The sequence below is a fragment of the Cupressus sempervirens genome, chromosome 7 (genome assembly GCF_028749045.1).
Source record: "Cupressus sempervirens isolate cs-2001-9-10 chromosome 7, ASM2874904v1, whole genome shotgun sequence".
Classification (NCBI taxonomy): domain Eukaryota; kingdom Viridiplantae; phylum Streptophyta; class Pinopsida; order Cupressales; family Cupressaceae; genus Cupressus; species Cupressus sempervirens.
In genome coordinates this window covers 65,404,302-65,476,390 of record NC_143124.1, presented here as the reverse complement: position 1 = coordinate 65,476,390, position 72,089 = coordinate 65,404,302, and the positions used below count along the sequence as shown (strand labels likewise).

Below are 72,089 nucleotides of genomic sequence, written 5' to 3'. Positions count from 1 at the left end.
TACTATCGCCGGATTTATCCAACATTTCTCTGATTAATAGGTCATCTAACTGATCCAGGTGATCAATATCATCTACAACAATTAGGAAACTCAAATCAGCTCTCCTTTGGATATAAGACCCGAGATGGCTTTTGCCATCATCTACGCTTGTAAAGTTTGGAGCATCTTTTACATCAAAGAGATCTCTGAGAAGCCTCATTTGCAATGAAGGCAGATTGGCTTCCCGAACATCAAACAAAAAAATTGAGCGCCTATAATCTATTTTTTTTCGGTTGAAATATTCTTTGGACAGAGTTGTTTTCCCCACCCCGCCCATACCAAAAATACCAACAATCTTAGACTTCTCTTGTACTCGTTTGTTCATCCCACAATAACTTTCAAAATCTTGTACAAGTTTATCACTGCACTGGCTTTGAAATTGTTTTAAAAGCTTAGCAAGTCCTACCGGATATCTGGCAACATATAAAGATTCCCTCTTTTCTATTTCCTTTCGTACTGTTGATATTATGTTCTCGCAGTCACTGAAACTATATAAATAGACGAAGCATACGATAAGAAACTACAGTCACTAGTTTTAAAGAAGGAAAAACTTATACTAAGCAGATCAAATAACGAATACACAGAAGCCATTAGAAGCTTTTACCTGTTGATCCTTTCGCCGGCAATAAATGAGACAGATTGGAGGGCTTTCTTCCATTCCTCAAGCTTTTCCGTGTACCTGGATTTCTCATGGTATTGAATGAATGCTTTGCCATACAGTCCCATTTCTATGTGGCGTAGTGCAGAAGGCTCCACCTCATAGAAAACGGGAATAATCTTAGCTTTACTCCGCAACATGAGAACGAGCTCCTCCAAACACCATGGGGACTCTGCATAGCTTTTCGAGAAGATAGCTATGTGAACCGCTGCAGAGCGGATGGCTGTTTCAATGATGGATGGAAAAGAAACTCCAAGCTCCTTCTCTTCCATATCAAGAAACACCCTTATATTCAACTTCTGAAGGGAGCTATAGAGCTGGAAACCCAGAGTGTTTTTCACATCAGAGCCTCTGTGGTTGATGAAGACATCATACAATGTTGTAGATTCAGAAACCCTCCTCCTCTCATGGGGAAATTCGATTCCAGAGAAAGCTGCACGACCCTCAACTTCTTCGTGTGATGAGGAAAAAGATGCCATGAATGCATAATAAGGTTGGGGCAGAAATCCTGAAGCAAGAGAGGTTATGTTTGGGGAAGGGGGATTGAATTGAAGTCGGGCAGAGCGCACATATTAATAGAAAGCCTCCATGAAGGTTCGCAGAAACAACTATTTGGAAATGAAAGAACACATTCCTGCAAATAATGAATGCAGGAAGCAACGTGGAATCTTCATGACATCTTCTTCCTCACATTCCTAACTAGTAGAAGTTGGAAGGAGTGAATACACGCGTCGACCGTATTAAATTCACGCGCAGGCTGTAAGAAATAGTATTGCAGACGATGAAGACGCATACAGGAAAACTTGTTCTTTGACTGTAGAGCGATTTCCTCGAAAGTATTGCTTATCTGCATAGCTGTTTTTTTTCAAATTTATTATTATTATTATTATTGTGCTAATTAAGTCGTTGAAATGGTGAAGTCAAGAACACCAATGTAATCTACACATAAGATTCACCAGCCATTGCAATATACAGATTTCTTTCGTTACACGGTCTCTCTCCTTCCATTGAAAAAACGAATGTCAGACTATATCCGTAGACTGAACTATTTCCTGAATATGGTTTTTAATGTATAATCCACAATACATTTTGAGATCTCGATAGAATCTGTCACAAACGTAACCTAACCATACCGGAATCTATGTCCTTTTCTTTTTTGTGATATAAAAATTGTAAGTTGGGAGCATTCTGTGTTGGAGTTACCCACTAAATGACTTTTTATTATGTTTAATATAATTAATTGTAAGAATAATTTCCCTCTATACTTATTAATCATTCAAAAGTCAAGTTAGTAATTTTATATAATGGCATTGCATCACAGGAAGGTGCAATGTTATAAAGTCTTCTATAATTTGAAAGTGGTATTAGGTGAATTTAGAGAAGTCAAGGGTATTATAAAATATTTTTAAAAATATTTATTGGCTACTTAATTTGAGATAAGATTTCAAATTAAAGAATGATATTTACATTATATTTTTTTTCATAATTATGTTTCTTATTAAATCTTATTGTATATTAAAATGTCTACTTGATTGCTTATGTATTGAAACAATTTTAATAAATATGATATTTTTATTTTATTATTTTATTATTTACTTTTTATTCATTTAAGATTACCAATCATTTTCTGAAAACACTATATAAATGATATTATATCTATGTTTTTAATATATCCATCAACTTCTTGGTACATAGATCTTGCTTGATCAAAAACTAAAATAATTGAGGCATAATACTATGTTTTACAATATGTCCAAGAAACCCATTGGATGCACAATTCATGTGAGTAAATAGTCATTAGATACCACTATCAGCTTTCTTAAAGGAAAAAGGATTGTCCTAATGAATGAGCTAAAATGAAGATATCCAAGAAAGTATGTAGGAGAAAAGATCAAAGTTTGAAGAATAATGAGGCGAGGGTTCATCTTGATGCCAAAGAATCTCATGATGACTCAAACACCAATGACATGATTTGGTAGATGGAGACCTTGGTCTTGGAAGGGAATTGTAAAGGGGCATCACATGGGTTAGACGATCTGGATTCAAGTTATGTCTCATTGACCAAAAGACCCAAGATTAAGATTGTATTAATTTTACAAATTGTAGAATGAGATTGTACCAGTTCTACAAATGTTTTCATGATCAAATTATTTATGATGATAAATTTGTGAATCATTGTGTTAGTCATGTCATGAGAATATTCCTTGTGGGTTTTGAATTACTATATTCATGTTTTATGATATATACAATAATGACAACCCATGGTGTAATGTTGTGGCCTAATGAATGATTTGTGATCTAATGTTGGCATCATTATGCATGTGGTCTAATTTATTGATTTAAGTAATTTTTTATAGTATGCACCTTATCCAATTATATTGTATCTCATGATAATGGTTAGATGCTATTAATGACCTTATTATGGTTGACTCAAGTAATACCTAGTATTCTAATTTGAAGAATGTTTCTATACAAGATTATTCTAAAATGAAAAATTTAGTTAATGTGATGTGAATAAAGATTTTAATATGAATTATATATGTGTATATCTTATACTAGAAATATTGAATTGGTTGAATGGTGAATTGGAATACATTAAGGTTGTGGCTTATGAACTTTTCTTATATGCATATATGCGATTTCTTGGACCACTGCTATTTTAATTGAGATGTGCAAGAAAGTCCATGGATCTAAATTTAGGGTACTAGGACCAATCATTTGTGAAATACTCAACCACGATTGTGTCTATTGAAAAGACAAAAACTCATCTGTAATAGTGTTTTTTATTTGTAATGTGATTCTCGTATGAGTGTTTAATTGTCATTTGTAATTTGTTAATGTATTATTCTTGAGGGCTTGTGTTGTGCATATATGGAAATGACATTTTCACTTGGCAATATGTTTGTCTTGACCTTACTATAGTACCATTTTGGAATCCTTGTGCAACTCACTTGGTTAGAGAGCCTTAGGTTGGATAAAATCACTTAGAACCTGTATGCAAACTATTTTTGGGGGCCCATTTGATATACCTATGGGTAAGGGACATTATTAGGCATGTGACAACTTCCATGTGAGTTTAGAGTCACCTCAAAAGTTGGTTTTCCAGGATGGATGAAGATCAACTTTTGAAAAGTTGATCTTAGTTAGACAACCATCCCTTATATGATCAATTAATTTGTTCCTTTTTCAAAGACACCTTCATAAGACCCATTTTTAGGAAGCTTGTAAGAGGTTTGGAAGACCAAACGATGGGATCTCTTTCTTTCTCCCAAAAGAGTTATGGGAATTATGCAGAACCCTTTTAGAGGGGTCTCCAAAAGTTAGAGGGTGTTCTCTCACTCTCCATCTTTGGAGACATTCTAGGAGTTAGATATTTTTGGTGGTTTTGGAAGGGGGATCTTAATCATCTTTCCTTCCATAGCTTGTACTAAGGTTGGTCTCCCTCTCACCTTATGTATTTTACGTTCTTGTTGAGAACTAGTTTTGTAAGATGTTTTATATAGATTATTTTGAGAAGATGCGGTGTTGTACGAAATTATTGGAAGTTATCCCTTATTGTTGTGGTTTTTATTTCTTTTACTTTAGGAGCTTTTATGGGTGTTTCTGTTAGGATAAACCACAGACAGAAATAAAAACTACATGCAAATATAACCAATAACAGAAAATAATAGATCACACAAAAATGAACACAAGGCACCAAGATTTAATGTGGTTCACCCAATCCCTGGGCTACGTCCACCAAACAGCAAGTCCGATCTTATTACAATCCAGTGATTACAACGTGATTACAATCCGTAATTGCTTATAGCTCAATACTACCGCAAGAACCAATTTCACATCACAACATAATGAAAAATACCCAACCCTAAACCCTTTTATACAAGTATTAAACCGCTTTAGGGTTATAACATGTCGGCCATATGTCGGCTACCATGTCGACCATGGCCCAAAATTTTTTTTTAGGGCGATGCCCCAAACCCCACTATTGATGAAGTACGTATAGTACTTTCCTGATCAGTCACCATAATCTAACAATCTCCCACTTGGAGACTGATCCTGTACCAATACCACTACCACATGGGACTCCCACTAGATCAAACCACCCTGGACTCTGTTGTTCTTTTATTCATGGGTAGTCTAAAAGACCAACTAAATCTGAAGAGGAGTTCCACTTCTCCTGTGTTACAACCTTTGTCAACATATCTGCTAGATTGTCATTGGTATGTATCTTCTCTAGCTTTAACTGTCCATCCTCCAAAATTGATCAAATGAAATGGTACCGCAACTGTATGTGTTTTGTCTTAGAATGCATAGCTGAATTCTTTGCAAGATGAATGGCGCTCTGACTATCAGTGAATAAATAATTATCCTTCTGAGGATGTCCCAATTCTTTCAAGAAGAACTGAAGCCATATCATCTCCTTGGCTGCCTCTGTAGTAGCAACATACTCTACCTCTATAGTGGAGAGAGCATTAATCTTTTGTAACCTAGAAATCTAGCTCACGGCTGCCCCACCAATAGTAAAGACATAACCTGTAGTACTCCGCTTGGTATCAATATCCCCAGCCAAATCTGAGCCAACATAGCCCTGTAAATCAGTAGTAGAGCCCCCAATGTGTAAACACTTATTGGTTGTTCCTCTCAAATATCTGAGAATCCACTTGACAACATTCCAATTCTCAAATCCTGGATGACTCATATACCTGCTAACGACTCCCACTGCATGTGCAATATCTGGCCTAGTGCAAACCATAGCATACATCAAGCTTCCTATAGCTGAAGCATAGGGTACCTTGGACATCTTATCCTCCTCTTCCTGTGTCTTGGGACACATCTCCTTAGTCAATTTCAAATGACCAGGTAAAAGTGTGTTGACAGCTTTAGCATTCTCCATAGAGAAATGTTGCAACACCTTCTTAACATAATCAGCTTGAGATAGCTTCAATGTTCTATTCTTCCTATCTCTGAAAATCTTCATACCAAGGATTTGTTTTGCTGCCCCCAAATCCTTCATAGCAAATGCATGTGCTAACTGGCATTTTAGCCCTTAATATGATCCATGTTAGACCCAGCTACAAGCATATCATCAACATATAAACATAAAATAATGTAGCTATCATCATCCACCATCTTAAAATAAACACAATAATCTGAATGACACCTGTTATAGCCATGCTTATGCATAAACCTGTCAAATTTCAGATACCGTTGCCAAGGTGCTTGCTTTATGCCATATAAACTTTTCTTCAATTTGTACACTAAGTTCTCCTTACCTTTGACCTCAAAATCCTATGGTTGAGCCATATATATTTCTTCATCCAAATCACTATGAAGAAAGGCTATTTTAACATCCATTTTCTCTAAATGCAAATCTTCGGTAGCCACAAGACTTAAAACAGTATGAATAGAAGTCATTTTAACAATAGGAGAAAATATCTCATCAAAATCAATTCCCTTTTTCTGTGCAAATCCTTTTACAACTAACTTGGCCTTAAATTTTTTCTTACCTCCTTCCTCTTCTTTCAACTTGTAAACCCACTTATTCTGTAAAGCCTTTTTACCTACAGGCAACTTGCACAAATAACATGTCTTATTTTTCAGCAAAGAGTCCATTTCATCTTTCATTGTAGACTCCCACTAAATCTTAGTATCCACCTGCACAACTTCATCATAACTTTCAGGTTCACTAGCATCGGTAAGTAAAATAGAATACAAAGAAGGAGAAAATCTTTGTGGAGGTCTAATTTGCCTCGTTGACCATCTAACATTCGCCGGTGTGTGTGGTATTTGTTGTTGTAGTTGTTGCACATCATGAGAAATGGCTGGAACATCAGCTTTTGGAGTATCATCCAGCACTACATAATCATCTTCTTTCTTCTCATGTTGCTACAACAGATCTTTGTACAACACTTTCTCATTGAATATGACATCCCAACTTCTAACAATTTTAAGATTTTCAAAATCCCAAAGCCTATAACCAAATTCATTAATGCCATATCCAACAAAGACACATTTCTTTGATTTAGCTTCTAGCTTGGTTCTATTTTCAGAGTCTATATGAACAAAATCTTCACAACCGAAGGTGTTGAGAAAAGAATAACTCACCTTCTTACCAATCCATGCTTCCTCTGGAATACCAATGCCCAAAGGAGTAGAGGGACCTCTATTAATCAAATATGCTATAGTATTGATAGCCTCTTCCCACATGTGTAAGGGAAACCCAACATGCAACCTCATGCTCTTTGTGTTGGAAATAATCAAGACTAATAAGGTTACTGAGAGGTGAGGGGTGAATCAGTAACTCTAAAACTTTAATTCAATAATAATATTTTTACCATTCATCCATCTAATCTACTATATGCATGAAAAGATAAACATCTATAACACATGAACACACAGATTTTGGTGACCCAGAAACCTTCCAATTAGAAAGTAAAACTGGGGTGGGGATGATACCCACAGAACTTCAATACTGCAGTATAAAGTTGGTCGTTTAAGGCTTACAATGATCACTCCTGATGATTTTCCCTGTTAGGAGAAAATAGGATTGCTACATCCACCTTGTTAAAGGATTTGCAAACATACAATGAAGTATGCACTCTGTTAGGAGATTTACAAAAGACTGTTAAGTCTACCTAGTTAAAGGATTTAGAAAACTGATTCACCTGTTAGGATGAAGCATTGAATTTGATTGCAACTAATTGCTAATAAGATCCTTGTTCTCTGATCACCTAATGTGACAAATATATCTTTTCTGCATCAATGTTGACCTTGTTGTATTCCTCTATTCTACTGGTGATTCACTTTCCCTCTTCTCAAATTGGTACAACATATCACACTCAACTATAATTCTTTTTTTTTTTGCATCTCATTATTTCAAATGATATATACCATTCCAATATTTACACTGGAAAGGTTGGCAAAAACACAAGTGAACAAACATTACTGAGTCGGCCAGGTGGTAGAAAACTTTGGTTTCACAAATTGACTCAGTGACCTTCTGATACTCGGCATCCACTTCAATACTCTGCATCATCATGCACTCGATAAGAGTAGAGGCACGGTCCATACTAATCATTCTGAGTAGCTCAAAGCTCGATAACCATTGGTGACTTGGTGAATGTTGTGTCACTAGGTAGAAACTGAATCCATTGATAACCTTCTTTACTTGGGAAGTACCAATTCCTTTGTTTACTCAGTAAACAATGATTCCTTCATTTACCTTGTTTACTTGGTAAACACTGACTCCTTCATTTACCTTGTTTTACTCGGTAAACACTGATTCCTTCATTTACCTTGTTTTACTTGGTAAACACTGATTCCTTTGATGACTCGGTGAGCATTGTCTACTTGGTAAATACTATGAAGCTCGGTAATCACTAACTACTTGGAGAACACTATTCTGCTCGGTAATCACTATCTACTTGGAGAACACTGTTTACTTGTGGATTTTATAAGGTAACCGTTGAATGCTCAGTGTGAATTGTAAACTAGGTGATGAGCTCGGTAAGCATTCAAAATCGAATAAGTGTTGTGACTAATGAAAAATATATCATAATTCCAACAATCTCCCCCTTTGGCATTAGTGACAAAAACACTTATGAGCCAAAACTTATATACAAAATCTGACATACTGACACCTGATTCTGCTGAATATACATGGTTTCCTTACATATGACTCCCCCATAAAATATAAACAAGGTATTTACATGAGCTATATGACTTTTATTAACAGTATCTCACTTTTATCCATTTTGTACATTTATCTCACCAATAACTCTTTATAAGCATCTCTTTCTCCCCCTTTTTGACAATAATGCCAAAGAATAAAAAGAGTATTTACATGGAAACAAAAAAATGTGAGATAAATTTTGAATGTACCTAAAGAATGAGTTGCAAAGTCTTGTCCCAATTCTCTTGCAAGATTTTGCATGTGGATAGAGCTATCTGAACTTCTGCAGAAAGTTCAATCACATGATCTGCAATGGAGAAATTGTTGTGATGGATCAATGTTTTTGAATGGACAATGTGCTTCTGCATTGTGTCCATGATGGGAAGGATCATAGTCTGAATATCTAGCAATGTAGATCAGATCCTTGACTCTTCTCTTAGCAATTCTGCTTGCTTTTCTGACAAAATTTTGATTCTGAGGTGATGAGATGAGGTTGAACTGGGGTCAAGCTTTAGATTTTGTGAGCTTGCCTTCAAATCCTCATCTATCTTATTTAATTGCTCTCCTATCTCCTTAGTATACTCGGTAACATCACAAAGCTTAGCGAAAAGAGATGTTACATTATTAAAAAAAAATTCAATATTAGCCAAAACTGAGGTTAATTCAACCTGTTTCATTGCTATGTGTTGAGCAATGTGCTCAAGCACCTTATTATCAAATTTCTTCTCTACTTTCTCCATCAATTTTTCTTGACCGGAGGTATCCTCATTGAATTTATTGACTGCCTCTTCTAACTGGATCAAAATGTGTTGAGTAGAATCTACATCAACACCTATAGCCTCTGTAATTATATTTCGGGCATTCTCAATTATTTTATATTCCTTATCCCTTTCAAACCTTAGCTGCTTCTGCATAGCCTTCATCTCAATTAGTTGACTAGCATACCTCATTTCTTCAATGGTAGCATTTTCATAGTCAATCTTTGGAATTACTATCTCAGTGTCTAGGTCAATGTTTTTAGGAATTTCCTTTCCAGTGATCATAAGTCTTAATGGTTGCTTTTTTTTTACTTCTGTGATGACTGGTTTGACCTTGGGAATAGACACAATGGTAGAGATGGAAGGACTAGCAGCGAAAACTGGGATACTTGAGGGTGGAGTGTCAATAGGAGTATATGCCAGTTCAAAAACTGAAGTACTTGCCGCAAATGGTGATACACTCGGTGATGCAGTATCTGAACTAATTAGGTTTGAAGTAGATACAGATATTGCTGAAAAAATTGTAGAACAAATTGGAACTGAAAAAATTGCGAAACTTACTATTATTCCAGTTGGTGATGATGGAGCTGAGAAGGCTTGCTTGGTAACTGAAGAAAAGGAATGCAGCTCGGTAGATGAAGTGGTAGACACTTCCATTGATGATACCTGGAGCTGAGATGTGGCAGGTGCTGATGATATATCTGATGTAGATGTGACCAAACCTACTGAAGCTGACTCCAACCTTGATGATGCTACAGTTTTAGGTGGAGAGTGAGGAAGTGATGCAATAACTACTGCTGCAATTTTCACCAAATCGTCTTCCTCCTTATCTTCCTCTTCAACTTCTTTTTCCTTGTCTTATTCCTCTTTGTCTTCCATCAATTCATGCAACTCTCCTGGTGAGACGATGACAGATGGAGTGTTATCAAGCTCATCATCACTATCTCTGTCATCATCCTTGATTTCTACTGGGTCTACACTGGGCTTATGTAGATGATAGATATTTTTCCACATGTTTGTAGCATCATTTAAAAAATGTTCAATATCTTTGATAAATATCAAACAAGTGCGAAATCTAATCATCATTTTACCTTCATGGTTTTTCATTTCAATTTTTACTTCTGCTCCCATGAGACTTGGTCAGAGATTCCTTAGAGATTGCTCATAAATATCATTTACCGTTTGGGTGGCTAAATCCCATCTCAGTTGCAATCTCTCCAATAGTTCTTTTGAGATTTGAGGGGCAATCTGGTTTGGGTAGTATTTCTATTTACCCATCTTATTGAGTACCAGTTCCTCAATCTGCATTTTCTCTGCACCAGTTCTAGTTTCAAATTTTAATGCTTTAAAATTTGTGATGCTAGCTCCTTCCTCCAACTGTTTGAGCCTTTGCTCAAATGTGGGTGTAGGCCTAACTAGTATAGGTTCGTGCTTATCTTTCTTGGTTCTTCTGGTGAATACTGTAGTAGGCTTCTTTTTGGGTTTGGTAATGATTACCTTACCTTTCTTCTTTGGCTGTTCCTCTACAGATTCTTTTTCTCCTTCTTCTTCACCTTCTTCTTCTTCTCCTCCTTCTTCTTCTTCACCTTCTTCATCTTCACCTTTTCCCTCGGTGAGCATAAGAGGACCGGTAGAGGTTTTCAATTTTTCTATTTTCCTCTTGCCCTTGCTTATGGCCCGTGGTAGCTTGATTTCAAGCTCAATTCTGGCCTTAGCTTCTTCATAGGTTCCAAAAATTGGTTGCCTTGGGTCTACTGGGTCATTTACTAGTGCCTCTATGATGTCTCTGGTTTCATCAATATTTACCTCATAAGGAAGAGGTTTTACCCATGCAACTCGGGGTCTGATTACTTGGATGTACACCTTGTCACAGTCCACCATGAAACATACCTCATCTCTATAATCCTCAACAAGCTTAGGAGGAATTATGAACCTGTTATTCATCCTCTCCTTGAAGTCTTCAAAATAATTATCCATAATACTATAAAAAATTGCACCCATCTCTGCTACAAACTCATTTATTTGATACAAAATTGGAATATCTTTCCTCCATACAACTGTACCTTTTGAAGGGAAAAATTTTTGTACATAGAAAAATAAACAAACCAACAAGGAACCAAATTTACAAGAGTTGGTTTTTGAGGTCCTTATACTGTCCATGTTTTTATTAAATTGTTTAAGCAACACATCTACTAGGTCAAACTCAATATTTTTCTTCACAACCTTATAGGCTAAATCTACAGCCTCACAGGACATGTTGTTCAATCTGCTGGAACTTTACAACTTATATGCAAATAAATAGAGTCCGAATCTTATCTCTGCATCAGATACATTGTTAGGTTTCAATCCCCTGCCATCCCATTCAACTAGGGTTAACCTCTGAAGTTCATCCCGACTTAGGGTTTTAGTGGTTTTTGATTTGCTTAACATTGGTAAACCTGTGATCTTATGAATCATTTTCTTCGTTATCAAGACGGGTTTCTCTAACCACAACTAACCATTATGCACACGGCTTAAAATGTATCTTATCCATTTCATTTGGAAGTTTCTTGGTAGATGCGGGATATGGGTCAAACCTTTGGTTTCCAGATGTTTGAATTCAAGTTTTAGGGTTTCGTTCACACACAACTCGGCTAGGGCATTATCCATGTCTAGTCTCCCTATTTCTTGAACAGTGCATTTAAAATGAGTACGAATTTCGTTTATAAGTAGTACCTTTGGTGGAATTTTTGATTGAGCTCCATGAGGGTCAAGCGATTTAGCTATGGCAAGAATGAGCTTGAAGTTGGGTGCTTTCCATTCTACTCCCTTCACAAGCATTTCAGAACCTCTTTTTGCCTTGCTGTTGCAGGTGCTTGCGGATGCCATTGCTGCTTGGTGAGTGAATGATTTCGTTTGACAAATTTTTTGCTGAAAAATCAGTTCAAATCACTTGAATTCTCTTTCGCACTCTTGGAAACTCTTTTCTCTGTATATTTTGAATTCGCGGTGAAAAATGAGATCAAATTCTACCCTTTTGATGAAAAATCTACCATTAATGCTCGAGTACAAAGGTAGTTGAGATGACCTAGGGTTTGTCAGATAGTCACCAACTTACTCGGTAAACCTTGCAACTCGGTAAACAAACTAAAACCTTTCACATTATCGACCTAGCTTGGTTAAGTTTAAAATCGACCTTGCTCGGTAGATGCATCATAGTGAAATATGTCTAATATCTGAAATATTTATTTTTCTTTTGCACTTCTATATTCAGGAACTACTTAGCATATTGCTTGAAGATGCAGTCCCTGGTCCTTCTTGATGAGTCTAATTAGAAATGGTGGAGTCACCCACTTCTTGAGTGACATAGCCATTATTTGAATTTTTTGGCTCAGTAGATTTTGGAATCCACTGTTGTCTCATCTGCTTTCGAATGTTGTCAGCTCTGGCTTTCTTTTCATCTTCAATTCTTCCTATATTCATGCAATTCTTGGATATATGACCAAGTTTGGTACATGTATAACATCTTATAGTAGTATCTTTCTTCCTTAGGTGATGCCTTACACAGTTTATTCCAATGTGTCCATATTCACCACAATAGTGACATCTGCACCAAGTATTGTAGTCCGAACCAAATAATGCTTTGATAACCTATTCTGCTGGATTGAATGATTTTGATCTACATTCAGATGCCTTGTGACCTTGTTTATTGCATTTGTGACATTTACCCTCAAACTTTGGTTTTTCTTTGCATTCATTTGCTTTGTGACCATGTTGATTGCAATTGTAGCATTGACCATTGAATTTTATTTTACCATTGCTCCAACATCTGTTAGATGTATGACCTAACTTTCCACAGTGATTGCAAGTAGGTTTTTGATTCTTTTGAGTACCTTGTTTTGAAGATTCACCTTCTTCATTGTATCCAAGGCCTGCTTTACCTTTTTGTCTATGAAGATTCTGCTCATTTTGCAAATTCAATTGATCAATATTTGCTTGAGATTTTATCATCCTTTCATTCACTTTTTTTTCAACATTTAAGTCATTTTTCAAACTTTCATTGTTTTGTCTTTCAGATCTCAGATCACTTTGCAAACTTACATTGATTTTTCTTTTAGTGATTAAATCATTTCTCAAACTTTCATTCTTAGAGCTTAGAATCATAATTTCTTCATTTGCATTAGATAGTTGTCCTATAAGATCTTCATGTTGAAGGGATAGATTATTTCTTACCTCTAAGTCTTCATTTGCCTTGTTTCTCTGTTCCAAAACTTCACATAACCTGATGAATTGGACTTCTTGTTCTCTTTTGAGCTTTTTTACTTCTTCCTACAGAGAACCATTCTTTGGTAGGAGTTCCTTGATTGCCTCATTAGCTTCATTTGAATTGTATGATGGTAAAAGGTCTTCAATATTTTCTTCAACATACTGATAATCATTCATTTGTCTTGCAAGTTCCTTCCTTCTATTCAGAGATTGAGAAAGATGCTCTTTTGCTTCATTGAATTGATTCATGGCCATTTCCAGATCTAGTTTTTCATTCTCAATAGATTTGTCAAGTCTGAATATCTCCATTGTCCTTGATCTTTTCTCAAGCTGTCAAACTTTTATCCTGTGAACCACAAAGCTCTGATACCAATTGTTGGAAATAATTAAGACTAACAAAGTTACTGAGAGGGGAGGGGTGAATCAGTAACTCTAAAACTTTAATTGAAAAATAATATTTTTACCATTCATCCATCTAATCTACTGTATGCATGAAAAGTTAAACATCTATAACACATGAACACACCAATTTTGGTGACCTAGAAAGCTTCCAATTAGAAAGTAAAACTGGGGTAGGGATGATACCCACAAAAATTTAATACTGCGGTATAAAGTTGGCCGTTTAAGGCTTACAATGATCACTTCTAATAATCTGCCCTGTTGGGAGAAAATAGGATTGCTAGATCCACCTTGTTAAAGGATTTGCAAACATACAATGAAGTATGCATTCTATTAGGAGATTTACAAAAGACTGTTAAGTCTACCTAGTTAAAGGATTTAGAAAACTGATTCACCTATTAGGATGAAGCAGTGAATCTGATTGCAACTGATTGCTGATAAGATCCTTGTGCTCTAATAACCTAATGTGACAAATATATCTTTTCTGCATCAATGTTGACCTTGCTGTATTCCTTTGTTCTACTGGTGATTCGCTTTTCCTCTTCTCAAATTGCTGCAACATATCACACTCAACTATAATTCTTTTTTTTTTTTGCATCTCATTATTTCAAATGATATATACCATTCCAATATTTACACTGGCAAGGTTGGCCAAAACACAAGTGAACAAACATTATTGAGTCGGCCAGGTGGTAGAAAACTTTGGTTCCACAAACTGACTCGGTGACCTTCTAATATTCGGCATCCACTTCAATACTCTGCATCGTCATGCACTCAGTAAGAGTAGAGGCATGGTCCATACTAATCATTCTGAGTAGCTTGGAACTCGGTAACCATTGGTGACTCGGTGAATGTTGTGTCACTAAGTAGAAACTGAATCCATTGATAACCTTCTTTACTTGGTAAATACTGATTCCCTTGTTTACTCGGTAAACACTGATTCCTTCATTTACCTTGTTTACTCGGTAAACACTGACTCCTTCATTTACCTTGTTTTACTCGGTAAACACTGATTCCTTTGATGACTTGATGAGCACTGTCTACTTGGTAAATACTGTGAAGCTCGGTAATCACTAACTACTTGGAGAACACTGTTCTGCTCAATAACTACTAACTGCTTGGTATCAACTGTTCTGCTCGATAATCACTATCTACTCGGAGAACACTATTTACCTACAGATTTTATAAGTTAACTATTGAATGCTCGGTGTGAACTGTAGATTAGGTGATGAGCTCGGTAAGCATTCAGAATTGAATAAGTGTTGTGACTAATGGCAAATATATCATAATTCCAACACCTTGCGTGCTCCATTATAGTCCTGTTCATGCGTTTAGCCACTCCATTTTCTTGTGGAGTTCTTGGAATAGTTTTTTGTCTACGAATACGATTAGTGGAGCAATAATCTTCGAATTCATGACTGCAATACTCACCACCATTATCAGATATGAGACATTTTAATTTCTTACCAGTCTCATTTTCAACCAAGCATTTCCATTTCTTAAAAGTTTGAAATACATCAAATTTTTGTCTAAGGAAATAAACCCATACTTTTCTAGTTGCATCATCAATAAATGTAACATAATAATGAGAGCCACCAAGGGAAGATACTTGAGCTAGTCCCCATACATCTGTATGCACAAAATCTAATTTCTCCTTTTTGTTTTCCTTCCTAGTCTTTGTAAAACTCACTCTCTTTTGTTTTCCATACACACAACTTTGATAGAAATCCATATTCACACATTTCAAACCTGGCAAAACTTTCTTTGAATGAAGTACTTTCATACCTTTCTCACTCATGTGCCCAAGTCTGTTGTGCCACAGCGTTGTATCAGAATCTACAATAGCTATTTGTTTTCCCTGCTCAACTGCATCAAGTGTTCCTGAACATTCATTTTTCTCTAAAACAATCAAAGTAGTAGGAACAATATGACCTGTACAAAGACATAAGGTGCCTACTTTCACACCTTTTTCTACTACAAGGGAACCTTTTGAAACCTTCCAATTTTTATCATTAAAAGTAACTACACAACCCTCATCACTGAGTTGCCTGGCTGAAATTAAATTTCTACTTAGCCTTGGAACATGTCTTACCTCATGTAGTAGCCAATGATTCCCATTCTGCAACTTAATCTTAATTTTTCCCTTTCCAACAATTTGAAAAGGTTCATTATCCCCCAAATAAACAAGCCTAAAATTCCCTTGGACATAATCAATGAAATAACCTCTATGAGGTGTAGCATGAAATGAAGCACCAAAATCTAAAACCCATGAATCATCAACTTTTTCTAAAGACAGAAGCAAAGCATCCTCTTCGGATTTGTTACTTACCACATTTGCCTCCTTGTCTCCATCTGATTTATCTCCTTCATTTTTCTTTTGATTCCAACAATCTTTCTTTTTGTGCCCTGGTTTCTCATAGTACCAGTAATCATTTGGTCCTCTCGATTGAGACCTCCTCCCCTTTGACTTTCCTCTTGATTTCCCATGATTTCTAGAGTTACTTCCTCTTTCAGTCGTTCTGCCCCTGCTTTGTGCATTCAAAGCACTTCCTGATGTAGATCCACCTGAGGATTTCCTACGAGTTTCCTCACTCAAAACAACACTGATCACATCATCATATTTTAAGGTACTAGATCTAGGAATAGAATTACTCAGCGCCATTACCAAGCCATTCCAGCTTTCAGGCAAAGAACACAAAATCAAGAGAGCCCTAATTTCTTCATCAAAATTGATACCCACAGAAGATAACTGACTAGTAATAGTATTAAACTCATTTAAATGATTTGCAATAGATCCACCTTCTACCATTTTTATATTAAATAAATGCTTCATGAGAAATACCTTGTTTGAGGCGGAGGGCTTTTCATATAGTGTCGCTAGGGTTTTCATCAAATCTTCTATCATCTTTTCTTTTGTAATATTAAATGCCACCAAGCATAACCGAATGCTTTCAAGTGCCTTTCTATCCAAAAGATCTCATTCAGCCTCTAACATAGTTCCCTGATTCTTGGCTTTGCCTTCCAACGGTTTCCATAAATCCTTCTAATATAGATAGTCTTCCATTTGCATCTCCCATAACTGGAAGTTCTGCCCATTAAACCTGTCAACCCTCAGCTTGCCCTCATTTGCCATCGCTCCCACTCAACCATGAGACTCCCACTTAATCGTGAGATTTTTCTGAAGAGGATAACTGAAAGACAACCTTGCTCTAATACCACTTGTTAGGATAAACCACAGACATAAATAAAAACTACATAAAAATATAACCAATAATAGAAAATAATAGATACACAAAAATGAACACAAGGCACCAAGATTTAACGTGGTTCACCCAATCCTTGGGCTATGTCCACCAAATAGCAAGTCTGATCTTATTACAATCCAGTGATTACAACTTGATTACAATCCGTAATCCCTTACAGCTCAATACCGTCGCAAGAACCAATTTCGCATCACAACATAATGAAAAAACCCAACCCTAAACCCTTTTATACAAGTATTAAAATTCTTTAGGGTTAAAACATGTTGGCCATATGTTAGCCATAATATGTCGGCTACCATGTCGGCCACGACCCAAAATTTTTTTTCAAGGCGATGCCCTAAACCCCACTATTGATGAAGTATGTATAGTACTTTCTTGATCAGTCACCATAATATAACAGTTTCAAGGCTCATCTCTTCCTTGGGAGGTTGAGATGGCCTTGGGGGTGAAGGGAAGTGACTCCATTACAGTGTATGTTCTCTCGTCAAGGAGGAGAGGGTTGCAACAAGGATGTATGGGCTCCTTGTTCCACTTATGAATGGGGAGAATAAGGGGAGGTTTTTTGTGATATGGAACCTAATTAGACTTGGAGGTTTATTTGTTGCAATTTTTTCTCTCAATATTATTTCTATGGGGGTTTGGGGGCAGTGCCCCCAAGATGGGGTTAAGAGGCAGCGCAATTATAGGGTCCTAGGGTAGCATCCTAGGTGCACTCCCTATCATAGTATAGGGTGGGGTCAAGGGGTAATACCACCATGAGGGTCTTCACCCCCAAAGAAAAAAATTCCCTTATATTGTAAATGGTGTCAACTAATATTTTTCATGTTTTACAACTTATTCTAGCTCTAATTTTGGAAGCAATAAAAACTTGTATTAAAAAGGCTTAGGGTTAGGGATGTCATAATGTAATGGTAATATCGTAGCTTCTTGCGAGAATATTGAGTTGTAAAGAATTATGGATTGTAATCACTAGATAATAACAATATTGGACTTGTTGTTGCTGGACTTAGCCAAGGGATGGGGTGAACCACATTGAATCTTGGTGTATTGTGTTCTCTTTTATGTAATATACTATTTTTTGGTAATTTTTCTTTTTTACTGATCCTATATAGGAAGGTCTTATGGTTGAGTGGGAGCAATGAAAGATGAGGGTAAGCTAAAGGTTGAGAAGTTTAATGGGAAGAACTTTTAGTTATGGAAGATGCAAATGGAAGGCTATCATTATTAGAAGGATTTATGGAAGCCATTGGGAGGAAAAATAAAGAAATAGGGAACTATGATAGATGAGGAATGAGAGGTTTTAGAAAAGAAGGCACTTGGAAGTATTTGATTATACTTGGCATGATTAGTGACATTTGATATTACAAAAGTGAAGATGATGGAAGAGTTGATGCAAACCCTAGCGAAACTATATGAAAAGCCATCTACTTCATGTTAGAGTAAATAATTAATTTATTAATTATTTAGTCTATTTACTTAAGCTTACTTAGGTAAATGCATTCATTTATTAGTTGTAGTTTAGGAGTTTGTTATAAGTTGTTGACAATACGAGAGTTTGTTCTCTCCTAAGTCATACTTATCCTCTCACATTGTTCAAGGACTTTTCACCTCATGTAGATGTATGCTTAGTTGTCACACTTATCTCTTAGTGTCTTCTAGCTTGTTCTCGGAGATTCCTTGAGGCCTTTATAAGCGGTCTCTCCCTCATTGTATTTCATACAACAATAACAAGACATTTAGCATATTCTAAATACATATTTTCTTGTGTTTGCATACTTTTTGTCTCTCATGTTCATTTAGGATTTTTTTCTTAGCTCCACGCTCTTCTCTCCTTGGCTTCTCTTTGATAGGTTTTTGCATGCAGGTGATCTTGGGCATCTTTAGAGTTGGATTTCATCAACTCCAACATGGTATTAGAGCCTTCTTGCTGCTGCCTTGTTGAAGCATTTTTGAAGCTATGATTTGGAGTCACAAAACCTAGTTTTTTTGTGCATTTTTCTTCAAATCAGGGGAACAGAAATTTTTTGGAGTACATTGGGCCCAAATGAACACTACCACTGGATTCAAAAGGCGCTTTTCAGCTAGGATCCATATAAATTTTTTTGATGTTAGCTTTCTGCCACGTGAATCTGCCATGTGGAATCTTTTTTTGCAGTGACGGCCTTCAGGCCGTCAAATTTTTTGTCATGATTTGTTGACATCAGTATGATCTCAACACTGCATCATCAGACCTTCTTCTTGCACTCTTTGAGGTCTTTTTTGACCTACTCTTAGTTTTTTGGCCATAACTTTTACATACGGAGGTATTTTTTTTTATCCGAAAGAAGTGCCAGAAAGCTGGTTCTGAGACAGAGACATTGGTGTGGGTATTTTTAGGTTTTGATGCAATTTTATTTCTCTTTTTTAGTTAAAGTCTGAAGTTCTATTTTTTACTCCAGCTTGCATATCTTTTACATCCCATGTCAATTTTTTGAACACTTTATATTTTTGGAAAGCTTGTTTTGTCACCTTTTCAGAAATGTAGTCCTTTTTCTTATATTTTGGCCCATTCTCTTTCTATCATATTTTTGGCATTTTTGCTATATGGTGGATATCTTGAGTGTTTTAGGCCCGAGGATATTTTCCTGGCATAGTTTTTTTTGTTTTGGGCTGTACTTTGTTTTTTTGCAGCTTGTTTTTGGTTTTGATCATTATAGCTATCATTTTGAAGCACTTTTATGTATCGCACTCAGATAAAGTGTCACTTTTGCATTCCAAGGGTCACGAACATTATTTTTGAGTCAGTTGTACATGCACTATTTTTATAAATAACCATGGGGGGATACTTTGTTGCTATTTTAGGTGTTCTCCCTTTGTCAAGTGAGTGTCCCTTCCATGACATTAGCCCCATGCAATGTCATTGTGACTGTATCTTTATGGGTGTTTGTACCTCTTTCCCTCTCTCGTCGTTCTTAGTTCATTTGCAAGAGACTTTGGCCCACCTTCTCAATTTCTTGTCATCTCACCCCATCTACATCAAGGGAGGGTTATGCTGTTGTTCTAATGCATCCTTGGTTTGATGATTCGATAGTGTGAACTATGTATTCAATGGTTGATCTTATATACAAGGTGATTGCAATGGCTGGCTACCTATGCATTTTGGTGAGATGGATCATCTACCATATAGACATGCTCAGTTTGTGCCTTCTTCTTCCATGGAGGTTCTTCATCTCAGCAATTTTGTTCTTGATGGTAGATTTGCAGCTTCTTCATGCTTCAGTGATGCTCTTCATGATCACTCCTTGTTCCTATTTATGGGGACATTCCCCTAGTTGGAGGCTTCTTCAATTCTTCACTAGGTTCTTACCTCTTTTGGAGGGAGGGTTTTTCCCACGTGGTTTTCTCTCTTTTCCCATTTTTAGAGCTTGCATTTTGTTGCATTGTTCATGGGTACCTAACATGGCCTCATTGCTGGTACCCATTTTTGCATTTCTTAGTTTTGTGAGCTTAAAGAATTTCCCCAAGTTGCACTTAAGGGGGGTGTAAGAATAAATAATTAATTTATTAATTATTTATTCTATTTACTTAAGCTTACTTAGGTAAATGCATTAATTTATTAGTTGTAGTCTAGGAGTTTGTTATAAGTTGTTGACAATACGAGAGTTTATTCTCTCCTAAGTCATACTTATCCTCTCACATTGTTCGAGGACTTTCCACCTCATGTGGATGTATGCTTAGTTGTCACACTTATCTCTTAGCATCTTTTAGCTTGTTCTAGGAGATTCCTTGAGGCCTTTATAAGCGATCTCTCCCTCATTATATTTCATACAACAATAACAAGACATTTAGCATATTGTAAATACATATTCTCTTGTGTTTGCATACTTGTTGTCTCTCATGTCCATTTAGGGGTTTTTTCCTAGCTCCACACTCTTCTCTCTTTGTCTTCTCTTTGATAGGTTTTCAGATGCAGGTGATCTTGGGCATCTTTGGAGTTGGATTTCATCAATTCCAACACTTCAAACAAGGTATTTCTCATGAAGCATCTATTTAATATGAAGATGATAGAAGGTGGATCTATTGTGGATCATTTAAATGAGTTTAATACTATACCTAGTTAGTTATCTTCTATGGGTATTAATTTTGATAAAGAAATTAGGACTCTCTTGATTTTGTGTTCTTTGCCTAAAAGCTAGAATGGCTTGGTAATGGGTGTGAGTAATTTTGTTTCTAGATCTAATACCCTAAAATTTGATGATGTGATCAATGTTATTTTGAGTGAGAGAACTCATATGAAAACCTTAGGTGGATCTATATCATGAAGTGCTTTAAATGCACAAAGTAGAGGTAGAACAAATGAGAGAGGAAATAATTTTGGAAGTCATAAGAAATCAAGAGGAAAGTCAAAGGGGAAGAGATCTCAATCCAGAGGAGCAAGTGATTATTGGTACTGTGGTAAACTAGGGCATAAGAAGAAAGATTGTTGGACTTGAAAGAACAATTAAGGAGATAAATTAGAAGGGAATAAGGAGGCAAATGTGGTAAGTAACAAATCTGAAGAGGATGCTTTTCTTCTTTCTTTAGAAATTATTGATGATTTATGAGTTTTATATTTTGGTGCTTCATTTCATGCTACATCTCATAGAGGTTATTTTATTGATTATGTCTAAGTGGATTTTTGGCTTATTTATTTAGGGGATAATAAACCCTGTCAGATTGTTGGAAAAAGAAAAGTTAAGATTAAGTTGGAGAATGAGAATCATTGGCTACTACATGAGGTAAGACATGTTCCAAGGCTAAGTAGGAATTTAATTTCAGCATGAAAACTCGATGATGAGGGTTGTGTAGTTACTTTTAATGATAAGAATTGGAAGGTTTCAAAAGGTTCCCTTGTAGTAGAAAAAGCTATGAAAGTAGGAACCTTATATATTTGTACGTCATATTGTTCCTTCTACTTTGATTGTTTCAAAGAAAAATGAATGTTCAAAAATAGTTGTTGCAATTGAGTAGGGAGAACAAATAGCTGCTATGGATTTTGATACAGTGTTGTAGCACAATAAATTTGAGCACATGAGTGAGAAAGGTATGAAAGTTCTTCATTTAAAGAAAGTTTTACCAAGTCTAAAATGTGTTAATATGGATTTCTATGAAAGTTGTGTGCATCGAAAATAAAAGAGAGTGAGTTTTGTGAAGATTGGGAAGGAAAAGAAAATTGAGATATTAAAGCTTGTCCATATAGATGTATGGGAACAAGGTTAGGTATCTTCCCTTGGTGGCTCTCATTATTATGTTACATTTATTGATGATGCAACCATAAAAGTATGGGTTTATTTCCTTAGACAAAAATCTGATGTATTTCAAACTTTTAAGAAATGGAAATGCTTGCTTGAAACTGAAACTGGTAAGAAATTAAAATGTCTCAGATCTAATAATAGTGTTGAGTATTGTAGTCATGAATTTGAAAACTATTGCTTCACTAATGTTATTCATAGACTAAAAATTGCTCCAAGGACTCCACAAGAAAACAGAGTGGCTGAATGCATGAACAAGATAATAATAAATCATGCGAGAAGCATGATGTTACATGCAGGTTTTCCCTTAAACATGTGGGTGGAGGTTGTCAATACTATTTTATATTTGATTAATAGAGGTCCATCTACTCCTTTGGGTTGTGGTATTCTAGAGGAAGCATGGATTGGTAAGAAGGTGAGATATTCTTTTCTCAAAACCTTTGGTTGTGAAGCATTTTCTCATATAGATTTTGAAAATAGAACCAAATTAGAAGCTAAGTCAAAGCAATGTGTATTTTTTGGATATGGCATTGACGAATTTGGTTATAGGCTTTGGGATTTTGAAAATTGTATAATTGTAAGAAGTAGGGATGTCATATTGAATGAGAAAGTGATGCAAGAGAATCTAGTAGTGTAAAGGCAATCTTGTATCACCCAAAAATATGCTTAGTATTAGTTTCTATTTAAAGTTTTTTTATTTCTAGATACCCATTTGAATCAAATAAAGATTCCAACTCTCATAGTTCCACTATTGGTTTTCTAGGTTAAATTTTTTGAGCACCTTGGGATACATGTCAATGTAAAAAATAGGTTATCTTGTAATTGAGCCATAATTATGATGAGTTAGAGGGTGTAAGTTGGAGGGATGATTATATTTGTAATTTAAAACACTCCAAAAAAAAATTAGGTCAAAAGACTTTACGGTTTAAAAGTTATTACAATTTTAAGTTTCTTGGAGACCCCCTAAGAGTGTTTTTGAGTTAGATTTGATGCATTAAATGACCTAATATAGGCCTAAAAAATGGGAGATGAGCATCATCAAAAGTTATGCCTTCTAGAAGTTGGACTAACATTTCTAGATTCTTCTAATTTTACATTGGCATCTAACGTGATTTCTAGAACCTTTTGTTTTGGCAGTGGATTCCAAATGGCATATTGTAGAATGTATTCCTAACCCTAAACCTAATTGGGTTTTATTTAAAGACATTTCTAGCATTGTAAAGATAGTTCTTGGTGGAGTTTGAGAGAAGGTATTGTGAGGATGATTTTTCTCCAAGATCTTACCATTGTAAGCCCATAGGGCATGTATTTGGGCTTGCTTACATGCATTAAATGTAGTAGAATATTTTACTAATAATAATATTCCCCTTTTCCCCTGTTTCATTCATTTTGGTTGTGGCTAGTTTATTCATCAAGTGGTATCAGAGTAGGTTTTCTTGAGTGTGTAGATAGAGTGCTGACTATGAGGTAGTTTGCACTAGGACTGTGTGGTTGTAGGTTTGAGATAAGAAGATGTTTCCATGAAGGGAGCATGGTGGAAGGTTTGGAGTTATTACTCTTGAGGTTAGAACCCTCTAGAGACAAGTCCAATCATTGCAAGAGGAGATTTGTAGAGGGATGAATGTTGCCGCAAGTGATGAAAGTGAGAAAGAAAATGAAGAAGAATGAAACATTGGACTAGAAGGAGAAGGAGATGGAGAAGTCCTAAACTAGGCAAAGGAGAGGCTTTCTAGGGTCACTTCTAAGCTTAGATAAAGACCTAAAATTGATGTGGGTATGCTTTCGAGAAATTTAAATCTAGATGAGCTGATCGAATGGATTAATGAATTAGAGGAATATTTTGAGTATGAGGATATCAGGGACCAAGATAAGGTTAAGTTTGCAAAGGCCAAAATGAAAGGCCATGCCAAAATCTAGTGGCAAGAGGTTCAACTAGAAATAAATAGAAACGGAAAAGAGAAAATCACAAGATGGGATCACATGGTGGACAAACTAAAGAAGAGGTTCATTCCTATTGATTATGAGCTTGATTTGTTCAAGAAAATGCAAGGGTTAAAGCAATCTAGCAAATTTGTCCAGGAATATATAGAGGAATTTTACCAAGATCTTATTAGGGTAGGGCATGAAAAAGCAAACAAGGAGAAGATTGCCCATTACCTTAGTGGGTTAAGACCTAGCATTCAGGAGGAGTTAAGTCTGGTTAGAATGACTAACATTGAAGAGGCATACTAGTTTTCCCTATGAGTTGAAGAGAAGCTAAAAAAAAGGTTTGATGGAAGGAAAAGAGGGTGTGGTCAAGGAGGAAGGGGTAGTGGCAAGTTATTTGGAGGTTGAAATGAGAACCAAAGTAAAAATTAAGATGTGGGTACTAGTTGAAACTAGAGGAACAAGGGTTTTGACCTCTCCTATGATAAAAAAAATTGGAGATCAAAGAGAAAGAGGTATGATGTGGACAAGGCTCTAGAAGAAGAGGCTTTTATAGTACCTATTTTTATTGCAACAAAGAAGGTCATCATACCTTTGAATGCCCTTAATGCCAAGGAAGGATAGATAGGAGTGTTGATGGACAAGCAAGGGGTGCTCATGCGGATGAGGATGCAAAGTCATCACATTCAGAGGATGGAAAAAGAGGAGAGATTCTAGTAAATGAAAGGATATTACTAAGTAGTGAGATTGAAGCTAGACAAAGGAGGAGTTTGTTTCATACCGGGTACAAGTGCAAGGGTAAATATTGTGATGTGATTGTTGATGGTGGAAGCACTAACAACTTGGTGTTAGAAGAGATGGTTTTAAAGCTAAAGCTCAAGAGGGAGAAACACCCTCAACACTATCAAATTTTTTGGGTGAAGGATGATTATAAGGTTCTGGTTAGTGAACAATGTCTGGTGAAGTTCAAGATTGGGAGTTACCATGATTAGGTTCTCTTGGATACAATTGTCTGATTGTGTGTTGTCTTTGTTGTTACACAAATGTCATATCATTTTTCAGTCAGTGATTAATGAGATCACTTGGTCAACAAGAAAATTTTCCTTATCTACTGAGCATTCCTAGAGATTACTCTGTGAAGGCAGTGTCTACCAATTTCACTCAGGTGTTGAAAGAAATTAAGGTAGAAAGAAGTGTTAATCAAGTTCTCCTGGTTAGCAAAGGAAAGTTGGTCAACATTAGTGTTCACTAAGTTCACTCGGTTGCAAAAGGATTTTGCAAGTTCATAGTGCTAACTAAGCTTTTGTTGGTTAACACAGAAAATCATTTCAAGACCAGTGTTTACTGAGTTGGGTCAGCCAATGAAGGATTTTGTTGATTTGGGATATGAAGTTTAATTGTTTCAAGTATTAATTCTTTCCAACCATGGTAATAATTATTGGTCATTGTAAGTTGTAATTGAGCTGACTTGATAATCTGGATGGTATAAATGAAAGGTCAACTGGAGATTCTAGTGTGTATGTGAGAATGCAAGTGTATTGATTGATTGAGAAGGGAAGTTTGTGAGAGAACTTGAAGGATGGTAAGATATTCTTAAGGAACAAAAAATTAATATTCGATCAAGAAGGATCTAGTATGAAGCAGAACAATGATTTATAATTAGTAATTCAGCTACATCTCAATCAGGTCATTTCATTGTTACTTTCTTACCATTGTAGTAGTGATCCAAAATCTCTTAATAGAGTTGGTTTAAAAACCAATTATAAATCCTTTAACAAGGTGATAGTTCCATTGAATTTTTCTAAGACCTCTTGCAAGGCCACTCCTTATAGGATGATTAAATCATCTAACAAGGTCACACCTAATAGTGTGTTTTCTAACCTTTAACTAGGTTGGCTCCTAACATGGCTTGCTTCAGAAGAGTGAAAAATAGTAACTAGTTACATTGGTGGTTTTCCCCATATTTGCTTTCCATGTTAAATATGGTGTCTCTTGTGTTTATTTCTTTTCTCTCATGTTTGCAAATTATTGCTATTGATGTTAGATTTGCTAAAATAAAACATACTCTACACTTACCAAGTTACAACATTTTTCAGTATGTTTACTGAGCGACAACAGTAATTAGTTTTATAAGACATCTAAAGGATCTATGGAAATATTTTCATGGTAACTAATTCACCCCTCACTCTCAGTTACTCCATCTATTTTTCCAACATTGGTATCAGAGATTTTGGTGCTTGCTGGAAAGGTTTCAAGGACCTAAGATAAAGATTAGGATGTCTTACAAGAGAGAAATTTGAAAGCTTAATAGAGACAACTTTTCAACATGGTAGGGACTCATGAGACTTCATCTAGCTTCCATTGGTGATTTAGGCTTGAAATACCTTGATGAAGAATACACAACTCCTACTGGTACATTATCTATTGGAGATATTGCTAAGAAAAAGAACCATAACACCATGATGAAAGATATGGCATCTACTCTTAGCTATGAGGAATTTGATGAGATCAAGGACTACAAAACTACTTTTGAAATATGGAATAAGCTAAAGGACATATATGGTGGTGATGAAAATGGGAAGAGAGCCAAAGAAAAAAACCCTAGAGGATAGTTTGATCAGATGAGAATGAGAGAAGATGAAAATATTGCCAAATATTTGGAAAGAATCAAAGAAAATGTCAGTGCAATTAAAGCATCTAGAAGAGAAATCAAGGAAGAAACTGTTGTACATAAAGTTCTCAGAACATTGCTTCCTATCTATGCAATTAGAGTATCTACTATTCAAGAAAGAAGGTGTATGAAAAATCATAAGATAACTTTGGATACCTTAGTAGGAGGATTGACAACTTTGAGCTAGACAACTATAACAATTATGTTCTAGCTTCCAAGGATATTGAATTTGCATTTGAGGACAAGTTTTAACTTAAGGAGAAAGGAAAGAAAATAAATGACATTCAATTAGAAAATGAAGAATAATTAGAAGAAAGTTTTGATAGTGATCTTGAATTTGTTCAAGCTTTACTTGCAAGGAAATATTCTAGAGGCAGAGGGAAATACAAAAGTAAAGTTTCCCTAATCTATTTTTCATGTGAAGAAATTGGTCATATTGCTGCCAGGTGCCCAAAAAAAGAAAGAAAAGATGAGAAGAAAAGTCAAAAGTGCAATGGTAAGAAGGATTTCAAAAATCACAAATTATTCAAGGAGAAAGGTAAGAAGACTTGTTTTATGGCTAATGATTCTGATAATAGTGAAGATGAAATAGTCTACATTGCTGTGAAAGATGAATCTGATGATGAAGGAGATAAGATGGAACTTATCTCTGATGTTAGAAAAAATGATACATGGATCATAGATAGTGGATGTTCACATCATATGACTAGAGACAAAACAAAGATTGAACACTTTGAAGACAATGATGGTCGTAGTGTAAGGTTTAGAAAAAATGAACCTTGTTACATAAAAAGGACAAGTCGAATCTCATAACCAAATAACTTGTATGTGATAATGCCTATTGGGTTAAAGGACTAAAATATAATTTGCTGAGTGTGGCACAACTTATCAACATTGGATTCAAGGTGGGATTTATGCATGACAAGTCAAGACTACTAGATGACAAAGGAAAACTAAATGGATCATGCAAACAAACAAAAGGTAACCTATTTTATCTTGATCTTGGTGATTGCTCATGTTTTCTTGCTCAAGTAGAAGAAAGTTGGTTATGGCATAGAAGGTTATCTCATGTAAACTTTGATAACATGGTGAAAATAAGCAAATTTAGAAAAGCAAGAGGCATTTCTAGTTTGAAGAAACTAGATGTTGGTTTATGCAAGAATTGTCAGATTGGTAAAATGGGAAAGACTAGTTTTAAAAGAAAAAACTATCAATTTAAAGATATCTTAGAAATTATACATACTAATTTGTGTGGACCTATTGGAATATAAAACTATAGTAGAGAAAAATTCTTTATTCTCTTTGTTGATAACTACTCTAGAATGATGACTATCATGTATTTCAGAGAGAAGTTTGAAGCATTCGAGAAATTCAAATGGTATTTGGCAAGAGTAGAGAAAAAAATAAGGAAAATACTGAAATGCTTAAGATCAGATAGAGGTAGTCAATTCAGCTCCAATGAATTCAACAAATTTTGCATTAAAAGAGGAATCAAAATATAGGTATCAACCCTTGGAACTCTTGAGCAAAATGGAATAGCTGAAAGAGGAAATAGATCCATCATGGATTGTGCAAGGATTTTGATTTTTGAAAAGAACATTGCTATCAAATAATAGAAGGAAGCTATCAACACTGCATTTTGTACCTTAAACCAAATACAGTTGAAGAAGGACTCATATAAAACTCCCTATGAATTATGGTATCGCTACAAACCCAATGTAAGTTACCTAAAAGTATTTGGAAGTAAATGATACATCTTGAAAGAATCTAGAAATGACAAGTTTGATGTGAAAGGTGATGAAGGTATTTTCTTAGTATATTCTTAGTATATTCTTGCATAAGTAAGGTATATAGATGTTTAAATTTGTCTACTCACAAAATCATAGAAAGTGCACATGTGAGAATTGAAGAATTTGTAGAAAGGATTGAAGAAGAAAGAAAAAAGGAACTACAAGATTATAGGATATTTGTTTACATCGAACCTGATACATTGCCAGACACATTTGTTAATAAGAAGACTTCTACTCCTAAGTCTTCCTTAGTCAATGAGTTGGAAGAAGTTCAAACTTATTCACAATGACTCAAATCACATTCTAAAGCTACCAAGCCAATGCCTACTGAGTTTAAGCAACCAAAGTTAGAAGGTGAAATTCAAAATGAAGATAGTGGAATTCATTCAAAAGGAAAAGAACCTATATTGGCTAAGTATGTCAAAAGGCATCATGCACTTGATCAAATTAATCGAGATAAAATAGAGGGTACTATGACAAGAAGTAAGCTAAAAGGTACATGTTTGCTTGCTAATTTTGAACCTATAAATGTTAAAGATACATTGGAAAATAAAAGTTGGACTGAAGCTATGAATGAAGAAATACAGCAAATAGAGAAGAACAAAACTTGGACTCTTGTTCCTAGGCCTAAAGAAAAAAATGTGATTGGAAAAAAATGGGTATTTAGGAATAAGTTGAATGAAGATGGTAAGGTATCAAGAAATAAAGCTAGATTGGTATGTAAAGGCTATTCTCAAGAAGAAGGAATTTTTTATGGTGAGACTTTTGCTCCCGTTGCAAGATTAGAAGGCATTAGGACTCTACTTGGGTATGCTTCTCATAGAGGATTCAAAGTATATTAGATGGATGTTAAATTTTCATTTCTCAATGGTATTATTGATGAAGAAGTCTACATTGAACAGCCAAGCAGTTTTGTTGATCCAAAAAAAAGGGACATAGTTTGCAAATTACACAAAGCATTGTGTGGTCTAAAGTAAGTTCCTAGAGCATGGTATGAGAGGTTGCACAACTAACTTATAAAGATTGGTTTCTAGAGAACTAATGATAACATTAGTTTGTATATTAAGGAAGGACCAGATCACAAGATTGTATTGGCATAAATATTTGTGGATGATACTTTATTCACATGGAATGATGATCTATGGAAAGATTTTTTAGAGAAAATGAACAAAGAGTTTGAAATGTCTATGTTTGGTGAGATTAAGTTCTTTGTTGGATTATAGATACAACAGAGTAGGAATGGTATCTACATCACTTAGTCTAAGTATATCAAGGAGATACTCAAGAAATTTGGTATGGAAGATTCAAAACCAGTTGGAACCCCCATGTGTACTAGATTAAAGCTTACCATAGATGATGATTCAAAAGAGGTAGATCAAACCTTGTATAGATCAATGATTAAAAAATTATAGTATGTAGCTCGTACAAGACCTAATATTGCTCTTGTAATTGGTATAGTGGCAAGATTCTTGGCAAAACCCAAAGAAAATTATATGATGACAATCAAAAGAATCTTGAGATATTTGAAAGGCACTGAAGACTATGGTTTATGGTATAAACTTGGAGGAAATATAGACCTAAAAGTATTTACTGATATTGATTGGGCAGGAAATATTGATGACAAAAAAAGCACAAGCAGTGGAGTATTCTTTCTTGGGTTGGTATCTTGGACAATTAAGAAGCAAAACTGCACATCCCAATCCACAATAGAAGTAGAATATGTTGAAGTAGTAGTAAATTGTTCTAATATTTTTTGGTTTAAATAGTTGTTGGAAGGCATGAAGGTTGAAATCAAAGAACTAGTTGTCATGTTTTGTGATAATACAAGTGCAATTAACATATCAAAGAATCCAATGATGCATTCCAAAGCCAAGCATATTGCTATAAAATATCATTTTGTCAGAGAACTGGTGTAGGAAAAAGAAATTAGATTGGAATATGTTTATACAAAAGAACAAATTGTAGAAATATTTACCAAGCCATTACCTAAGGATGCATTCTTGTATCTAAGAGGTAAGTTAGGGGTCATTCCCATATTTGAAGCTAACTAAATGAAGTTCTAGTGATGTATCAACATGAACCAAGTTGAAGATCAATCAGTTGATGTTGCATAGTAAAAAAAAATTGCATATGAATCAGTACTCAAGGTACATTGATCCTCATTTGGTATGTGATGTGAAAGAGGGGTAGTTTACTATCATATCTTTTTTAAATTTTTTTTGAGAGAGAAGCTATGCAATTCCCTCATAGAAGGAGATTACTGCATAAAAGAGAAGCTTTTGGTATAAAATCTAAGAGGGAGAGAATTTTTGTCAAAGAAGGTTTTGTTCTCAAATTTTATTATGTTATGACATGTTGTGTTGCCATCAATGCCAAAGATGGAGATTGTGGATAAAATTATTTAATTGTGTATTGTGTTTGATGTTACACAAATATCATATCAGTTGTCAGTTAGTGTTTACTGAGCTCACTTGGTCAGAAAGACAATTTTCCTTGTCTACCAGGCATTCTTGGAGATTACTTTGTGAAGATATTGTCTACTAAGATCACTCGAGCATTGAAGGAAATTATGGTAAAAGGTAGTGTTAACTAAGTTCTCATGGTTAATGAAGGAAAGTTGGCTAGAGTTAGTGTTCACTGAGTTCACTTGGTTGCTAAAGGATTTTGCAAGTACATAGTATTAACTAACCTTCTATTGGTTAACATAGGAAATCATTTTAGGACCAGTGTTTACCAAGCTAGGTTGGTGAATGAAAGATTTTCTTGATTTGGGATATGAAGTTTAATTAGTTTAGGTACTGATTCAAATTGAATATGGTAATAATTATTGATCATTATGAGTTGTAATTGAGCCAACTTGATAATCTTGATGGTATAAATGAAAGATCAAGTGGAGGTTCTAGTGTGTATGCGAGTATGCAAGTGTATTGATTGATTGAGAAGGAAAGTGTGTGAGCAAACTTGAAGGATGGTCAGATATCCTTGAGGAACAACAAAGTAATATTCAATGAAGAAGGATGTAGTATGAAGTAGAACAATGATCTGTAATCAGTAATTTAGTTGCATCTTAATTAGATCATTTCATTGTTACTTTCTTACCATTGTAGCAGTGATCCAAAATCTCTTAACAGAGCTGGTTTAACAACTAGTTGTAAATCCTCTAACAAGGTGATAGTTCCATTAAATTGTTCTAAGACCTCTTGCAAGGCCACTTCTTACAGGGTGATTAAATACTCTAACATGGTCACACCTAATAGTGTGCTTTGTAACCTTTAACCAAGTTGGCTCCTAACAGGGCTCACTTCAGAAGAGTGAAAAACAATAACTAGTCACATTGGTGGTTTTTCCCATATTGGGTCTCCATATTAAATCTAGTGTCTCTTATGTTCATTTCTTTTCTCTCATGTTTGCAAATTATTACTATTGATGTTAGATCTACTACAATAAAACATACTCTACATTTATTGAGTTACAACATTTTTCAGTATGTTTATCGAGTGATAGCAGTAAGTAGTTTTATTAGATATCTAAAGGATCTATGGAAATATTTTTTTGGTAACTGATTCACCCCCCCTCTTAGATATTCCATCTATTTTTCCAACAAGTTCTTTGTGACATCATTTCAATGAATTTTTACCATTTATTGTTGGGAAGGCCATGACATTTTGGTAGGCATGTTGTACATGATGGTCATGAAAATACATAATCTCTAACAAAGGATGGAGTTCACCAGAAACTAAAGCTATTAATGGAGGAAGGTGAAAGGGTATGCGGTGCTAGGGTATGTGTTTTTTGATGGAATAATTTTTTTGGATGGCATGAAACATCAATGTATGTGTTATGCTTTGATTCCTAGAAAAGATAAGGAAGGAAGTAGTGAAATTCCACTTGAAGTTTTAGGCCTATTAAGTGAGTATGGAGATGTCATCTCTAATAATGTTTCAAAAGGGTTGTCACTAGTAAGAAAAATCAGTGATCAAATAGATTTAATCCCTCGAGCTAGTTTTCCTAACAAGGCTACTCATAGGATGACTCCTACTAAAACTGAGTTAAACAAATAAGTTCAAGAGTTCTTGAGGAAAGGTTTGATTTGGGAAAGCCTAAGTCCATGTGCAGTACCTGCAGTGCTAGCACCAAAGAAGGATGGAGAGTGGAGAATGCGTATAGACTCTTTGGCTATAAATAGAATAACCATCAAGTATTAATTCCCTTTGCCAAGTATGGATAATTTTATGGACTATTTGAGTGGAGCATAGTACTTGAAAAAGATAGATCTCAAGAGTGGCTATCACCAAATATGGATACAAGAGGGAGATGAGTGGGAGACTACATTGAAGACCAAGGAGGATCTATATGAGTGGTTAGTCATGCCCTTTGGACTGACCAACATGCCAAACACCTTCATGCATCCTATGAATAAGGTACTAAAGAAATTCTTGGAAAAATTTGTTATTGTCTATTTGGATGATATTTTAATTTTTAGAAAGTCTTAGGATGAACATTTATTGCACATTCATAGTGTCCTTGAAAGTTTGAGGGAAGAAAAATTGTTGATTAATTTGAAGAAGTGTAGCTTCATCAAAAAGGAGTTAGTCTATTTGGGGTTTGTTGTATCAATTGAGGGTCTCAAAATGGATCTAGAGAAGGTAAAGGCCATTCTAGAATGGCCTACTCCATGGTTTTCTACTGAGGTGAGGTCATTCCATGGTTTGGTTAGTTTTTATAGGAGGTTCATTAGAAATTTTAGTGGCATATGTGCATCCCCGATTGAAACAATGAGGGGGGATAAAAGGGAGTTCAAGTGGACTATAGGAGCTGTAAGGAGTCTTGAATTGTTGAAGAAGAAGTTGATAGAGAAATCTATGTTGGCACTAACTAATTTCAATAAAGAGTTTCAAGTGGATTGCTATGCTAGTAGCAGTGTTATTGGGGCTATATTGAGCCAAGAAGGTAAGCCTATTGCCTATTTTAGTGAAAAACTAAATGATGCAAAGAAGAAGTATTTTGTTTATGATTAGGAGTTCTATGCAATAGTTCAAGTCTTAAAGAAATGGAGGCATTATTTATTAACAAAAGAATTTTTCTTGTATACTAATCATCAGGCATTGCAGTACCTAAATAGCCAAGGTAAATTGAATCAGAGACATTTGAAATAGGTAGAGTTTATGCAAAGCTATACATTTGTGTTGAAACATAGTTCAGTGGAAGGTCTAATAGGGTAGCAGATGCATTGAGTAGGAGACAGTTGTTGTTTATAGTAATGTAGGTTGAAGTGGTTGGGTTTGATGAACTCAAGAATTTGTAGCCTAGGTGAGGATCCTGATTTTGCTAAAGCATGGAAGGCTTATAAAGAACATGTTACTCTAGATATGAGTAGGTGGTTAGAATATTTTATTTAGGATAGTATGTTGTTTAAGGGCAGTCAATTATGTATTCCAAGGAGTTCTATGGGGCAAAACTTCATCAAGGAGAAACATAGTGGAGGAATGGTAGGACACTTTGGTTGGGATAAGACTATTGCCATTATTAGAGAACATTACTTTTGGTCTCAATTGTCATAGGATGTTAAGAAGTTTGTGTAAATTTTTCAAGTATTTCAAGTAGCCAAAGGATTTAGTCACAATATTGGACTTTATCAGCCATTGCATGTTCCATCGAAGCCTTTGGAGGACATAAGTATGGATTTTGTTCTTGGATTGCTGAGGACACAAAGCGGTAATGACTCAGTATTTGTTGTAGTTGATAGGTTCTTCAAGATGGAACATTTCATTCCATGCCACAAGACTCATGATGTAGTACATATTATAGATTTTTTTTCCAGAGAAGTGGTTTGACTACATGGTCTCCAAAAAAGTATTGTTTCTGATAGAGATACTAAATTTGTGAGGTATTTTTGGAGGACTTTGTGGAAGAAGTTGAGGATGAAATTGAAGTTTAGTTCTATGAATCATCTATAGACTAACAGACAAACATAAGTGGTGAATAGAAGTCTAGGCAACTTGCTAAGGTGTTTAGTGGGAGATAAGCCCAAGGGATGGATTTAATTCTACCACAAGAAAAATTTTCATACAATAATTTTTTAAATAGGAGTACTGGTATAAGATCACCATTCCAAATTGTGTATGGAAATAGTTCAAGGACTACACCAGAGTTGAGAAAGATGGAGCAATGGGAGAGAACAATTGCTGAGGTAGAAGAATTTGCTAAACATGTCAAGAATCTACATGAGGAGGTACATACACATATTACAAAGATGAACCAATAGTATAAGGCTAGGATAGATCAAAAGAGGTGACATAAAGAGTTCCAAGTAGGGGATCTAGTTATGGTATACTTGAGGAAGGAATGCTTTCTAGTGGGTACCTACAACAAGGTAAAGATAAAGAAATTTGGTCCCTACAAAATTTTGAAGAAACATGACTCAAGAAATGCATATGAGGTAGAGTTACCAAATGGGATTCACATTTCTTCTATCTTCAATATTGTAGACTTAACAAAATATCATGATGATGGGGCATATGAGGGGTTGTTGTTGGAGTCATGTCTAATTCCTACTTTAGTTAAGGAAGAGATTGAAGACATTCTAGATAGTTGTGTGGGCTAGAGTACTAGAAATAGGCAGTATGAAGAATACCTGGTGAAGTGAAGACGATGACTAATAGAAGAATCAACTTGGATATTCGCAACAGAGGTTTCCCATTTGGGTTTTCCTCTACCAGCTATAAAGTGATAGGGTCACTTTTCAATCTACCCTAGATGTTTGATGTAGGAGCATCCAGTGGTGTAAGGGCTATCTTGTATCACCCACAAATATGTTGAGTTTTAGTTTTTTTTAAAAGTGTTTTCATTTTTGGATACCCATTTGGGTCAATAAAGATTCCAACTCTCATAGTTCCACTGTTGGTTTTTTGGGTTAGAGTTTTGGAACACCTTGGGATATGTGGTAATGTAAAAAATGGGTTATTTTGTAATAAAGCCATAATTATGATGAGTTAGAGGGTGTAAGTTGGAGGGATGATTATATTTTTAATTTAAAACACTTTAGAAAAAGAATCAAGTCAGAAGGCTTTATGGTTTGAAAGTTATTCTAGTTTTAAGTTGCTTGGAGACCCCATAAGAGTTCTTCTAAGTTAGATTTGAGGAATTAAATGAGCTTGTATGAGTCCACTAATGGGGGACAAGTAAATCTAACCCATAGGGCTATATAGCACTATAAGAGCTTTCTAGAAATGTAAACGGTTCGTCAATCAGAGTTACAAATCAAAATTTATGCCTCTCGAAAGTTGGACTACCATTTTTGGATTCTTCTAATTTTACATTGGATTCTAACATGATTTCTAAAACATTCTATTTTGGTGGTGGATTCAAAATGGCATATTCTAGAATGTATTTCTAACCCTAAACCTAATTGGGGTTTATTTAAGGATATTTCTAGCATTGTAAAGGCAGTTCTTGGTGGAATTTGAGAGAAGGTACTGTGAAGAGGATTTTTCTCCAAGATTTGACCATTGTAACCACATAGGGAATGTATTTGGGTCTATTTACATGTATTGAATGTAGTAGCATATTTTACTGATAATAATATTCCCCTTTTCTCTTGTTGCATTCATTCTAGTTGTGGCTAGTGTCTTCATTAGAAAGTGTTGTACAAAGATCTGTTGCAACAACATGAGAAGAAAGAAGATGATTATGTACTGCTAGATGATACTCCAAAAGATGATGTTCTAGTAGTTCCTCATGATTTGCAACAATCGCAACAATAAATACCACACACCCTAGTGAATGTCAGACAATCAACAAGGTTGAGTAGACCTCCAGAATGATTTCTCCTTCTTTGTCTTCCATTTTACTTACTAATACTAGTGAACCTAAATGTTATGATGAATATGTGTAGGTGGATACTAAGATTGAGTGGGAGTTTGCAAAAAAAGATGAAATAGACTCTTTGCTAAAAAATACCACATGAGATTTATTCATGTTTCCTGTAAGTAAAAGTTCTTTACAGAATAAATGGGTTTACAGGTTAAAAGAAGAGGATGGAGGTAAGAAGCAATTTAAAGCCATATTAGTTGTAAAAGGATTTGCATAGAAAAAGGGCATTGATTTTGATGAAATATTCTCTTATGTTATTAAAATGACTTCTATCCATATTATTTTAAGTATTATGGCTACTAAATATTTTCATTTGGATTAGCTTGATGTTAAAACAACCTTCTTTCATCATGATTTGGATGAAGAGATATATATGGCTCAGCTATAAGGATTTGAGGTCAAAGGTAAGGAGAGCTTGGTGTGAAAATTGAAGAAAAGTTTATGAGGCTTAAAGCAAGCATCTTAGCAATGGTATCTGAAATTTGACATTTTTATTCATGAGAATGGATATAATATGTGTCATTCAGATCATTGTGTTTATTTTAAGAGGTTTGATGATGACAACTACATTATTTTATCTTCATATGTTGATGATATGCTTGTAGTTGGGTCTAATATGGATCACATTAAGGGATTAATGGAACAATTAACACATGCATTTTCTATGAAGGATTTGGGGGCAGAAAAGAACATCCTTAGTATGAAGATTTAAAAAGATAGAAAAAACAAGAAATTGGCATTATCTTATGCTGATTATATTGTGAAGGTGTTGCAACATTTCTCTATGGAGAATGCTAAAGTTGTCAGTACACCTTTACTTAGTCATTTGAAGTTGACTAAGGAGATGTGTCCAAAGACACAAAAAGAGGAGGATAAGATGTCCAAGGTACCTTATGGTTTAGTTGTAGGATGCTTGATGTATGCTATGGTATGTAGAAGTCCAGATATTGTGCACATAGTGGGAATCATTAGTAGGTATATGAGTAATCCAAGAATTGAGCATTGGAATGAAGTTAAATGGATTCTCTGATATTTGAGTGGTGCATCCAGTAAGTATTTACATTTAGGGGGCTCTATTACTAATTTATAGGGATATGTTGACATAGATTTGTCAAGAGATATTGATACTAGGTGGAGTACTATAGAATATGTATTTACTATTGGTGTAGTGCAGTGAGTTGGGTTTCTAGGTTGCAGAAGGTTAATGCTTTATCTACTATAGAGGTATAGTATGTTGCTACTATAGAGGTAGTCAAGGAGATGATATGGCTTCAATTCTTCATGGAAGAGTTGTGACACCCATAGAGGGATAATTATTTGTTTACACATAGTCAGAGTGGCATACATCTCGTGAAGAATTTTCATCTGCATTCAAAGGATAAACACATACAGTTGTAGTACCATTTCATTCAGTTAGTTTTGGATGATGGAAAATTAAGATAGACAAGATATGTATAGATAAAAATCCAATTAATATGTTTACAAAGGTAGTGATAAGGGAGAAGTTGAATTCCTCTTCAGCTTTGGTTGGTCTTCTTGACTGAACAAAATAAAAGAACAACAGAGTCTAGGGTAGTTTGATATATTCTAGTGGGAGCTAAAAGTTTAGTAGTGCTATGGTTAGTCTCCATTATTTCTATGAGAGTTTGGTGGTAGTGACCTTGTAGGGTCCTAGGGTAGTGCCCTAGGTGCACTCCCTATCATAGTATAGGGTGGAGTTGAGGGACAACACCCTTGCAAGGCTTTTTGGGGGCAACACACCCAAATATAAAAGTGCCTTTATACTGTAAAAGGCATGGGCTGCTATTTTTCCTATTGGAAAACTTATTTTAGCCCTAATTTTGTAAGAAAAAAAATCTTGTACAAAAAAAGCTTAGAGTTAGGGATTTCATAATGTAATGGTAATATTGTTGCTTCTTGTGGTAGTATTCATCTATAAGGGATTTTGGATTGTAATCACTAGATAATAATAATATTGGACTTGATGTTGGTGGATGTAGCCTAGGGATTTGGTGAACCACATTAAATCTTAGTGTCTTGTATTTTATTTTATGTGATCTACTATTTCCTAGTATTGGTTATATTTTCATGTAACTATTATTTTTGTCTAAGGTTAATCCTAACAAGGTTTGGGATAGAAATTTCTTATTGGGGGTCACAAGGATTTATGGGGTTGTTATGTGATAGCATTGTGATAATGTTGCCTTGTAAGGACATGTTCTCTTTTGTATTTTTGTGTCATTTTTGCCAATGTGATGTCCACCTTCACCCCTATTTAGTGTTATTTTATGGACTATTGTTCAAGCCTTGGGATGGAAAAGTTATGTGATAAAATGTTGAATTTGTGATTTATATGTGTGTTTAAGTGTAAAAGGAAATAGGTAGATTTGCACATGTTGTTTTGTGCTGCAGTGGCAGAGAAGAGAAATGCTATAGGAGGCAACATTGTTGAAAATGTAATAGGGAATTTAATGTTATGTTTTAAATGCTTTTAGTTTTTGAAATTTGTAATAACGTCCTACATGTGGTGGCATACCTAGAGTAGCAGTTCGATAAGCTCTCCAGATATAGCCACCTAGGACCAGGCGTGTGGATCTTAAATTAGAATAGTTTTTTTTTTAGTTCATAGGTGGCGTGTTTAATGATTTTTAGAATCCAACAATAGGTAGTAGGCAGTTTTTGGAATATTCCTGACTTAGAAAATGACTATCTAATATTGGTAGAAAAAACGTTTCAGATTCTTATCCTTTTCTTGGATAGAAGACAAAAAAAAACATTTCTCATCCTTTTATTAGAAAAGGAGAGTCAATTTTAAATAAGCCAGTTGGCTATGTAAGAGAGGCATTCGAATTTGGGTAATAGAGAAAGTTTCAGTTTTTGCCTTGTTACTCTCTCATCTTGTAAATCGATATCAAAAAGAAAAAAAATCGAAGTGGAAAAGTTTTGGAGACCTGCACTCAGACATGAATAACTTTCAAACCAGAAAAGGTTTACTCAATCTAACTGTTGAGATTTGGCATAACTAGGTTTCAAACAACATATAATTTTTTTAGAGAAATCCAACGGTTCAAACCCGAGATCTTGACCATGCATCAGAGTACATTTTTTTGCAAAACATTGCTTCTTGCTGTCTCTAGATAGGCCTGCACTCAGACATGAATAACTCTTGAACCAGATCAAAACTCTTCAATCGCTCTGGTGAAGATCAACGTAATTAGGCCTATAATAACATATCCAAAGCTCATGAAAATCCAATGGTGCATTTGGGAGATATTACCCATGCACTGAGACTAATTTTCTGCAAACATACCAAATTCGACCCAAAACTAAAACTTTTTAATCTTCTGCAAACTATCAACTTGTTTCCAGTGAGAAGATAAGAAAAATCCATTCAAAACTTAGACCATCGAAAACATGCATAAAGACAAAATAAAAAAACATTCCATATCTCTCCAAATTTGATTCGTGTCTTACATAGCTGACTGGCTCACCCTTAAAACTGACTTTCTTTTTCCTATTAAAGGATGTGAAATGTTTTCTTCTTATTTTAGAAAAGAAGAACGTCTTCTATCCAAAAAAAGGATAAGAACCTGAAACATTTTTTCTACCAATATTAGATAGTCGTTTTCTAAGTCAGGAATATTCCAAAAACTGCCTACTACCTATTATTAGATTCTAAAATCATTAAACACTCCAGCTACAAACTAAAAAAAAAACTATTCTAATTTAAGATCCACACACCTGGTCCTAGGTGGCTATATCTGGAGAGCTTATCGAACTACTACTCTAGGTATGCCACCACATGTAGGACGTTATTAAAAACTTCAAAAACTAAAAGCATTTAAAACATAACATTAAATTTCCTATTACATTTTCAACAATGTTGCCTCCTATAGCGTTTCTCTTCTCTGCCACTGCAACATACTCCCCTATAGAATGAATCTCAAGTCCTCTTGAGATGATGTGTTGTAGAAATGAATCTCATTCTTCTTTCGAACTTTCCAATTTCTTTGAACTAGGATGAGCATATCTACAAGAAAAACAAAGATAATATCCAACTTCTCCACATTGTAGCTTTGATTCTTTAATGCTGTAAATGTCACAGAAAATTTTCTAGCATGATTCACTATACATGAAATCTGCATCCCTGCATAAACATTATTAGAAGAAAACATATCATCAGCATTAAGATTATTTGAGTTCTCTGTTTGAATATGAGCTTCCTTATACACCATGTAATGTGCATCATATATATCTTCATCAATAGTAACCATAAACTTATCTGCTTCTTGACTATCAACCAGTTTCACATCTTGAATCTTAAGAATCATATTTATCTCTTCTTCCTTTATTAAGCATTTATCATCATCTTGATCTTCTATAGTAATCTCACTTTCAAATATCTCTTTCTTATTACAACTTTGTTCAAGAACAATAACAGTATTGCACTCTTTCCTTTCTTCTTCAAGCTGAGTTTCCGTACTACCGCCATGCCTTTTCCATTTTCCCACAATGGCTGCAAATTTTTCCCATAAATTAGATTCTTCTTTAGAACTTGCTGTTACACATTCCTTAGCTTCATCTTCATGTCATTCCTCTTGACATTTTTCTTCATTATGCATATTTAAGGCTTCATCAGTTGCCTCCAAAATATTTTCCGTAGGAGTACCTTCCAACATTATACTCTTCTCTATTTTCAAAGGACATGTTATTGTTCCAACCACAAATTGTTTGCATTCAAATCCAATAGGGCTTGTCTTGTTACTGCTATCGTCAAGAGATACTTGCTGCACTTCTTGTTGTTGCACTTTGTGTTCTTGCTGCACTTCTTTCAACTTAGCTTTATTCTCTTTCAACTTAGCATCATCCTCCTCAAGTCTCCTTCTCAAATTGTTTATCTCCTCTTCTATCTTGCTTAGCTCTTCTCTTTGTTTTCTCCTTTCTTCTTTCTCTCTTTTCTTCTTTTCCTCTATCTCCTTCTGTTTAGAATCCTTTCTCTGCCGATACCTTCTAGAAAGATACAATAAAGCTGCTTCTTCTTGTCCCATCATTCCTCAACTAGGTTATTTTCTTCTTATCTAGTCTCTTGGACTTCTTCTCAGACTATTTCTCTCAATCTTTCACAATCACACAAACATATACGCAACTACTTTTTCCCAAACCTTTTATTGAGATCTGATACCACATTGCTGAGATTTGAACTTGAAGAGGAATGGGAAGTTTTGTGTCTCCTTTGGTCTCCTGTGTTTTTTTTTAAGATTATGGTTCTACTGTTATGCTTCATATATTTCTCATGGCAATCAGTTTAGAGAATAACAATTGCAGAAAAATGTACTTTGATTCAGAGTCAATATCTCAAGTTTGAACCGTTGGATTTTTCTAAATTTTTTATATGTTGTTTGAAACCTAGTTATGCCAAATATCAATGGTTGGATTGAGTAAATCTTTTTTGGTTCGAAAGTTATTCATGTCTGAGCGCGGGTCTATCCGAAGGCAGCAAGAAGATATTTTGGGGGATTTATTTTCAGAAAAAATGTACTTTGATGCGGGGTCAATATCTCAGGTTTGAACCATTGGATTTCTCTCAAATTTTTATATGTTGTTTGAAACCTAGTTACAGCAAATATCAATAGTTAGATTGAGTAAATCTTTTCTGGTTCAAAAGTTATTCATGTTTGAGCGCGGATCTATCCGAAGGCAGCAAGAAGATATTTTGGGGGATTTTATTTTCAAATTTTGTTCATTGAATCTGATTTTAGTGTGTGATCCTGAAGGTTGTAGATGCCCCTTGAAGGAACTCAGTTGAGTGACTGATTCCTCCTGAGTTTTCCAAGGTGTGGGTCTGCATCATTTTGTGAATGTTTGTTACCCATCTGGTACTTAGTTCTCCTAGCTTGAGGGTGGTCTTGCAAAAGGCATATGGATAGGAGATGAGCTTCCATGGAAAAGGTTATTTTGTTGTATTAAATTTGTTGAGTTCCTAAGATGAAAGCAAAGACTTCTTTTTGTTAACGTGTTCCCTTGTGCAAGCTAGCTAAACTTTGTTGATGTATCATTGTGTGGGAGGGTCTCCTATTGTGTTGTAACCACTATTTATTATGTAATAGGATGCAAAAGTGGTAGCATGAGGATAAATAGCATGTTGTTATTAGTTTAGATGAAGAGAAAGATTTGATTCAATTTATTTATTGCTAAGAAAGAGGAATATAATACATGGATCCTATTGATATTTGTTAAGAGCACAATAGTACCATAGTTTGTGTTTAATGTTCCAAAACTATAAACCTTAAAATATTTCCTTAACAAATGGAAGAAAGAAGAATGGTTTCCCTAATAGAGTTTTAAATCACTTGTGTGCAATAGCATTACAAATCAAAAAGGAAAAAATTAATTTTTCTCATTTGTGCATCTTATAAAAGTAGAATAATATTTAATAAAAAAGGAGTGTTTTGAAGATTATTTTTGGAAAAAAGTAAATAAATAAATAAAATATAGTCATGATATGCTATGTACCCACTTAAATCCAAATAAATTCCAATTCTTTAAAGCATACCAACCATTTTCACAAAAAATAAAAATCTAAACCTTCTATTTTAAGTTCCATGTATTAAGAGACTTACCTTGCACACATTATGCTATGAAGTGAATAATGCAATTGAGGATGAGTAGAGTTTACCAAAAAATATAACATAATCCTAATAAATAATAATTTTAATTTCAATATTCACACACACACACGCACGTGTGCACATGCCTCTGCGCGCGCGCACATACACACACACACACACACACACACACACACACAATTTCTTGAATTTTTGAAGTCTATTTTTAAAATATATGGAATGGGATGAAAGGGTTTAGATTTACATTAAAATTGATTAAAGGTAGGTTCTATTTTGATGGATAAAATGATTGAACTGGACTATGACCTGACTAAAAACACTATAATTTTTTTGAAAATCTATAATATAATTTGAAAGTTAAGAATCATAGAGAGAGATATATGGTTGACCTTCATTTTTAATGTAAATCAAAAGATTGTGGTCCATAGAGGAAGGTTATAGTAATTAAATGGTTCTTTGTGTTAAAATGAAAATTATTTTACTATTGCAATTGCAATTACCCTAGGAATTATGTGGATTGAAAATATAGAAAGTGCACATAGAATTTGAAAATGATAGGCCTAATATTTAATTTGAGACTATTAATGATGTACCATAACAAGTAAGAAATAATTAATAACATATAAATAGTTTGACAAAAAGTCTAAATGGGTGAGGTTTTATTATCCAATTCAAGTGAGGCTAATATAAGGTATACTTGAATGAATGTAGAGTTTTCAGTTTCAAGTGGAATGATGAATGATAAAGAATGAATAAACATTTATTGATGAATAGATATCTTGAATAAAATGATATCTTTTTGAGGTTCAAGAAAAGATCAATACAAAATATAAACAATATAAAAGAGGGGTAACAAGATTGAAATCAAAAGACTATAGACTTATCAAGACTAAATAAAAGATTACTTTTTACAAGACAAAACTACAAATATTTATAGAAAAAAAACAACAATAATTACACAACAAACACATTATAATTAAAAGAGGGGTCAAAAGCTTAAAAAGAAAATATCTGCACTTGAAACTAACAATCATATAATGCCTATTTTTGGAAGCATGAATGCTAATGATACTTCCATGGGGGAGTATCATATAAACATGATTAGAATATTATCATAATGATACACTACATTCATGAATGTGTTTGTCATTGATGTCAACATGTAGTTTTCTGTGGTATTTGACAAAAGAACAACAAAAAGATTGAGTTGGTATGAATAGATAGTTGAGTACTTTCACTAAGAGAGGTTAAAGGGAGTTAAGTACTATTAAGTGTTTAGTATATATAACTAACCTTAGAAGCACAAGATATTATCCTGGAAGCAATTATGCAAGGTTTAGTGAAGATTATTCTGAGATATAGTTTACAGAGGCATGTTCTGGTAAACTTGTTGTATCTCTTAGTAAAGTTGTTACTCTATGAAGCTAAAGTTAAAAATGTGAAGAAGAAATTCTAGAGATGATGTACCTAAACTCACTCATCATAATATTGAATGTATAGAAAGTTATTCAAGTTACAAGGTGGAAGATTAATGTTATCGCTAAATAAAACATCTTCTTAATGAGGTCCTATAATAATTAATTGAGAAGGTGTAATAGTTGACTCAGGGAATATTTTAATGGATTTATTATAAAGGAAGGATATTTTCATTTATCAATTAAGGAGGAATGTGAATGATTATAAGAAACACAAAGAGAGTTGTGTGAAGATAAGAAGATCAAAGTGAATTTGAAGGAAACTTCATTGCTGAGGTTTCATTGTGTGATACAAAGTTTGATACTTGGATTTGGGGTTCATGACCTAGTCTACAAGGTCTAACAGTGATTGGTTTAGTTGATAGGACAGAGGAAAGAAGTTAAAGTTTAGTACATACAATTATTCTAGAAGAAATAGTTGAGAGATCAGTTGGAAAATGAGTTCAGTGATCTTGCCCTAGAAGTTGTTTGAACAATGGCTCCTTCTATCTTCTACAACTCCTCACAAGGTTAGCATAACTCCTTTAAATAGGGTAGGAATTATCTAAAAAGGTTTCAAAGTTCCCTAACATTATCTCATATGTATGAAATATTATAATAGACTCCTAATAGGTTCCATCCTCTAACAAGGAATATTTATATTAGTACATCATCTTATGGGCATCATTCCCACAAAGATTTTCCCTCTAACCAAAGGTTTCATTAGTTAACATAACTGGTGTAATTGTGTATGTGCATCATTGTATGGTTGTTGTTTACTTTGGTTCAATGGTTAAGATTATTTAAGGTTGATAATTTTAATTATTGGATGCTCTTAATTATAATGGTGGACTTTTGTTTCTAACAATTAGTATTAGAGCATCAGGTCCTTGAAGATAAAGTTTAACAACTTTGGGGAACCATGGTGAACATATTTAGAAAAGATAGTTTGAAGTTTCAGGGAACAAATTATGACAATTGGAAGGAAAAGATGAAGACACATCTTCTATGTATAGGTCCAAGATATTGGATCTTGACAAAATTAGAAAATTCAATCATTGCTGAGAAAGATTTCAAAACTTGTACTAAGGAAGAAAGGGAACTTTTCATGTGTGACATGAGAGCAAGAGAAGCACTATTGTTTACACTTCTTGAAATTTAGTACAACTAGGTAAAGGCACTTATTACTTCTCATATTATTTGGAAAGGTTTGGAAAAAAGTTTTGAAGAAGATGAGCATTCTAAGAAATTGAGGTTACAAAGTTGGATTTGTGCATTTCAAGATGTAAAGATGATGGAAGATGAATCTATAAGAACATTTGTAGGAAAGATATTATAAATTATTGTAGGTATTAGATCTCAAGGAGGAACATAGAAATATGATGAGGTGATATGGAAGATATTGAATAGCTTAACACCACCATTTAAGCCGATAATTCAAATGATACAATTGTTGATCTCTTGTACCAAAGATTTCACAATGGAAACATTACTTGGGAAACTTGAAGTAGTTGACAATGAACTTAGACAATCTAGAGAATGGACCAAAACTAAAATAGATTTCAATGCCCTGAATATTTGACCTAGTTTATCAAGGAGCACAAGTACTAGAGGAAATTTTTCTAGCAATAGCATGTCTAATGAGAACAGAAAGATAGAAGGAGTATGCCTTCTAGTAACAAGAGAAAAGGATGGAAAGAAAATCTTTAAAAGTTGGACTTGTAATGAATTTTGTCATTATTCATCTAAGTATCCTAAAAGAGAGAAAAAGTATAGAGGAAATTTCAATCCTAGAAGAGATAGAGAGTATTTTTATGCAAATGAGAAAGATGATTTTGATGAACAAGTAGTAAGTGCTAGTGATGATAAAATAGGATTAGTAGCTATTAAAGAAGAAAGTTTAGATAAAATGGATTTGGTATCATAGGTTGAAAAGAAATCTGATTGGATAATTGATAGTAGTTGTTCACATCATATGACTAGTGATATGAACAAGTTTTTTGACTTCAAAATTCATGATGGAGGCATTGTCAGAGTTGGACACAATGCAACATGTCAAGTTAAAGGTATTGCATCTATAACTCTTGAAGGTAAGACTAAAATTGAGGATTTATATTTTGTTAATGGTTTGAAGCACAATATATTGAGTGTTGAAAAATTAGTGGATAAAGGTTATTAGTTACAATTCACAAAGGAGATATGCATGATTAGAGAAAAAGATGAAAAGGTTATTGGAAAAAGAACTAGATTTAGAGGTATTTTATTTCAGATAAACCCTAATAAAATGACATGTTTGGTTACAAAGGTAGATGACAATTGGTTATGGCATAAGAGATGTGGTCATATAAAATTTGACAACATTGTGAAGACAAGTAGTATGTTTGCAATTAGAGATTTTCGTAGAATTGTAAAGCCTACTAACACAATTTGCAAGTAGTGTGTATTGGTAAAGCATAACAAAACTTGATTTTCTAGCAAGAAGTTTACTACTACAAGAAAAATGGAGATTATACATATAGATCTTAGTGGTCCTATGAAGACTAAAGAATTCTATGGTGAAAGATATTTCATGATTTTAGTTGATGATTTTCTAGAATGACGTGAGTTTCAGTTCTTAAAGAAAAATCTTAGGCATTCGATAAGTTCAAAATATTCAAGAATAGAGTTAGGTATGAAGATTAATGTTTAAGATCAAATAGAGAAGGAGAATTTACTTAAAATAGTTTAACATCTTTTGTGAATCTAATGGAATCAAAAGATAGTTGTTAGCTTTGAGAACCCTTGAACAAAATGGCCTTGCAAAGAGAATAAATAGGTCAATAATAGAAGTAACAAGAGCTATATTAGCTGAGAATGATGTATCCAACATGTTTTGGAGAGAAACTATGAATTCAATAGGCTATACTATGAATAGAATGCAAGTTAGGAAAGACACAAACAAGACCCATTATGACTTGTGGTTAATTATTTTTGAGTTTTTGGTAGTAAATGTTAAATCAAAAGAGATGGTGATATTGGTATGTTTGATGCTAGAAGTGATGAAGATATGTTTCTTGGTTATTCATTGAAAAGAAAGGCCTATTGATGTTATAATCTAAGAATAAGGACTATTATGGAAAGTGAAAATGTAAGAGTTGATGAAAAATTCAAGATACAAGAAAGAATAGTTGACTACAATTTAGATGATGAGAATATTATTACTAAACCAAGGAATGATGAACTATTCTTTGAGAATAAAAAAGTTTTGAAGAATGAAGGAGAGCTAAGGTAGGAACAAACCTCAAAATCTTCAATAAAGCTAAGAGTTGAGATAAAATTTCCTACTTCTAGTAAGAATATGACAAGGAATCATCCACCTGAGTAGATCATTAGAAGTAGAGATAAAGGTGTGATGACAAGATGAAAAATCAATGAAGAACTACATTTGATATCTCAAGTTGAACCAAAAAATACAAATGAAGCAAGTAAAGATGACTATTAGAAGCAAGCTATGAAAGAAGAATTGGATCAGCTAGTGAAGAATGAGACATGGGAATTGGTCCCTAGACCAGAAGACAAGAATGTGATTGGAACAAAATGGGTATTTAGGAAAAAGATGAATGAACAAGGTGAATTTGTAAGGAACAAAGAAAGATTGGTATGTAATAGACTATGATGAAACCTATGCTCTTGTGGAAAGTATAGAAGTAGTAAGATTATTCTTAGCTTATGCAACATATAAGAAATTTATGGTATATTAGATGGATGTCAAGTAAACATTTTTGAATGGAGAACTTGAAGAAGAGGTATACATAGAAAAACTTGAAGGTTGTCCTTTAAAAAATGGCAAGGAAATAGTATGTAGATTAAAAAAAGCATTTTATGGCTTGAAGCAAGCACCCAAAACTTGGTATGCAAGGTTGGACAAGCATTTGAAAAAACTAGGATATAACAAAGGTATGGTAGATACTAATCTATATTGAAAAGAAATTGGTGATGGATTGATGATTTTGGTAATATTTGTTGATGATATCATATTTGGAGGAAATAATGATGAAAATGACAAGTTTGTAGAAGAAATGAAAAATAATTTGAAATGAGCATGATAGGAGAAATGAAATATTTTCTAGGATTACAAATTGTGCATGGAAAAGAAGGAACGTTTATTTCTCGGAATAAGTATTTGAAAGATTTACTAAAAGTGTATGGTTTGGAAATATATAAACCCATTAGAGCACCTATGGTAACTAGAAACAATTTATATACAAAGGATGAGACACCTACTATTGAGTAGAAGAGGTACAAATCTATGATTGAAAGATTGCAATATCCGACTCACACAAGGCTGGATATAGAAAATACAGTTGGAATTGTTACAAGATTTCAAGATGATCTAGAGAAGCACATTATGCAGTTGTTAAAAGAATATTTAGATACCTAAAAGGAATGCTAGAGTTTGGATTGTGGTATGATAGATCTAATGATTTTACTCTATATGATTATATTGATGCTTTGGGTAGGTCATATGGATGACAGAAAGAGTACCCATGGTGGAGCCTTCTTTCTTGGAGGAAGATTGGTTTCTTGGTTAAGCAAGAAGTAGGATTGCACCTCACACAAACTATAGATTAAGAAAAATATGTTTCAATATAAAATAATTGTAATCAAGTTGTTTGGATGAAGTAGATGTTGAAGGATATAAGGATAGAATTCAATGAACCTATTGTCATACATTGTGAAAACACAAGCACATTGAATATGTCTATGAATCCAATATTGTATTCTAAGATTAAGCACATTTCTATCAAGTATCACATGTTGAGAAAGAAAGTTTTAGAAAAGGAAATTAGATTGGAGTACATAAGCACCAAAGAGAAGATTGCAGATATTTTCCCTAAACCTCTTCCCAAAGAGACTTTTGAGTATTTGCAAGTAATACTAGGGGTTATGCCCCTTCCTACATCAAAGTAGATGATGCAAGAGTGCATTAGTCCAGTGTAACAAAGCACTATTATTTTTCTAGATTGAATGTTGATGCTTCCTATATGGGGAAGTATCTATGATGGATAGAGTCATCTAGGACTCTTGTTGGATGTTGTGTTTTAACAGTGTCTTTCCACACTTGAGAAGTTAGGGAAATTTTTTATAGAGACTGATGGTTTCTGAAACCTATGAAATTGATGTTAATGGGGGAGAGAAGTACAACATGAAAAATAGTGTGGAAAATGTAGTTTGGAAGGAGAATACATAGTTTGGGAGAAGTACAACATAGAGCACATTGAGTTATATCAATAGGAAGAATGATTGATAAAGAGGATTTGAAAACAAAGTTTTACAATCTTTTGCAATTGGTATTTTTGGAACTAGATGTTTTTCGTCTATGTTGCCATCAATGACAAAGGGGGACATTGTTGAAACCATGAATGTTGATGATACTTCCATGAGGGAGTATTGTAGAAACATGATTAGATCATTATCATTATGATATGTTACATTCATGACTATGTTTTTCATTGATGCCAACATAGAAATTTTCTATGGTATCTAACAAAAGAACAATAGAAAGATCAAGTTTGTATGAATAGATAGTTGAGTACTTTCAGCAAGAAAGGTTAAAGGGAGATGCTACTAAGTGTACAGTATATATAGCTAACATTGGAAGCACAAGATATTATGTCTAGAAGTAGTTATGCAAGGTTTAGTGAATACTATTCTAATATAGAGTTTACAGAGGCATGTTCTGGTAAACTTGTTATATCTCTTAACAAATTTGATAGTCTATGAAGCTAAAGTTAAACATGTGAAGAAGACATTCTGGAGATGACATAGCTAAGTTAACTCATCATAATATTGCATGTATGGAAAGTTATTCATGTTACAAGGTGGAAGATTAATGTTCTCGCTAAGTATAACATGTTCTTAATGAGGTCCTATAATAATTAATTGAGAATGTGTAATAGCTGACTCATGGAATTATTTAATAGATTTGGTATAAAGGAAGGAAATTTTCCTTTATCATGTAAGGAGGAAGGTGAATGATTATAAGTAGCATGAAGAGTAGAATGCAATGATAAGAAGAGCATAGCAAATGCAAAGGAACTTCATTACTGAGGTTTGATTGTGTGATCCAAAGTTTAATACTTGGATCTAAGGTTTGTGACCTAGTCTACAAGGTTTGACAGTGATTGGTCTAGTTGATAGGATAGATGGAAGAAGTTAAAGTTCAATACATTAAATTATTCTACAAGGAATAATTGAGAGATCAGTTGGATAGTGAGTTCAGTGATCTTGCCCCAAAAGCTATTTGGATAGTGGGTCCTTCTATCTTCTACAACTCCTAATAGGGTTGGCAAAGATTCTAACAAGATTGGAATCATCTAACAAGAATTCAAAGTCTCCTAACATGGACTCACATGTAGTAAATGTTGTAAAAGACTCCTAAGAGGGTCCATCCTCTAACAAGGAATATTTATATTAGTATATCATCTTGTGGGCATCATTTCCACCAAGGTTTTCCCTAGTTAACATAGCTAGCGTAATTGTGTATGTGCATCTTTGCATGGTTTCTATTTACTTTGGTTGAATGGTTAAGATTATTTAAGTTTGATAATTTTAATTATTGGATAACTGATTCAACCCCCTTGGCCCCCTAATTATCTTGGTGGACTATTATTTTTAACACCTTTTCCATTCAACAACCAACTTAGAACTCAGTGATATTTCCTACTTTACTACACTTCCCTTTTGTGGACAATATTCCTCCCTAGATTCATTTCTTCATTTTGCCTATTATTTTCCCCTTTCATTTGTTCACAAACATAAAACACACCAAAGAAAAAAAATGAAATAAATCATAGATATGTAGATAGATTAGCATTTCACATCTATCCACCACCTAAATTAAAAATGATAGGAAATAACAAAAAAGAAATACTAATAATTAATCATGGTCCCTTCTAGAACTTTATCTTAAAATTATTTAAGCAAGCACATAAAACTTGACCAACCCGTTTTAGAATTTTCTCTCAAAATTATATAACCGCACACATAAAACATTAGAACATATAATAAACATGTATTTGAATCTATGAAATTTGATCAATTAGAATCAAAAATTTCTCAATTTAAATATAAAAAATAAAAATAGTAGCACGAGCATTAAAAGCATATGTAAAAATAATATGTAAAAGAAGAAGAAAAGAATTAAATAAAATCACCCTTAAATAAAAGTCACGGATGATAACATTGTTGTCCTAATTAAAAAGTAATAAAAAGTTTGTAATAGTAGAACATTAGTATTGCTTATAGGCAAGACTAGTAATTAGCACTTGTACCTCAATAGGGTGCAAGAGTACAACCAATAGGAACTAGGGTTGAAATGTATAGTGAAGGTCAAAATAGAGCATTATTGTTAGAACTTATTTATGATTTGATACCAAGGTTCGTACAATTTATATGCAAAATTTGTACTTTGACCTAGTAATTAACCTCACAATGTTTACATTATTCATTTATTGGAAACTTGGTTTTATAGTTTGAAAAGTCTTAAAAGAACAAAGATAGTGGACCTATTTTTACATTCATAATTTGTATTTCATGGTTGGTTGTCATCATTACATTTATTGATGCATGCCTTCTTTCTTGAGCATAAATGTAAATGCAATTTGTGTCCCCAAATATTAATTATGTAAAGTGAAAGATTATCCTTACATCTTAATGCCATTGTGGTACATGTAACAACTAATTGTGCTATTCAGTCTATCGATGTTCATCCAAAACCAACAATGAGCCTTTTACTAGTTGACCATCATAAAAATGCCATTGGATGAATGGGTGTTGTTATTTACAATTTTTTTGTTCATCCAAAACTAGACATGAGCCTTTCATGTTGTTCAAATAACCATAAATGGGAAAAGATAAACTATTGTACACTTGACTCTATAGAATGGGAAAAGGTTACCTAAAATTAATCAGCCTCACCCATTGTGGGACATGTAGAAACTAATTGACAATCAGTAAAAGCCATTGTGTACTACAAGATAAAAGGGGTTGTAACATGAAATATAAAACTATGAAATAACTCTAAAATTATCACCTTGGTATTGTGAGGAGCAAGGGAGTGTAGAGCCAAGAACTATTGGATGAGTTTAGTTCTATTGATGCATTGACACAAATAAAGATGGTTACATTTGCAAGCATACTTGTAGTATGATCAAAAAAAATGTATTTATCAAATATTAAAGAAGTACTGCATTAGAATACATAAAATTATAATATCAATAGTGCAAAGGTGCATCTAATAACTCTAAGGAGAAAGAATAGATGAATGGGTGATGACTATTGAATAATTAGAATCAACTACATAATTTTCAAATCTTAAATAGGGCTGGTATACAATAATGAGAAACAATACAACTCCTAATGTAGTTGACATGATAGATTTATCATTATGATGGAAATGGTGCAAAGGTGCATGTAATAATTCTAAATCTCCATTAGTAATAGTCAAATCTATAGGAATAAAATCCAAAACATTTCTAATTGGATTGTTGGCCTTGACCATATTGCACAGTACTATAGTCATAAATAAATGACAATATTCAACTTTTTAAAAAAAATGAGTACAATGTTCTTGTGGAAACTGGAAGTGCAATGGAAAAAGGATAGATGAATACTAAGTTCAAGAGTGGCACCTTCAAAAGGTGTAATGTTACAATATCATAAAAGGTAGGAAAACTAACATTACCAGTAAATCAAAACTAGAGAGTGTACATGTAGATAAGGATTACATGAATTTATGGAAGGTTCTAATTAGAAAAAATAGTCCACCAAGATAACTAAGAGCCAGGGGGGGAGGGGGGTAAATTAGTTATCCAACAATTAAAACATTTATCAACCTTAAAAAATCTTATCCATTCAAGCAAACAACAAACATACAAAGATGAACATATAGAGTTACACTAGATATGTTAACTAGGCAAACCCTTGATCAGAGGGAAAATCCCTGGTGGGAATGCTACCCACAAGATGATGTACTAATATAAATATTCCCTATTAGAGGATAGACCGTATTAGGAGTCTATTACAAAATTTAGTATCATGAGTCCCTGTTAGGTGACTTTGAATCCTTGTTAGAAGATTCCAACCCTATTAGGAGTTGTAGAAGATAGAAGGATCCATTGTCTAAACAACTTCTAGGGAAAGATCATTGAACTCACTATCTATATGATCGCTCAACTATTCCTTGTAGAATAATTGTATGTACTATAATTTAACTTATTTCCTCTATCTTTTCAACTGGATCAATCAACATCAAACCTTGTAAACTGAGTCACAAACCTTAGATCCAAGTATCCAACTTTTGATCACATAATGAAACCTTAGCAATGAAGATTCCTTTACCTTCACTCTACTATGCTCAACTTTGCATTCTGCTCTTTGTGTTACTTACAATCATTTCGCATACATACTCATGATAAATGAAAATATCCTTCCTTTATATCAAATCTATAAAATAATTCCCTGAGTCAACTGTTAAAACTTCTCAATTAATTATTATAGGACCAGATTAAGAACACATTACTCTTAGTGATAACATTAATCTTCTACCTTACAACTTAAATAACTTACTATATGCATTTCATTATGATGAGAAAACTTAGCCACATCATCACCAACAAGTCTTCTTCACATCTATAACTTCAACCTCTCAAAATAAAAAATCTTCTAAGAGATATAACAAGTTTCCCATAACATACCTCTATAAACTCTATCTTTTAATAGTCATCACCAAAACTTGCATAACTTCTTCCAGAATTAATATCTTATGCTTCTAAGGTTAGCTACATATACTAGACACATAGTATGATCCTCCATTAACTTTAGTATTGAATGTACTTTAATGATTTATCTGTATCAACTTGATCTTTTCATTATTCTTCTATCAGATATCATAGAAAACTACTATGTTGACATCAATGACAAAAATAGTCATGAATGCAATATATCATCATGATAATGATCTAATCATGTTTCTACAATACTCCACCATAGGAATATCATCAGCATTTATGCTTCCAAAAATCTCCCCCTTTGGCATTGATGGCAACATAGATGAAAAACATCTAGTTCCAAAATTACCAACTCAATAGACTATGAATCTTCTTTTCAAATCCTCTTCATCAATCATTCTCTCATGCTGTATTTCTCCCAAACTCTTTTCTATGGTAAACTTATCCCTTCAATGTACTCAAATTATTTTTCATGCTAAACTTCTCCTCGTTGAGATCAATGTCAAAGGTTTTAGCAACCAACAATATTTACAACAACTATTTTTTACTGGCTCGAGTGTCCAAAGAAACTATTCAAAAACAACATCCAATAAGAGTTCTAGATAACTCTATCCATCACAGACACTTCTCTATGCATGAAGCATAAACATTTTTAGTCTAGAAAAACAATAGTGCTTTGTTACATTGGACTAATGCACTCTTGCATCATCTACTCTGATGTAGGAAGGGGCATAACCCCTATCATACCTCACAAATAATCAAAAGTCTCTTTGGGAAGAGGCTTAGTGAAGATATCTGAAATCTTCTCTTTAGTGCTTACATACTGCAATCTTTTTTTTTTTTCTAATACTTTTCTCTCAATATGTGATGCTTGATAGAAATGGGCTTAGTCTTAGAATGCAACATTGGATTCTTAGACATATTTATTATGATTATGTTTTCATCATATATGAGAATGTGTTCACTAAATTCTATCCTTATATCCTTTAATATTTGTTTCATCCAAACAACTTGATTACAATTGTTTGTTGCTACAACATATTATGCTTCCATTGTACTTTATAAGGTAAAATCATACTTCTTACCTAGCCAAGAAACCAATCTTCCTCCAAGAAAAAGGCTCCACCACTGGCACTTTTCTTTTCATCCATACTGCCTACCCAATCAACATCAATATAAGCATTTAGAGTGAAATCATTGTATCTATCACACCACAATCCAAACTCTAGTGTTCCTTTCAAGTATCTAAATATCCTTTTGACTACTACATAATGTGCTTCTTTGGAATTAGCTTGAAATCTTGCAATAATTCCAACTATATTAGCTATATCTAGCCTTGTGTGAGTCAAATATTACAATCCTCTAATCATAGATATGTACTTCTTCTACTCAACATTAGGTGTCTCATCCTTTGTAGATAACTTGTGCCAAGTTACCATGTCAAATTCCTTCTTCATTTCTTCTTTTCTATATCCAAGCTTTGTCAAATGCTTGTCCAAGCTTGCATACCAAGTTTTGGGTGCTTGCTTCAAGCCATAGAATATCAAGTTCTGCATTCATAAATGCTGACTTGACATCCATCTCATATTATTTGAATTTCTTATATGTTTTATATGCTAAGAATAACCTTACTACTTCTATTCTTGCCAAAGGAGCATAGGTCTCATCATAGTCTATTCCTTGTTATTGTGAGTAACCTTTACATACCAATCTTTCATTGTTCCTTACAACTTGTTCTTGTTCATTCATCTTGTTTTTCAATACCCATTTAGTTCCCATCACATTCTTGTTTTTTGATCTAGGGACTAATCCCCATGTCTCATTCTTTACTACTAATCCAATTCTTCATTCATAGCTTGTTTCCAATGGTCATCTTTACATGCTTCATCTACATTCTTTGGTTCAACTTGAAATATCAAACATAGTTCTTCATTGACTCTACTTCTTGTCATCACACCTTTATCTATGCTTCCAATGATCTATTTAGGTGGATGGTTCTTTGTCATATTCTTAGCTAAAGTGGAAGTTTCTATCTCAACTCTTAGCTCTGTTGAAGGTTTTGATCTTTATTCCTACCTTAGCTCTCCTTCATTTTGCAAATCATTGTTAGTCTCAAAGAATACTTCATCATTCTTTCATTTAGTAACAATATTCTTATCATTTAAATTGTAATAATTGTTCTTTCTTATATCTTAAATTTCTCATCAACTCTTATATTTGTACTTTCCATAATGGTCTTATTTCTTAGATTATAACATCTAGAAGCATTTCTTTTCAATTAATAACCAAGAAACATACCTTCATCACTTCTAGCATCAAAGTTACCAATATCATCACCTCTTTGATATAACAATTACTGCTAAAAATTCTGAAATACTTAACAATAGGTGAGTGACCAAACCATAGTTCACAAGGGGTCATATTTGTATCTTTCTTAACTTGGACTGTATTCATAGTGTAGACTATTTTATTGACAAATTCTCTCCAAAAAATCTTGGATACATCATTCTTAGCTAACATAGCTCTTGCTACTTCTATTATTGATCAATTTCTTCTTTCTTCTATACCATTTTTTTAAGGGTTCTCAGAGCTGATAACTATCTTTTGATTCCATTAGCTTCATAAAAGATATTAAACTCATTTGAAGTAAATTCTCCTCCTCTATTCGATATTAAACATTTAATCTTCATGCTTGATTCATTCTCAACTCTATTATTGAATATCTTGAACTTATCAAATGCCTTAGATTTTTCTTGAAGAAATGCAACCCACGTCATTCTAGAAAACTCATCAACTAAAATCATGAAATACCTTTCATCATAGAATCCTTTAGTCTTCATAGGACCGCTAAGATCTATGTGTGCAATCTCCAATTTTGGTGTAGTAGTGAACTTCTTGCTGGGAAAAGAAGTTTTTTTATGCTTTGCCAAAACACACTCCTTGAAAATTGTATTAGTAGGCTTTACAATCTTAGGTAAATCTATAATTGCAAACATATTGCTAGTCTTCACAATACTATCAAAGTTTATATGACAAAGTCTCTTATGCCATAACCAACTGTCATCTACCTTTGCAACCAAACATGTCATTTTAGTAGAATTTAATTGAAATAAATTACCTCTACATTGGTTCCTATTCTAATTGCCTTTCCATTTTTTTCTTTGATCATGCATGTCTTCCATGTGAACTACAATTGATAACCTTTTTCCACTTGCTTTCCAATACTAAAAATATTATGCTTCAATCCATCAACAAAGTATACATCCTTAGTGTTAGTCTTACCATCAAGAGTTTTAGATCCAATGCCTTTAAGTTGGCATGTTGAACTGTTTCCAACTCTAACAATGCCTCCATTAGAACTTTTGAAGTTAGAAAATTTATTCATATCACTAGCCATATAATGTGAAGAACCATTGTGAATTATCCAATCATATTTCTTTTCAACCTATGATACCAAGGCCATTTTCTCTAGACTTTGTTCTTTAATAGCTACAAATCCTCTTTCATCATTAGTAGCACTTATAACTTCTTCATTAGAATCATCTTCTTCATTTGTATATAAACATTCTCTATCTCTTCCAGGTTTGAAATTACCTCTATACTTTCTCTCTCTTTTAGGACACTTAGATGCATAATGAGCATATTCATTACAACTCCAAAATTTAAGGATTTTATTACCGTCTTGTTAGCCTTAGTTTGAGTCACCAAATTATTTTAATTTTCTCAAATTTCCTTTGAAGCCAAAATTCATGTATTGGACCAACTCTTCTAGGTATCATATCTTGTGAATATCACTAGGTTTTGCATATGGAGATTCATCCTGTGATGTCTATCACAGTTCTTGTGTCTTGAACTTCGTTGAACCTCTTCAAACCTTGGTTCAAAGTAGTTCAAAGTAGCTCAACCAAAGGATTTTGATACTAATCATTTTGTGCAAGTGGGAACTACTAAGCATAATGAAGATGTTCATTTGAACTTCTTTGAATCTATCTGAGCTTCACTCAAGTTGAAGCAGTTCATAGTAGTTCCATTATAGAAGATTTTTTAGTGCAAGTGTGATGATTGGTTCTTGAGAAATTAACTAAGTTGTCAAAAATAATGATTGAATATCTTGTCTCATTTAATTTTATTTGAAATGCAAGATCAGTTTTCATCATGATTTAAAGGGGCAAATCTTTCATCTGGGAGTTGGATTGTTTGTCAAAAATGTGTGATTATTGTAAGGACATCCATGAAGGATGATCATTTAATGAAGGTGTCTTGACACAACTTCAAGCTTGTGAATCAAGCCGCAATGAATTCACCATCAATACCTCATTATGAGGTGGTATTTTGTCTAGTATGTCTCCCTTCCTTTTAAAGCATAAGATTCCCTTTGATTGTTTTATCATGTGAAAAGGTGAATTGAAGGAGAATAGGATATAAATGAAGGAAAGAGGTTTGGTTTTCTCTCAGAAAATTATAGGTGAGAATACAAGAAACCCCATGTTCTTTCCTTTGTGTGTATTTTGAAGAACAAAATAGTGTTGGGATTTTATCTCCTTTTCTTAAAATGAAGTCTATTCTACATTTCTTTGGAAACATTTTGAGTTTCGAGTGTAAGAGGCCTTTCATTTCTAATACTAATTTGGAAGGTGTCAAAGTTGAGAAGTTGCAAGAAAATTTTCTTGAGCAAGCTGATAAAATTAATGATTGTTTAGAGATTCTAACCAATGGTTTGATTGAAGCTAGAACTTTTCCTCTTGCCCTTTTGAGTCCCAAGCTACTTCAGTTGTTTATTGACCACTATGATGTGAGAACCAAAATTATTTTAAATAAATATGGGGAACCAGTGTTATCCATTTCTAGGGAAACTATTTCTTTAGTATTGTCTTTGCCTAAGTGTAACTTTTCTACTTTTATCCCTACCCAATCTTTAGTTGAGTATCAGGAGAGTCCAAACAAATACTGTAACATGTTGGCTAGGAAGTGGATACATATAAATTATAAAGGTGGATCAAAGTTGCCCAAAATAGTCACCAAGGATCATATGAAGCCTCATGTTCATTACTTCATGGTCTTATTACATAGAGTTAAAGGTTCTTTAGATTTTTTTCTCTTTGAAGAATGGATGTATGATTACATAGAAATCATTCTAAAGGGAGAAGAACTGTTAGATTGGGCAGAATGAATAGCCAGTTCATTGAGAAATAAAACTTAAACACACTAAGGTTTCCAAAGAAGATTTCTATATGTCTTCCTATTTGACCTATTGCATTGCCTGTATCAGCAATATTACTTCTCTTCCTCATGAAACTTGGAATGAAGATGTAATTTTCTACTAGTACTATCCTCTACTCCAAAGGGATAGAGTACTAGAAGATTTTAGGAAAATTTATGATGTGTTGATAGAGAGTGTGCACTTAAGCCTCAAAAAGGCACTGATGCCGAGGTTATCCCTGGAGGCCAAAAGGTTAATTCAAATTAATAGGAGTTATTTTATTCAATTTCCTAAGTTCGCATATTTAAGAATAGGGAAATTTTAAGAAGAACTAGTGAAACTACGTCGGTATGCCCTAGATTGTTTTTTCATAGTTGGAGTTTGTAGACAATTGTTTATGGTGATTAAAGACAACCTACCTTGGTAAGACTAGGAGTCTATTTTACCTATTAATCTTGGTTAGTTAACCTATAGTAGCATGATTAATGCCTCAGTGGTTGGAAGCAACTTCATCAGTTTCAATTTTGGATCCTACCAAGGGAGGAGAAATTTCAACAACAAAGGTTTTGCAACTAAAATACTTGGTTTGAAGGGTCAATCACCTATGATTCCATATTAAGAAGATATATGACAAGATTTTAATGATTAAGAAGAAGTGATAAAAAGAAATCATTCGAGGTTAACAGTTCCACAAATTAATTCTCTCAAATTGAAATTCCAATTGGAAGGAGTAGTTAAGGATGGTTCAGATATTATTGAAACTACATGGGAAGAAGAAAGTGAATTGAAACAATTGGAGGTAGACTAGAGACAAGGTGAAGAAGATAAGATAAAATTAAGGACCAGATCCATCTTCACTAACACAAATAGCTGGTTAAGGAGAAGAAGCATGAAGACTATCAATGGAAAACAAACTGGAGAATCTCCAAAAGTGGTTTCTTTCTTTAAAACATTGACCTTTGCCATCCCAATTTCATCTCATGTTGGAGGTAGTATATCAGCTCCCAATAAGTAGAAAAAAACACTATCTCCTATACAAACCATGGCCCCTAGAACTAGGTCCAAGACTAAATCTGAGGCACTCATGCAGCAAGAGATTCAAAAGGAGAAAATGATGGCTCAAGGGCAAGGTCTAGAAGAACACCTTAGCTTTTCAAATACTCTAGATGGTGGTTTGTATTTAATCGAATATCTCAAATTGGATTAACCTAAATTAATGAATCCTCCTAGGGAAATTCAAGGAATGACTGCTACTATTACTATTCCATCATGGTTGTCTAATTTAGTCAGCAAGAAATGAAACTTGCAGCCTATGTCTACACTTGTTAAAGATATCGTAACTGGATATGTAACTTGTGTTTCTAACAATAAAAAGATGAGGAGTGATGCACACTTGATGAAGGATATAGTGATAGGAAGTGTTAATAGAAAAAGTGGCTTCATACAAACAGAAGGATGAATACTAATAAATTGATGCAAAAGGCTTTAAGGTCACCAGAGAAACTAGTAATTACTTCTTCAAATTCTCTATAGACCACATGCTGATCCAATTAGAAAGAGATAGAAAAGAGAAGAAATAGCTAAAGCCACTAGTAATCACAATGGATTCCTATATAGATTAGCTGATGATTTTGGGTTCTCTTCCACATGTTTAGACTTCACAATCTTCTGATCCTAATTCCTCAAATTGCTAGTAGTTGGTTAAACAAATGAAAAGGGGTAAACTAGTTTTAGACACATTATAGGAATGGGTGGAATTCATAATAAAATAAGGTAGTAAATTCATCCTATATTTTACTACCATGTGCATGGGAGAGGAGGTTCTATTAGGTGAAATTCAAACCCTTGTGCTAGTATGAGAGGCTGATCAGATTCGATGCCAAGCTATAATGTTCCAAGTTCATGAGGTTAAAAAATATGGGATGTTGAAGTTTTTGAATGAAAATATCATGAAAACTATGGACTCATGCATGTTTTTCATGCTAAAGAGAAATATGGGTTGGAAGGAGTTGATTTACAAAGAAGCCATTGAAGAAATATGTTCAGTGGAAATTGAAATCACTGGAATGCATTAAGAACTCATAAAGGATATGCATGTTGTTAGTCCTATAGTAATCCTACAGTTTGAAGTTGGAAACATGGACTCAAAGGTCTTAGCTAAAAATTTCAATGATGCTGTGACAAGAATCAAGGACAATGACATACCTACTTTCGGCAACTTCACTACACTAGTGAACATCAAGTTGATGTTATATCTGAATAAGAATCTCATGCCGTGGAAAAGCCAAAGGATTAAAGAGCTTAAATGGCAAAACGATGCTTACAAGTCAAAACTACTTAGCCTAAAGAATCATCACTCCCATGCAATGCAGGAATTTACAAACACCTACAAGAAATGGAAATTAGTGAATTAGATGATGGTGGATGGAGCGAAGGCCAGCAATGAAGTTTAGTTGATGCAGTTTTTTTTTCATTTTTTTCAAACTATTTCAAAAATTGTTTCTTGTTCTCATAACTATTTTTAACTAAAAGGCTAGGCTTTAATGGAGGCCTTTTTGGGTTTGTAATGAACTATAAATGCTAGAGCATTTGGCTAGTTAGGGATTAGATTTGAAGTAGCCTTAATATACTTTGATAAAACTAGTACCCTTTTAAGTCGATTATATGGAAATAGTGATAGATAGATAGAAATATATTTAGAAGTACTCTCTTGAATAACTTTTTGCTAAGGAAGTCTTTGATTATATATATATATATATATATATATATATATATATATATATATATATATATATATATATATATATATATAATCTACTAATATTCATTTATTGTTCATTTTCATTTATCTTTCTTTAAAATTAATTTGAATTGTTGTGACATTTAAATTCCTAGTTGAATCTTACTTGATGGTGGAAAGAATATGAGCTTTTCATTCTTTGAATCATTGAATATGTAACTTATTACCTCAGTACCCAAGAGTATATGAGTGTTCCTTATGCACTTTTTGGAAAAAGTGTGCATTCAACTAGTTTTGACCTTTTGAGCTTATTGATAAATCTTTTGTAAAGGGAGTTAGACCTATAAAATTTAGAGGGAAATGAATAACACCACATTTACCAAACTATTATGAACTATATTGGATTTTCCAAGCCTTGGGCATATATTGAATTATTTTTTAGTAAGAAAAGATAATTGGTTCACTAAAACATCTTTTTCTCTTCTTAATGGAAGGGCTACTCCAATCTTTCTATCCTCAGTAGTTCTGCTGCTACTAGCAAAATCTCCTCTAGAACTTGTGCTCCTTTATAAACTATATCAAATATTCAAGGCATTGAAAGTTGTTAATGTACTTGTTAATTCTCTAGATTGTCTAAGCTCATTCTCAACTGCTTCAAGTCTTCCAAGCAATTTTTCCTTTGCGAAATCTTTAGTGCAAGGGATCAATGACTATCACATTTGAATTGTGGGCTTAAATGATGATGGGGACACAACCCATGCACAGAATGAACACAACAAGAAAAGGGAATTCGTATTAACTGTGAAAATAAGCTAGTACATTTAGTACAGAGAAAATAGACTTCAAAACATGCCCTCAGAGCTTACAATAACATAAATCTAGAGATAATTTCTCCTTTCACTACCTCCTCTCAAACTCCACTTCGAACTGCCTTTTACAATGCCAAAAATGTCCTTAAATAGACTGTGGGGGGTTAAGGACTAGGAATACGTTCTAGAAAGTGCTAGTAGGCATCCACCGACCAAGTAGAAGGCTCCAGAAGCCATGTTAGAAGTTGGTGCAAATCTAGAAGAATCCAAAAATGGTAACTGAACTTCCAAGAGGAAGAACTTTTTAACCGTAGCTCTGATTGACAAACTGTTTATATTTTTGGAAAGCTCTCAAAGCACTCTATAGCCCTATGGACAAGAATCACTCTTCCCCCATTTTTTGGCCCTTTTTTAGGTCATTTAATGCCCCTAACTTGACTTTGAAGCATTCTTAGGAGGTCTCCAAAACCCAAAAAATTGTGATAACTTTCAAATCGTGGGGCCTTTTGACCTGATTCTTTTTCTGGAATGCTCTAAATTACAATTACATTCACCTAGCCAATTTATACCTCCTAGTTCACCAAAATGATGGCTCAATTACATACTCCTTTTTTTTTACATTTACACATATCGCAAGGTGTTTAAATACTCTATCCTTGAACACTGATAGTGGAACTGTGAAAGTTGGAATCTTTATTTGACCCAAATGGGTATCCAGAAATGAAAACACATGAAATAGAAACTAAGTCTAAGTAAATTTTTTTTGGGTGACATAGGATTGCCCTTATACCTCTGGATGCTCCTGCATCAGACACCCAGGGTAGATTGAAAAGTGACCTTGTCACTTTATGAATGGTAGAGGATATACCAAATGGGAAACCTCAGTTGCTGAAATCCAAGTTGATTCTTCGATTGACCATCCTTTCCGCTTGATCAAGTACTCTTCATACTGCCTGTTTCTAGTACTTCTACCCACACGATGATCTAGAATGTCTTCTATCTCCTCCTTCTTAGAAGCAGGAATTGGACACTGCTCTAACACCACCTCCTCATCTGCACCATCATCATGATACTCTGTTAAGTCTGCAATGTTGAAAATAGGAGAAATGTGAACACCATCTGGTAGCTCCACCTCGTATGCATTTCCTAATTCATGTTTCTTCAAAATTTTGCACGGGCCAAATTTCTTCATTTTCAGCTTGTTGTAAGTACCAGCTGGAAATCTTTGTTTTTGTAAGTGCACTATGACTAGATCCCCTACTTGGAATTCCTTATGTCTTCTCGTTTGATCAGCCCTAGCTTTATACTATTGATTCATCTTGGTAATGTGTGCTTGAACCTCCTCATGTAGATGCTTGATATGTTCAGAAAATTCTTCAGCTTTAACACTTGTCCTTTCTCCTTGCTCTATCTTTTTCAATTCTGGTGCAGTCCTTGGGCTACTTCCATATACAATTTGGAATGGTGATTTTCTAGTACTCCTATTTATAGAGTTATTGTAAGCAAACTCTTCTTGTGGTAGAATCAAATCCCATCCCTTGGGCTTATCCCCAACTAAACATCTCAGCAAATTGCCCAAACTTCTGTTTACCACTTCTGTTTGGCCATTTGTTTGTGGGTGATGCGTAGAACTGAATTTCAAGTCTGTTCTCAACTTCTTCCACAATGTCCTCCAGAAATACCCCACAAATTTAGTATCTCTGTCAGAAACTATACTACTTGGAAGACCATGTAGTCTTACCACCTCTCTGAAAAACAAGTTTTCAATATAGACAACATCATGAGTCTTGTGGCATGGAATGAAATGTGCCATTTTGGAGAACCTATCAACCACCACAAATACTGACTCATTACCACGTTGTGTCCTTGGCAATCCAAGAACAAAATCCATACTTATGTCCTCCCATGGCCTTGATGGAACAGGCAATGGGTGATATAGTCTAGTATTGTGACTAAATCCCTTGGCAACTTGACAAACCTAGCAACTCTGTACAAACTTCTTCACATCCTGTGAAATTTGAGGCCAAAAATAATGTTCTCTAAGAATGGAAAGGGTCTTATCTCAACCAAAATGTCCTTCCATCCCTCTGTTGTGTTTCTCATTAATCAAATTTTCCCTGATGGAACTCCTTGGAATGCACAATTGACTACCCTTGAACAACATGCCATCCTGAATCAAATAGTCAAACCACTTGGTTCTATCTACAGCAACAGGCTCTTTACAAGCTTTCCATGCTTCAACAAAATCAGGATCCTCAGGGTACAAATTCTTGAGTTCATCAAACCCGACTACTTCAACCTGTATTACTGTAAGCAACAACTGTCTCCTACTTAGTGCATCTGCAACCTTGTTAGATTTTCCACTTCTATGCTTCAACACAAATGTATAGCTCTGCAAGAACTCTACCCACTTCATATGCCTCTGATTCAATTTACCTTGGCTATTTAGGTACTGTAATGCCTAATGATCAATATAAAAAACAAATTCCTTTGGCAAAAAATAATGCCTCCATTTCTTTAAGGCCTGAACTATTGCATAGAACTCTTGATCATAAATAGAATACTTCTTCTTTGCATCATTCAAATTTTCACTAAAATATGCAATAGGCTTACCTTCTTGGCTTAATAAATCCCCAATAGCACTGCCACTAGCATCACAATCAAACTTGGAACACCTTTGTAAAATTTGGAAGTGCCAACACAGGTTATTCTATCACCTTCTTTTTCAGCAATTCAAAACTTCTTGCAACTGCTGCAGTCCATTTGAACTCTTTTCTATCCCCTCTTATTGTGTTAGTTAGGGGTGCACATATGCCACTAAAATTCTTAATAAACTTCCTATAAAAACTAACCAGACCATGAAATGATCTTACCTCAGTAGCAGACCTTGGAGTAGGCCATTCCAAGATGGCTTTTACCTTCTCTGGATCCATTTTGAGACCTTCAGGTGATATAACAAACCCCAAATAGACTAACTCCCTTTTTGCAAAGATACACTTCTACAAATTAATTAATAGTTTCTCTTCCCATAACCTTGCAAGGACGCTATGAATATGCAATAAATGTTCTTACAAAGTCTTGCTGAAAATTAAAATATCATCCAAATAGACGATAACAAATTTTCTCAAGAACTTCTTAAGTACCTCATTCATAAGCCGCATGAAGGTGCTTGGGGAATTTTTCAATCCAAAAGGCATGACTAACCACTCATAAAGACTCTCCTTGGTCTTGAAGTTTTTTTTCCACTCATCTCCTTCTCGTATCTATATCTAGTGATAACCACTCTTGAGATCTATCTTTGTGAAGTACTGAGCTCCACTCAAGCAGTCCATAAGATCATCCATTCTTTGCAAAGGAAACCAGTACTTGATGGTTATCCTATTTATAGCTTGAGAATTTGTACACATCCTCCACTCTCCATCTCTCTTTGGTACAAGTACTGCTGGTACTTCACATGGACTTAGGCTCTCCCAAATCAAGCCCTTCCTTAACAACTCCTGAACCTGTCTATTTAGCTCCTCTATTTCAGTAGGAGTCATCCTGTGAGCAGCCTTGTTAGGAAAACTTTCTCTTGGAATTAGATCTATCTAGTGACTAATTTTCCTTACTGGTGGCAATCCTTCTAGAAAATTATTAGAGATAATATCTCCAAATTCACCTAGTAAATCTGAAACTTCAAGTGCTATTTTACTACTACCTTCTTTATCTTTCCTAGGAATCAAAGCATAGCACATACACTGATGTTTCATTCCATCTAAAAACTTCCTTCTATCAAAAAGAAAAATCCTAGCACTGCTACATACCTTTTCACCTTCCTTTTTCATGGGCTTCAGTTTGTGACAAACTCCATCCTTTGTTAGAGAGTATGTGTTTGCATGAACATCATGTACTGCATGTCTATCAAACTGCCATGGTCTACCCAACAATAGATGGAAAACATCCATTGGAATAACATCATAGAGAACTTCATCATGGTAACTCCCAATTTTGAATTTCACTAAACATTACTCACTTAGTAGGACCTTATGATCATCTTTTACCCAAGCAATTTGATAGGCCTGGGGATGTTTCTCCCTCTTGAGCTTTAGCTTAGAGACCATCTCCTCTGACACCAAGTTGTTAGTGCTACCACCATCAATGATCACATCACAACATTTTTCCTCACATTTGCACTTGGTACAAGACAAACTCCTCCTTTTTCCTAGTTCAATCTCACCACTTAATAAGACCCTTTCATTTCCCAAGGTCTCTCCTCTTTTTGCATCCTTTGAATGTGATGACTGTGCATCCTCATCCACATGAGCAACCCTAGCTTGACCCTTAGCTCTCCTATCTATCCTTCCTTGTCATTGAGGGCATTCAAAGGCACGATGACCTTCTTCATTGCGATGGAAATATGTACCATGAAAGCCTCCTCTTCCTTGTCCACATCCTCTACCTCTTCCTCTCTAATTTCCAAAGTCTTGATCATGGGAGCGATTGAAACCCTCATTCCTCTGGTTCCTACTAGTACCCACATCTTCATTTTTCTTTTGGGTTTCATTTCGACCTCCAGATGACCTACCACTTCCCCTTCCTCCTTGACCATGCCCTCTTTGTCTCCCTTCAAACCTCTTATTCAGCTTCTCTTCAACTCATAGGGTAAATTGGTATGCCTCTTCAACGCTGGTCATTCTTACTAGACTTAATTCCTCCTGGATGCTAGGTTGCAACCCACTGATATAACGAGCAACCTTCTCCTTATTTTCTACTGTATGCCCTACTCTAATCAAAAGTTGATAAAACTCCTCTGTATATTCTTGGACTGATCTTCCTGCTTGCTTTAGCCCATGCATCTTCTTAAAAAAATCAAGCTTGTAGTCCACATGAATGAAATGCTTCTTCAATTTGTCCACCATGCGATCACACCTTGTGTTCTTCTCCTTTCCTCTTCTGTTTCTTTCCAATTGAACCTCTTACCACTAGATTTTGGCATGGCCTTTTAGTTTGGCCTTTGCAAACTTAACCCTATCTGGGTCCTTGATATCCTCATACTCAAAGTATTCTTCCAGTTCATTGATCCCTTCGATCAACTCATCTGGTTTCAAATTTCTTGAAAATACACACACATCAACTGTAGGTCTTTTCCCAAATTTAGTAATGGCCCTAAAAAGCCTTTCCTCTACCTAATTTAGAACTTCCCCATCAAATTCCCCTTCTGGTCCAATTTATTCTTCTTCATTGTCATCCTCACTGTCATTACCTGCGGCAACATTTGTTCCTCTACGAAGCTCCTCCTGCAATGCTTGTACCTACCTTTGGAGGGCTCTAACCTCATTAGGGTTAACAGCTCCAAACCTTCCACAATGCTCTCTTCATGGAGGCATCTTCTTAACTCAAACCACAACCACATAGTCCTGGTGCAAACTACCTCACATTTGGCACTCTGTCTACACACTCAGGAAAACCAGCTCTGATACCACTTGATGGGGACACAACACATGCACAGAATGGACACAATAGGAAAAGGTAAATTGTATTAATTTTGAAAATAAGCTAGTACATTCAGTACAGAGAAAATAGACTTTAAAACATGCCCTAAGGGCTTACAATAAATTAAATCTTGAGATAATTTCTCCTTTCAGTACCTCCTCTCAAACTCCACTCCGAACTGCCTTTTACAATGCTAGAAATGTCCTTAAATAGACCCCAGAGCATTAAGGACTAGGAATACATTCTAGAAAGTGCTAGTAGGCATCCACCGACCAAGCAGAAGGCTCCAGAAGGTGCGTTAGAAGTTGGTGCAAATCTAGAAGAATCCAAAAATGGTAACCGAACTTCCGGGAGGCATAACTTTTGAATCGTAGCTCTGATTGATGAACCATTTACATTTCTAGAAAGCTCTCAAAGTTCTCTATAGCCCTATGGAAAAGAATTTCTTGTTCTCCATTTTTTGGCCCTTTTTGGGGTCATTTAATGCCCCTAACCTGACTTTGAAGCATTCTTAGGAGGTCTTCAAAATCCAAAAAACTGCGATAACTTTCAAACCGTGGGGCCTTTTGACCTGATTCTTTTTCTTGAATGCTCTAAATTACAATTACATTCTTCTGACCAATTTAAACCTCCTAGTTCACCAAAATGATGGCTCAATTACATAATCTTATTTTTTTGACATTTACAGGTATCCCAAGGTGTTCAAATACTCTATCCTTGAACACTAATAGTGGAACTGTGAGAGTTGGAACCTTTATTTTACCCAAATGGGTATCCAGAAATGAAAACACATGAAACAGAAACTAAGTCTAAGTACTTTTTTTTTGGGTAACATAGGATTGCCCTTATACCTCTAGATGCTCCTGCATCAAATGATGGTGTTAAGCTCTTTAATATCTTCCATATCACCTCATCATCTTCTTTGGTTCTTCCTTGAGATCTAATACCTACAGTAATTTTTGACCTAAAAATGTTCTTATATATTTATCTTCCATCATCTTAGCATCTTGAAATGCACAAATCCAACTTTGTAACCTCAATTTCTTAGAATTTTCATTACGCTAAAAACTATTTTCCAAAGCTTTTTGAATCATATGAGAAGTAACAAGTGACTTCATGTGATTGTACTCAATATCAAGAAGTGTAGATAACAATACTTCTCTAGCTTTCATGTCACACATGAAAAGATCTCTTTCTTGCTTGGTATAATTTTCTAAATCTTTCTTAGCAATCATCATCTTTTTTGATTTTGTTAAGATCCAATATGTTGGACCTATACACAACAGATGTATCGTCATCTTCTCCTTCCAACTGTCATAATTTGTTCCATCAAACTTTAGACTATCTTTCATAAATATGTTTCCCATGGATCTCCCAAAGTTGTTAGACTTTATCTTCAAAGCCCTAATGCTGTGATACTAATTGGTAAAAATAATAGTCCACCAAGATAACTTTGGGGGGGGGGGGGGGGGGGGGGGGGTGGCGGTAGGGGGGTAATCAATTATCTAACAATTAAAATATTTATCAACCTTAAACAATCTTATCCATTCAACCAAAGTAAAAAAAAAACATACAAAGATGAACATACACAATTATACAAGATTTGTTAACTAGGGAATGTAGACACCTAAAAATCCTTTAGAAAATAAAGTATTTTTATTTTTTGAAAAAGTCCTGATGACATCATCATTTATTAATTAATTATTTAATTAATTAATTAATTATTTTTATGCCATTAAATCCCTCTATCTTAATTAAAAATATTTAATTAAGGAATCCCTCCCAAAAATGTTTAAATCTTATTTAAACATTATTTCCTTATTTATTAATTATTTAATTAATAAATTGACCAAAAATCCCAAAATAAATAAATAATTAATTTTTTTCCCAAAAGTTGGCCAATTTCCTTAAGACCAATAACCTCTTCCAAAATCTTCTAATCCTTCTTTAATTTCGATTAAAGACTAATCTCATCATTTCCTACCCCTAATCCCAACTCAAAATATTTAATCAAGATTAAATATTAATCCTCATGTTTACTAAAAATATTTTAATAAATATCTCCTCAACCAAAACCCTTGAAATAAATTAAACTTTATTTATTTCATAAAATCTTATCCTAGGAAGTTCTAGACTCTTCTAAAAAGTCTTCATCCTCATCCAAAGCCTAGACTCTTCTAGAAGATGTCTTTAACCCTAATCCTAATCCCCTCCTAACCTTGTCACATTCCCTAAACATGGGTTAAGACTTGCTAACTCAAGCCAAAGTTAACAAATATCTCCTCCTTCACCCACCCTCATTAATTGCAATCCACTTGCCATCCACTTGCCTAGTCCTAAGCCATCTCTAACCCTTCCTCTAATCATTTTTACAACCCTAAGCAAGCTTAAAACCTCCCTAAACTCTCAAATTCGAATTTCATGGTATCTCTCACAAATATCTTCAACCACAAAACTTTATAAAGCCCACAAAGTCATAAATGTTCTTACAAAGCACTTATGAAGGGTCTTTATGAAGATTTTATCCCTTGAGCCTCCTTTGTTGACTCATCCTTCCCCTTTCCTCCATCCTCTCACCATGTGACATGTGTCACTCCTTGATTGGTTGTAAGGAAACACAATCCATGTGCTCTCCTCTCATGCAATCTAAGCCCTCCATGAGCTTTTTTCCATCCTTGCATCTTAGCCCTCAATCCCTCAAGCCTCTTGCCTATAAATTGGATCCTTTCTCTTTGCAAAATAACACAATCCATGAAGTAAAGTTATAATGCTATTTTGAGAGCCAAATCCATACTAAAGCCATCTATCCACACCAAAAATCCACAATCATCCATTGAAGCCTTTGGAAGCATATTGAGCATACATCCTATCCATTTAGATAAAGCCACTCAACAAGAGAGCTTCTCATTGAGAGAGTCCATTAATGGCTCATATTCTCAATTGAGAGCTCATCTTAGTCTATCTTGAAGTTTATGAATTTTGTTTAGTTTGTAGAAGCTTTATTTAAATTTGGTTTCTATTAGCATACTAACATTGCTCATATACATTTTGGCACGCCCGGTGGGACCCCGCATGGGTCATCTTCATTAGCTTTTTTAGTCAAGTTTTGTATGTCATTTGCTGATTTTGGCTAATTTTGCTTGTTTTTGTGATTGGTAGGATTGCATAAATTGGTTTTGTAGGTCCACATGAGCATGAAGAAGACAAAGGAACTCATAGTCTATCTCATAGTATTTGCAGATTTTTCAAGCTTATAGGTGGACAAAGCACTTGGAATTCTTCTTCCTCTTCTTGTCTATATTCTTCTTATTCCATCTACTTCTTCTTCTTCTTGTGGGAGATCTTGGCCATTTTTTTTTTTTAGGAAGCAAAATCATACACACTTCTTTTTAGTGCTTAAAATGAACCCCCAAATCATACTTAAATCCATTAAAAAATTAAAAAATTGCAAAAAA

At 34.3% G+C, this 72,089-nt stretch overlaps 1 protein-coding gene across 1 annotated transcript in view; it reads right to left on the bottom strand.

The window, feature by feature from the left end:
- LOC149545497 (disease resistance protein Roq1-like) overlaps positions 1-1,862 on the bottom strand; it is a 4,693-nt gene extending 2,831 nt beyond the window's left edge. The window contains exons 1-2 of the mRNA XM_089790680.1: positions 644-1,862; positions 1-527 (exon numbers count right to left, since the gene is read on the bottom strand). The exon at positions 1-527 is cut by the window's left edge and continues 596 nt beyond it. Of these exons, the coding sequence (XP_089646806.1) occupies positions 1-527; positions 644-1,176 (1,060 nt within the window). The 5' untranslated portion in view covers positions 1,177-1,862. The remainder of the gene's footprint in view (positions 528-643) is intronic.
- Between the last annotated feature and the right edge of the window lie 70,227 nt (positions 1,863-72,089).